General features: G+C 32.9%; 6 protein-coding genes and 2 pseudogenes across 6 annotated transcripts; 4 read left to right on the top strand and 4 right to left on the bottom strand.

The window, feature by feature from the left end:
* The first annotated feature begins 8070 nt into the window (after window positions 1-8070).
* LOC139882567 (uncharacterized) lies at window positions 8071-9844 on the top strand (annotated as a pseudogene).
* A 611-nt stretch (window positions 9845-10455) lies between these two features.
* On the bottom strand, window positions 10456-11995 carry LOC139882566 (high mobility group B protein 7-like). Its single transcript, XM_071866861.1, has 8 exons — window positions 11856-11995; window positions 11682-11764; window positions 11543-11591; window positions 11134-11229; window positions 10974-11031; window positions 10849-10893; window positions 10674-10760; window positions 10456-10578 (listed from the first exon to the last, which is right to left on the bottom strand). Exons 1-8 carry the CDS (start codon window positions 11993-11995, stop codon window positions 10456-10458), a joined length of 681 nt encoding a protein of 226 aa, XP_071722962.1.
* Window positions 11996-13131: 1136 nt separating this feature from the next.
* On the bottom strand, window positions 13132-14571 carry LOC139882565 (protein ASPARTIC PROTEASE IN GUARD CELL 2-like). Its single transcript, XM_071866859.1, has one exon. The coding sequence runs from the start codon at window positions 14569-14571 to the stop codon at window positions 13132-13134; it is 1440 nt and encodes a 479-aa protein (XP_071722960.1).
* Window positions 14572-33534: 18963 nt separating this feature from the next.
* LOC139882564 (putative U-box domain-containing protein 42) lies at window positions 33535-41306 on the bottom strand. The gene is given in 4 exon segments (XM_071866858.1): window positions 33535-33661; window positions 33663-35193; window positions 36495-36807; window positions 41154-41306. Coding segments are annotated over 4 exon segments (2124 nt in total).
* Window positions 41307-43104: 1798 nt separating this feature from the next.
* Window positions 43105-47009, bottom strand: LOC139882561 (uncharacterized; annotated as a pseudogene).
* Window positions 47010-57424: 10415 nt separating this feature from the next.
* Window positions 57425-59531, top strand: LOC139882560 (ACT domain-containing protein ACR4-like). The gene is made up of 7 exons (XM_071866855.1): window positions 57425-57495; window positions 57590-57635; window positions 57728-57842; window positions 57922-57986; window positions 58145-58735; window positions 58842-58946; window positions 59202-59531. The coding sequence occupies exons 1-7, from the start codon at window positions 57431-57433 to the stop codon at window positions 59529-59531; spliced, it is 1317 nt and encodes a 438-aa protein (XP_071722956.1). The 5' UTR covers window positions 57425-57430.
* A 567-nt stretch (window positions 59532-60098) lies between these two features.
* On the top strand, window positions 60099-64384 carry LOC139882563 (mitochondrial hydrolase YKR070W-like). The gene is made up of 13 exons (XM_071866857.1): window positions 60099-60177; window positions 60317-60453; window positions 60537-60750; window positions 60845-60880; window positions 61173-61246; window positions 61325-61365; window positions 61915-61986; window positions 62087-62279; window positions 62672-62767; window positions 63389-63456; window positions 63831-64035; window positions 64145-64231; window positions 64319-64384. Exons 1-13 carry the CDS (start codon window positions 60099-60101, stop codon window positions 64382-64384), a joined length of 1368 nt encoding a protein of 455 aa, XP_071722958.1.
* A 6067-nt stretch (window positions 64385-70451) lies between these two features.
* On the top strand, window positions 70452-72005 carry LOC139882562 (coronatine-insensitive protein 1-like; the record flags this gene model as incomplete). The annotated part of the gene is made up of 2 exons (XM_071866856.1): window positions 70452-70954; window positions 71842-72005. Coding segments are annotated over exons 1-2 (667 nt in total), but the record flags the coding sequence as incomplete, so codon positions are not given.
* Between the last annotated feature and the right edge of the window lie 84 nt (window positions 72006-72089).

The following is a 72089-nucleotide window of genomic DNA, read 5'->3' as shown; positions in this document are numbered from 1 at the left end:
AAGATCGGTGAAATTGATAGATCAAAGGCGATTAAACGAAGCATACAAATAAGATCGATGACATGGGATGATCAAAGTCTGTGATTTAAAGGAGTGGTCTCCAAAGAGCAGGGATTCAGTTGAAGTATAAAAGGAAACAAATCTGCTGGAAAGGAAACTGAGTAAACTCGCATAAAAGGAAACAAAACATGATTCAGCTCCTTGTGCCTCAAGTATATGATAAAAATGGAAAGTAAAAATCAGTTCATGAATCAAAGGAAGATCAGAATCAATTGTATCGAATTCTATCATCAAAAGGTGTTGAGTGAAAAGCAAGACAAAGGAGTGATGCCCAAGGAAGACACGTCTATAAATATTAGACGAATTACAACAAGACAACTTGCAGAAACAGCGCACAAGGAGTTTAAGTAGAGTGACGTCCATTCCACTCTAGCCTTTGTTTGTTGCCATAGATTATAATCCTAAAGAGTGTGTATGGAGATCGAGAGTACTAGCCGGTCGAGGCGTAGTTTGGTAGGGTCCTAGAATAGGTTGGTCCTATGTCTAGAATTTACATAGGAGATTAATTGAATTACTCGATAAAATCTTGTTGTGTGGCTTGTACACAACATCTAGATAATTTAGGAATATTACTCTCTCCATTGTAAGCAACTTCTACCTGGCCCTATTGGTTCGCGGACGTAGGTGTTGGCTCTTTAAACGTCGAACCGCGATATATCTTTATTGAATAAATAAAACAAAGTTGTGTTTGTTTTGCATTGAATCTCTCAAGTTAATCTCTACTATTCTTGTTTTTGTTTAATCTATTTTGTGCCAAAAATACTACAACACTTATACGCTCCAACAGTTCGATCTATTCTAAGTGAGAACTGTTCTATCCTTCTTATCGCGTTTTACAAGTCTGAGCAAATCTGTATTTGTTTCAGGTTTGTTGACGTATCCACCAATTCGTAACAATTGGTTGAGTCACTACTCGTTGAGGTGTAACATCTATAGATAAATCAAACCAGCACGTTTAACTTGATATTATTACTTTGATTTGTTTATAAGTCTCTAAACCTCGACACTAGTCTTAGAGAGGGTTATCGTTTATACGTCAATAGATCGAATCAGTTTAACTCCAATAGTTACAACTAATTCATTCACTAAGAGTCTCGAGCACCATTGCATTTAACTTAGCAACAAGCATAAATGTGTTTAACTTAGAGGAGACTGTCATCACAAGCAGTTCACAGCACAAATGGTCCATTTGATCTTTAGATTATCATATATATAGATCCACATATTAATAACTATTGCTGACGTGTCTGATCCAGTATTCACTTAACTGAGTCTGGTTGTGGCGCCCGCTCCCGACCCCACCGTACTGAGATCGAGGACGGTGCCACTTATCTATTTCTTTATGTTAGTTATTCAATTATACTTTAGTTTTTTAAATTAATCTTTATTTAAACATAATATAATTTCTCAATTCCAAGTTGAACACACATAATTATACTTATTAAGTCTTTAGAGAAGAATATTATATGAATTATGCAAATTATACACCAAATTTAGTTAAATGACACAAAGGAATCCTAATTTCGCGGAGCCCACCTTATTCTTTCTCACACTTGTCGATGTACCGCTAAGTTTTTCGTATTAGAACACCACACTAGCCTGAAGAGAAAGAAACATTTTGTAGAATCCGTAAGCTATATGCTTAGTGAGGTTTTCAATTTTGCAACAAATATAAATGTTTAAATCATTTCAAACTTTGATTTAATTCTTTTATGAAATATAAATATTTCATAAAATATCTTTATCTTTATAAATATTGATATTGATATAAACTTTAAATCAATATTAATACTTATTTGAGATATATTTCTTTAAATCTTTACTTTATACTTTAAGTGATCTCTATGATATATTCTTTAAAGTATCGAACCCAATCTGTGAAAATCAAATAAGGGATCTCTAACAATAGTAGCTAGCTAATGAAGTGATCCTGCTACATATTAGCACAGCAACAAGCGTGCACCCTAACAGACACTAGCAATGTCACGAGAGGTCGTACCATCTGATCAGAACTAAACACGGGTCGCATAAGGACCTAGTACTCTTTAAGGATTGGGTCGCCCGTACTCGATCGAATCCTGGTCACCCGTACATGACCGAATTAAATTTATGGGGTTCCTTCATAATATTACACTACTGTACTATAAAAGCAAAAGTTTTGCTTGAGGGTTTTTGAAGGTTCTCTCTAGTTTTTAAATCTATATATTTTTATCTATCTATATATATAAAGATATAACTATGCCATACTATTTAAGGTTCATAAAACATCGAAAATTTCGATAAGCTTGTTCTTAATTGAAAGCAATTAAAATATTCATGTAGTGAGAAATAAAATAACTCACCTGTATTACTTTACCGCAAAGCGTAACTCTACCGTCCAAAAATTTATAAGCTTGATAAAAGTCGTCGACTATTAATAATACGTCTAATTAAACTATTTCGAGAAATTTACACGTATTAAATCGTACACGTCCCACTTGTCCAATAACTTTAATTTAAATTTAAAAACATTTATCTATTTTGTTCTATATTAATTTTTACTTTAAAATCATTTCTTTAACTATATTCTATATTCAATTTTTCTTTAGTCCAATTATTCAATTAAATATTTTTATAATAATTCATACAATATTTCAAATAATTTATTATAATTTTTCCATATTATTGCATTCTGATTTACTACTTCAATTAATTTTTAAAGACAATTAATTACATTTAAATCATCTCTTTTAACCTTAAATTATTCAAAAATCTAAATAAAATAGATCTGATATATTTTAATCTAATTCTTACATATTATGTTTAGAACAATATTTTTAACCTACTAGAAAAATTTCATAGGTTCGGGTTGGTTAACTTGGTTTGATTTAGGTTTGGGTGAAATCCGGTTTAGGTTTAGGGTTTCAATTTAGGGTTGGAGAGTTTTAATTAGGACTGAGTGAATAGTAAGATTGGGCCAAAAGCCCAAAACACAACAGGTGGGCCGAGCCATTCGGCCCACTCGGTTACTTCGGTTTTCCTGTATTTGTTTTGAAGTCAGAGGGTAAAATCGTCATTTAAGAATACACCACAGTATATATTGATTGAACCGAACCGGTTCAGTCATTCCTCTCCTTCACGTTCTCTGTCTTCTCTCGGTCTCTCTCTCGATCCTCTCAACCATTGCCAGAATTTTCCAGAAACCGAGGGCGGTGGACGGTGGCCGGCGGCGGTGCCCCCCTCCTCCGTCGCCGTTTTCGAGAAATCCAAACATGGTTCAATAGCTCTCGTTGAGGTGATTACGATGGTGCGACTGGATTTTCGAAAATCGAAGCGGTTTGGACGGATATAGGCTTTAAAGATTCGGTGTTCACTTTTTAAAAAGTTGTTATCTTGCTCTAATCTTTCAGTATGTTGTTCCTAGGTTAATTCTAAGTGTTTTGATGTGATAATCGCTTTAATTGGATAGGTAAGCCAACGAGAAACTCACCTTGGAGTTTCGGTCAGTGGCGGCGACGGCGGCTTTCAGTTCCGACGACGTCGACCACGGCTCCACTTATCCTCTCGTGCGTTGACGTAGCTCGGTCGACGTCTCTCGTTCACGGCGGGAGAGGATTTGCTGGCGTTCTCCTCTTCTTCTCGTCGGGTTTGGCTCCGGTAGACTCGATTTTCGTTGATTCGACTCACCGGAACTTGGCTCACGATAGCAGCAATGGATTTGAGTGAAAGAAGACTCACCGGAGCCTTTCTTGGCTGCAGTGGAGGCAGTGATATTTCCGTTGAGACAAGTTTAATTTAATTTTGTGTAGAAACTTGAATTGGTTTGTGTAGATTTTTTTAGTTATGGAGAGAGCTTTTGGTATGTAAATTTTGGAACTGAAAATGTAATTTTATACTGGGACTATATCAGTTGGATATTGGTTACATTTATGAACTATAGGGTGGTGTTTCAACTGCCATTGTCGTAGGCTTTTTGACGATTTGGAATTGATTTGAGTGTTTTCCTGTTGAAAGTTGAATATTGGTGAGTATGGTTGAATATTGTTGTCTCTTGTTGTTTGTATGGTTGACAATGTGTTCCTGACAAGGTAAAAAAAATTGTTTCGAGAGGAGTATTATATTTGATATGGGTAAATGGCTTTAATGTTTATAAAATTCTTATGTAGAAATAATTGACTGAGATGAAAGTTTGATGGTGGAGAAATGAAATGGGTGCCAACAATTTTGGTCAATGGCAATGTTGGGTTAATTAAATATTTAGACAAGTTAATTAAAATTATGAGGGTTCTTATATGAAACCTAAATTCTAAACACCTTGATTTATCTTTATTTGGGTATATGAAATTTATTCGCATTATTGTGTAATTTAGTTTGGAGCGATATGGGTTTGTCGAATTAAATTATTCTACCTCGTTACGTGAATTATCTAATATTACGAAACACATCAAATTACTATACGTATTCTACGATTTGTATCTCTATCGGATTACGTGCGTTACACTGGTTCAGTAGCAACTCAACTGAATCAGATCAGATAGGCACTAACTCAATATCCAATAGACTGAGTCGGTTCGACTTGAAGGGCAGTAACTTAGGATCTATTCGACCGAGTTAGTTCGACACTTGAAACGCTAAGTCACGATAATCATCGTCATCCAGAGGAAGGACATAGGCGTTATCAGCTTACTCAACTAAGGTGCATCAGCAGGAGCTTAGGATTTCATTGTAAGTTCTAGTTCAGTTCCTACTGAATTCACTTTACTCTGTTCATAACACTTAGTTTATCTATAGGTTATAGGCTGTTTGTAAGTACTCGTTCAGGTGCTACTGACCAAATACTAGTTTATCTTTCACAATTTATCATACTCTGAATTGTTATTAGATTGTTGATTATAAATTGTGTTAATTTGTACCGTACTATTGCTTTATAGTTATCGTCCTTAGATTCACATTTAAGTAGTTGATTGTTCAAGATAGTACTAGTTGTTTATCCGCTGCAATTTAGTATCTAGCTTAAGAATATGTTTATCTTTATTGTATTAAGATTAATTTATTCTTAAATAGATCATTTGTACATATGATCAATCACTTTGATAAAACCGAGATATATACAAGTGGTTGTTATATTAGGTTGAGTTGTAACTGGTTAAGTTGACTCTTCGGTAACTTAGTCGAAAAAAGTAAGGACTATCAAATTTCAGTGTCTGACACGTCATCTTGTCTTTTTTGGACATAACATTAACACCGTCTGTGAAAAACGCGCAAAAAGTTGTTTCCTCTATCTATTCTTTCGGTATAATTGGAACCCACTTATGTTGGTATGACTCACAAAAATTATAAATAAAAAATTAAATAAATACGCCATTCATATCTAACAATTTTAATAATTTAACAAAATAAAGAAACTTTAATTTTTATAAATATGTCCTAAATAATAACAAAAAATTTAAAAGATATAAAATAATTAGAGGTTCTAAAGGGACAATCGTCGACGGTCGCGACGGCTTTTTATGCTAGTCAATAAACATCAATTGACAATTGTTTGGGATATATAAAATTGTAGTCAACTTTGATCAATGGTGGTCGGGTGCATCGCAACAGGTGGTGGTAATATGTTCGGTGATTGGGTGGATTTGACAAATGAAGAAAAATGAGTTTGGCGATGATGGTTTGATATATGGGTAAAATTATACTTAATAAAATGCATAAAAAATATTGAAACAACAGGCACTATGATAGATGAATTTAAGTTACGACTGCATGCATTGAGATACAGAAAGGAATATTATTTTTAATAATTTTTAATTAAAATATAATTTTTTAAAAATTATAATTACAAAATAATTAATGTTTTTTTAATTGAATAAAATATTGAGAGAATAATTTAAATAAATTTATTTTGTATTTTTAAATTATTAATTAAAAATTAATTTAAAAATATGATTAAAATTATGAAAGAAATTAAATATTATTTTATTTTATTTTCTAATTTATTATATGTAATTTAATTATTAATTATTGTAAATTTAAATTTCACTTTTAGCTTTTATTTTTAAAAATTAGTCACGCCAGCTTGCCAAATGTCATCTTATTGGATGTTGTTGCCACATAACGTAGCTTAACGGAGAAATATGTCATGGCGTAATATTTAATGGCAAAGAGATAACATGATGATCTAGGAGGGATATAAAATATAAATTAAAAATAAGAGGGATAAAAACTCGTGAATATCAAAGAGGAAGGACATCAAATATAGTTTTCCCCCTCTATTTATCTTCTTATAGATAATAAGAATAATTTTTTGATTTGTTCTAATTTTAGATTTTATTGTCGAATCGAAATTCGACACGTGGATTTTTATCGATGAATTAAAATTTGGCACATTGATTTTTTTCTATTTAGTATTTAAAGAGTTATTTCTTATCAAATTACAATACACAATATTTTTTTAACTTCCTAATTAAACTATTATTTCTAATTAAAATCCCATTATATTCTATTTTTTTATTCTCATTGTAACTAATTAAAACGAGCATATATATATATACATCACATGTTATTTCTAGAGTTATAATTCTATAGTTAAATTATTTTTATTGGTGTTAGTTAAATTTTATTTAATGTAATTTATAGAAAAAAAATTCAACTCATGTATAATATAAGCTTCTTAAATATAAAATATAATAAGATAATTATATATATTAAAAAATAATTATTTTAAGTAATTTTTAAAAAATTTATACATTCGCGTAAGGACCCTTTGACTAAATAAATTAGATCTATATTACAAGTCCGAATAAATATTAATTGAGTTGTTCAAATTGCATATTTTATTATCGAATCAAAATTCTACACGTTATTTTTATGGACAAATTAAAATTTGACAAATGGATCTTTTTTCTCTATCTATCATTTAAAAATTTATCCCTAATCAAATTATAATTCACTATTTTTTTCCGACGAACGAGCCATCTAAAGAGAATATCTCATCGATAAAATACTTTAAGGTCTTACTATGTTCCTCTTTCTTATTCTCATCTTCTTATATAGTTAATAGAAATAAAATTAAATTATTATAATTGTAGATGTTATTGTCGAATTAATTTTAACGTGTAGTGGTCTTATTTTTATTTATACAAATATTAAAATAAGTTTTAAACATTAAGTTCAATTATAAATTCAAGCAATATAGTAACTCAAACAAAATAAAATATATATTATAGTATTTTTTATTTGTGATAACTTATTTATGTGTATTATATCATGAAATTTCTAATGTATAATCGGATAATAATACTAACAAACGGACAGGCCAATGATTGAGTAAAATTCCACTAGACTTTAATCATGTTGGGGTTCAATTTTCCTAAAGGCAAGGTTGATTATCTTGGATCAACATTGACAGTTCATAAACCATATATATATATGACCATTAAAAGCCATATATGAAGGAAAGGAAGTTCAAACTTCAAAACATGGATGTAGTGTAGTCTAGCTAACACAGAGAAGGAAAAATTGACGTTGATGATTGGTGTTTTTCTTTCTTTTTTTCAAAGTAAAATTTGAATCAAGTACGCTCCAACGTTCAAACGTCAATTAGACTTCTCGTGAGTTTTTTATCAAACGGTCACAGATGTTCATGTGAATTCTTTTAAACTTTGATTTGATAATCAAGGTGAAAAAAAAATTGCTTTTTTTGAAAAGGAATAGGTCTTCCTCCTTTTATGGCCCGGTACTATAAATAAAGGAAGCCATAGTTCAGGTTCTTTAGCAGATCTCTCTTCTTTAACCAAATTAAATTCCCTTCACTCACACATTATTATTACAGTAATCATTATTCCTTCCTGTCTACGTGAAAAAACAGTAATAGAATAATCCTATCTGATCTGAGCTGAGCTGCTTTCTTTCCATGACAGGAATATAGTAGTAGTGTTTTCTTTCCAAGTCGGATTCCAACTTGAGAGCAAATTTCTTTTCTTTTCTTTATTCTTAAAACACAACTTGGAATCTGATCAAGACCCATCTCCCAAAATGCAGATTCTTAGATGGGTTTTCAAGGTTTTTCTCATATTTTCAATTTTCGCAAAACAACAAGCAAATGCTGCACTACCACATTGCTTTGAAGAAGACAGAGCAGCTCTGTTAGGGTTTAAAGCCAAAATATTGAAAGACACGACCGGAATTCTCTCTTCATGGATAGGAAATGATTGTTGTGGAGGCAATTGGGAAGGTGTCGAATGTAACCCGACGACAGGAAGAGTCACTTCCTTACAGCTCCAACGTCCTGAAAGAGAAGTTAGCCTTTACATGAAGGGCACTCTGTCTTCTTCATTAGGTAACTTACATTTCCTTGAGTTGTTGTTGATTAGTGGCATGAAGCAAATTAGAGGTCCAATACCTAACAGCTTCTCTAATCTAAATCGTCTCACCCAATTAGTCCTAGAAGATAATGCCCTCCAAGGTTACGTCCCTCCAGGTATAGGTCTTTTGTCTAAACTCCAGACACTTTCGTTGAACGGAAACCGTTTGAAAGGTCCACTTCCTCCGACCTTAGGAAGTCTCAAAAATCTGAAAATGTTAGCTTTAGCAAGAAACCAACTGGCAGGTACTATCCCTTTAACTTTCAAAAGTTTACGTAGTTTGGAGACTTTTGATTTAGGCTTCAATCTAATTTCTGGGTTGATCCCAGATTTTCTGGGGCAATTCCGTAACATTACCTATATCGACCTGTCCAATAACCTGTTAACTGGGCAATTGCCTATTGCCATGTTCAATCTGGCTAACCTTCAAGACTTGTCGCTGAGCAATAATCAGCTAACAGGAACTATTCCAGAACAAATTTCGGGCCTAAAATCTATTAGCACGCTTTCTTTAAGTGCAAACAAGTTTACAGGTCACATACCGCAATCAATTTCTAAGCTGCCGAAACTTTGGTCCCTCAATTTGTCGAGAAATGGACTTTCGGATCCCTTACCGGTTATACCTATCCGAGGCATTCCTTCATTGCTGTCAATAGATTTGTCCTACAACAACCTCGCATTAGTGACTCTTCCAGATTGGATCAGAAGCAAACCCCTTTCAGAAGTTCGTCTTGCCGGCTGCAAACTCAGAGGAACTCCACCGCGATTCACGCAAACCGAATCCATTGCTTCCATCGACTTGTCGGACAACTTCCTCGTCGGAGGGATTTCGGGGTTCTTCACAAATATGACCAGCTTGCAAAAGTTGAACCTCTCAAACAACAAATTAAAATTCGATCTCTCGGAAATGAAATTGCCAGAAGCGATCACATCTCTGGATCTACACTCCAATCAGCTCACCGGTAGTCTTAATTCAAGAATCCTGAGCAGCAGTTTTTTGGAGGTTTTAGATGTATCAGTGAACCATATTTCGGGTGGCATCCCGGAATTCAAAGAAGGCTTGAGATTGCATATTCTAAACATAGGAAGCAACAACATTACAGGCCAAATCCCTAGTTCAATCTCCAACCTAGTTGAACTTGAGAGGTTTGATATTTCAAGGAACCATGTGAGAGGCACCATTCCAACAAGCTTGGGGACTTTTGGAAAATCTTAAATGGCTCGATATCTCGATGAATCGGCTCGCTGGAAGAATTCCAAAGAGCATGTTGGGAATTCAGAATCTGAGGCATGCAAACTTTAGGGCAAACAGCTTGTGTGGAGAGATCCCTCAAGGGAGGCCCTATAATGTCTTTCATTCCTCAGCATATGTTCATAATCTGTGCTTATGTGGCAAACCTTTGGCACCTTGTAGGAAAATCACAGTGAGGAAAATGGGTCAGTGACACGTGGCATGGCATAGCATTCCCTCATATCTATGTAATGTATGTATACTCATTTGCCAGATGAGCTTGTAATAGTTATAGTAATTTCCATTCACTTAAGTATGAGAATAACATATGATATGAAAACAGTAGGTTTGTTTTGAATAGAATAAATGTTTTGAATTTTGAAAATAAAAATATGTTGATTTCATGATCATCGACAACTAAAGAGGGCACCCAATAATGCAGCACAAAAAGTGCACTTTCATCCAGCACTAAAGTTCATTATTCAAATGACATGCCAAAAGGAATCATTGAGGATGAGTTTAATTACAAGCAAAGCAAGCATCCTCGATCAATTATTGTCAACCCAAATAGATCAATCGAGCAATAGGTAAATCTGATTAACTAAAAGAACTGGATTAACATTAACAAGAAAAGAATTGACAAGGATTCATTTTTAAGCTGCTAGGTATCTAAGTAACGGAACCACCAGTAAGACTGGAAAACAAGATGTCCTAGTGTCATGAATCCAAAGCATTAACATAGCCTAGATATAGCTCCTACTAGATCAAAATTTACAAGCCACCTCCCAAAACATTAAAAGCACCAGATATAGCTCCTACTATTCATCAGAAATCTTCTAACTCCTTGTCAGCTGAATCACCCTTTTCATTTGAATCTTCTAATTTCTGGTCAGCAACATCTTCCTTTTCACTTGCATCTTCTAATTCCTTCTCAGAAGCCCCTTCATCCTAAGCAAAAAGAGAAACAAGTGATCATTATGTATAACTCAAATGTGATGTGATGGAATAACGTATAAATGAATTGCAACCAGCAGAAGCCTTACATCATCAATTTGATCATCATTATTCTCCAAAGCCTCCTCATACATGGCCTTCAACGCGGCAGCCTTATCTTTGTATTTCTGTTTCTCCTGTAATACCAATATCAAATGATTAACAAAGGCATGTTGTCAATAAACTAAAGTTTCTTAAGTGTGTATTTTGACAAACAGAGGTTACCTCATCTGACATTTTCCTCCATTTTTCACCACCTTCCTTGGCAACCTGAATTTTCCAATTAACAATACTTCATTAACAAAACACAACCCAAAATCAAACTATGCATTTCGAACAACAGTTCCTACCTCTTTAACACCCTTGGCATCTGGATGTGCTTCCTTGTACTCCTTCCTGAAGTCATCCCTGCAAAATGAAATAAAACATTATCAGTATCAGGGCAAGAATAATACTTATAATATGTTTGACCAAAGACAAACAGCAATACTGGAGCAGAAAAGGCATTACATAAATGTGAAAAACGCGGTTGGTGGACGTTTGCCCTTCTTTGATGTCTCTGTTTTGGCTTTCTTTGACCTGGGTTGAGATGATGCTGACCTTTTCCTACACATTAGAAATGATATAAGCATTCCTAAATCAGAGCAGCAAACAACATAGGTTCATGAATTGAATGTAACAAAAGCATTCACAGATTTCAACATAGATTAGGAGCTGCTCTTGAATATAACAAGAGAAAGCACAGCTTCAGCAGCAGAAAGAAGTGTTTTTTCACTAACATCCTAACAATTTAAAACACAGATCTGCCACTCAACAGAGAGATGTTTCCAGTTGTTCCCGATTGTACATACTAGTATTAACTAACAGTGTGTGAGCTATCAGTTTAACTAATTGTGAATCCAAATAAGTATTATGTTACCTCTCTGCTGGTTTATTCACCTCAGACGGCATCTCCACAACTTGAGCCTCTGAATTCAAAAAGAACAAAAAAAGGGTCAGGCGAGTTTGTCACAAAAATTTTGTTGAAATTAAATTAGATGAAAAATGAAAACACAGACCTAAATTCATCTTGATTTTAGCATCAAGGCTGCAACTGTGCATGCTGATAAGTGCTACAGGCACTGATTTGTTGCATTCGTCACTGCAATTTCACAAAGTTAATGACAGTGAGAAACCCTAACTTGAGATTTATCAAACCTTAACACAAACAAACTGGAGTAAAATGAAATTACCACTTGGCAAAAGCACTGCCATCTTTGGCGCGCAAGAGAGAGGCAGCGGTGGCGGTGGCGGTGGCGGAGGTGCTAGATTCGGCCTCCACTCTCTTCCTGGACTTGGGTGGATTAGACGTGGAAGATCTTCCAGCAGCCATTTCTTTTGAAAATACTATACGATAGAGAGTGTTTGCGAGAGGAAATCGATAGAAGAGTGATTGGGAATTTTAGATTTTATTAATGGAGGAAAGGGGCGAGAGAGAGAGAAGAGGGAAAATGAAAAGACTGAAAATTAATTCTTTTGGCGCCAGCAACTGCAACTTCTAATTTAGATTAGCCCGCTCTTTTCTTTTTTCACAAGGATCGATGACCTGTCAGCTTCTACTATAATCCAAATCAATCTGGACCGTCTGTTTCTCCAACTATAAAATGCTGTGCGTTTCGCAATAGTAATATAGTTTCAATATGGGCTGTGGCCTATTTTACAAAAGCTCCTTCTCATTTTACATATATGACCAGTGGGCCAAAAGCCCAAACATTGTGGCTTGTCCCTTGTTAAAAGTTAAAAAGGCAAAACAAAACTATGTATTGTAACGTTTAACTTTAAAACTCATTTCGTCTCTTCTATTTCACGTACTTGGTCCCTATATTTGACAAACGTTATGGCCATTTTCACTAATGTCCGGGTACGTGAACCTATAGAAGTTTATGGACAGTCTTTTTGAATTGAAATTGTAGTATTTCATTTCCTACTAGTTGGAAAGCAATGTAAAATTTTGGAAGAAAAAAGGGAGAAGGAAAAAAGTTACGGCTTTGACAAAAAAAGTGACTGCTTGGATGCATTCCCACTTAGCTAGGTGTTGTCTTCACATGTCTAGCTAAGCTTGCTTCTTGTAGAAAATTCAAAATCATTGTCTCTCCATATTATTCCTTCCCATCTTTTTTTCGCAATGATGAATTATTAGGATCACCGATGTGAATAGTGAAGTCCTCAGTAGTGGTCATTGAATCATATATACGATGGAGAAGCCTTGGCCAGTTGGCCCTAGTGTGTGTAAAAAGGGAGATTGATAAAAAAAAGTTGAAAGAAAAGGCTGTGTAATACTCAAGTCGTTACCTTTTTAATGGCCCCCTTTTCTAGGGTGTTTGACTTTTGACCATTTTTATTTTTCATAATTATGTTTCTCACAATTAATAAGAGCATACTCTAGTAACTAGGAAAACAAAAACGGCTACTAGATATTTGTAGAATACATATATAACTAAGCAAAAATTTAATTAATTACAATATTGTTTAACAAACATTAGGACCAAAACCGAGAAATCCATAAGCACCATCGATGGAGATTTGGATACCTTCTTGTTGAATGTTGCCGATGATGGAGAGGCCAGTGGGTGACGGAGCAAATGCAAAACAGAACGTACCAACTTCATCTACTGGTATAAGAAAGTTGTTAGCCGGAAGTGTTAATATTGGCCCACCCGTGAAATAAAACGATACTGTTGGTACCCGGACCGACAAAAACCCGTATAAATTGTAGCACGTGTCGAAAATCGATACTCGCCTTGCTCGTGGAAGGTTTTCTGTCTGCGCTATAAATGAATCCCGAAACGCCTCGTATGCCGCCGTCGGAAGCCTGGTCACCGCCGTCCCCGTGTCCATAACTACTCCTCCGTCCCCTGATTCCGTCAACTTGAATACATCCTCGGATATGGGTATCCGGGTCCCGCCAATTCCAAGACCCGACAACCCAACATAGTAGAAACTCGGTGCTTGCGGGCTACGAATGAGTGGGACCCACGCGGCCCCCACAGGTAGTGCTCCACGCCCGAATTCCAACGATCCGTCCGAACCAGAACCCCGACTCACTAAACAGTATGTGAACGCACCTCCACTTTGACCACCCAATTGACCCACAAAAGACATGGATCCTCCGCCGAGACCCAACAACCCTGCTGCCCCGACGAACATTCCCCGATTCCGATGTCCACAGCCGATGGCCACATTTTTAACGACGGTCTGGTCGAACGTCAAAGTCTCGAGTGCCAATGTGCCTTTTGTATAAGACCCGTCACCGTACATGACCTCGTACCCGCATTTTCCGGAGTGGCACCCGCCGGCATTGTCGAGGCGGTCGCAGACGGCGGAGTTACAAGATACCCGAGTGAATGAAGCAGAGGCAGCCGGGTCAAAAACCGGATCGTACTGTCTATAACAAACCGTACAAGGCCGGCATTGAACCCAAATAATATCGCTACCGGAGTCAATGACTACGTATTGGCTTCTGGGAGGACTACCGACACCGATCCTAACAAAATACTCTCCACTTCCTTGATCCATACCCGAAACAACACCCGACCCGAAATCCTGCACCTGGTAATTAGTATCGCCACGTGAATTCAGGCGGTTGGTTAGGCTAGAAACCCTTCTGATGTCCCTTCGAATCCGAGCAAGAATACGTTGGCGGTGATCGGTGAAGTTGTTTTTATTTCGATGGAGCTTGTCTCTGTGAAAGAGTTTAAGCTTAATTCCATGATCGCCATGGGTCTTAAATGCTTCTTCATCATCATCATCAATTTTTTGAGTTTTCAAGGCATTAATAGTAGTCACCTTGACGTTAAACTCTTGGAAGTTTGGGTATGTGGTGGTAGAGGTGGTGGTAGAGGTGGTGGTAGCGATGGTAATTACCAGTAGTTGTAGAGATGCAAAGAACAGGAGTTTGGAGCTTAACATGGTCGATTGGTTTGTTTGAGTTATTATATATAATATATATTAAGTTAGAATATGATGAGTTAATTTAATTTTGTTGTGGATTTGAATTCTTGGGTTTTGGGGCTATTTATTGGGGGAGATTTTCTTCTCACAAGTCAGAAGCAGGGAGAAGAAGATAGAGAAAGCAAAAAGGCGTGGGGTGGGGTGGGGTTTATTTTAGGAATTTGGCTTATTGTATAACTTAGACTTTATATCGACTTTTCTTAAATTTCCACGACATTTTTTAGATGTTAAATGAACAGTTTGGTTTGATTTTACTGAATGGGAACGGCTCAAATCCTCAATAATACTGACTTGATTTTCATCTAAATTAAATTACACGTAATAAATCTTGCATTCTTTAAATAAAAAATGAAAAATCTTATGTACAAGTGTAAATTAAGGCATGTAAATTAAGGAAAATATGTAGTCGTGGAATTATATGTATAAAGAGTTTCTGTAGTAGTGAAAGTTTTTAAAGTGATCACAAAATTGAAAGCCTTTTTTAAATTAAAATTAAATTCAAACCTCTCAATTATTTAAGAGATGCTCTTCATTTTTTTTATTAACCTCTTTTTTTTTAACTCTTTTACTGACCTTTTATCACAATCTAAATACTCACACAAATATCATAAATATATAATTATTAGGCTACACTTTCATCAAAAAAACATTATTGGGCTATCATGATTGGCTCGTGTAGACACCCAACTTATATCTTATTATTATATTACTTTTGTATGTTAATATATATTTTTTTAGTTTTTTTTTTTACATTTAAAAGAATATGTATTTATTTTTTTTTTGAATGTATCTAGAAAAGTTAAAAAAAAATGTATTAACAGACGGAGGGATAATGCATATTAAAATTTTATTGTACGACTCGTGTAGACACCCAACTTATCACTAGGAGTTGCTGATCTTTTGGTTTTAATTATTAGGTCTTCTTAATGTCGAACCATCGTTTTCCTGTGGAACATGTGGCCTTAACTAGCTGCTTAGTTCTTGATGAGAGCTGCAAGCAAATCTTGAAAACCTAATGATTGATGCCTCATCATTTTCAGCTTGTTCTTCAAGATCTATTGACATTTCTTTGTGTACCTAACCTAATGTTTTACTTTCCTAGCATCTAAATGATAGGTACGTGTTCTACCAAGTGAAGGGATACACTTCGAAGAGAACAGAATAGAAAAGTGAGGCATCTCTTCTTCTTAAGAAAAAAGATAAGATAATAAATCAAGTTATGGCGCTCAAGGTAATCGAAGTGCATATATACCCTTTTTTTAAGATATGTTGAGACGCCCCTGGGAGTGATGGAGTGGTACCAATCTGAAAATGAATCGGATTAGCTTTGATGCACACACAGAAGTTTCACAACTTACATGACATATGGTACGAACAAAATAATGTCCTGGAACTTGTTCCTCACCAAATATAAACATGGAAACTGAAAAACTCATAGTATATTTGAATTCATGTCTTCTATGCATTCTAGAATGCAACAAAATAAAATAGTGTTATTGTTACACAAAATGGTTAATTTTTAGGGAAGAGACTCCTTATTCTCTTAATTAAACCACCCAACCCGGATCGATTAATTAAAGCCAATTTGGGGGGTCGAATTAATTACCAGGCACATCGTATGACCCTTTGGGCCGGGGGGTCGAATCCAGGGTTGATGCGTTTCATTGAATGATTTTATAAACTTTAACAATGAAGGATACGCAAAATAAGCACACAATTCAAGTATAACCCCATAAATAGTGAAGAGGTTAGTGCGTTTTCTTCGTCACGTTTTAGGATCGTACATATTATTTTTCATGATCGTATATATTATTTTATTTGTCCTTTTTTATAAGCGCACAAGTGATCTAGAAAAAATTGAAAATTGTGCTTCAAATAATTTATTTTAAAAATAACATCAGCTTTTATTAGAATTATTACTAAATTTTATGTTTAATTTTTTTTTTAACTAATAAAAAAAAAAAAAAAGCCGCCGCCTAAGAGCGCACAGTTTTGCATCCTGATTATTGAGATGCTTAGTGAGGATACCAAGGAACATTTTTGCACTCCACATTGCCAGAAGTACCGGCCCTTGTGACTTTTTCTTCTTGCTGATCACTTTCGGATGTTAATTCACACTTTTCTTTGTACAGTATTTCTTTGTTTTTTTTTACCTCATATTCATCGATGTCATCGAAGACGATAGATGTCACAGCACTCTTCTAGAATATGAGTGTGTAATGTGCTACATTCATATGAGTGTGTTATTAAAGTTTAATTTAATTGATTTTTTTTAATCTGAAAAAAAAAACAACAATAGTAGACCTCGACTTATTTTATTATATTTCTTTCTATAAGTCAAAGTCAATTAATGGCCAGGAAATTACAATCAATTGAAAATAGAATTGGATTTTTTTAAAAAAATATATATATATAATTATAGAAGGTTTCCTAGAAGAGCTTCAACTCAACACTCAAAAAAGACCATTAAAAATCTACGTACTGTATCTTTTAGTTCCTCAGTCTTCCAGGAAAAAAGCCAATCACCATCAGTTCCATCTCACAAAAAAGTGTCAATAGAGATAAATGTAAATTGATCAATAAGCCTTTTGAACAGAGAAGAATAAGGCGCGGTTCACAAAGGAAAGCAAGATCGATCCGGATGACTGGATTTTCGCCCGCACGTATAACGTAATCAATTAATCATATTGGATAAAAAAACTATAAAACTAAAAGGTCCATGGTTATTATAATTAGAGATAAATGCTCGATCATTTGTCTATGTCGTCTCTGCATACGATCAAGGATTGTAGTTGGGCTATTTCATACACGCACAATGCTTGCATTAGTCTAGATATTGTCCAATTGAGAATTGTACAAGTTCTATAGAATTCGTAATTGTTTGAGTGTAAAGATGTAAAAGTAATTCAAATAAATTAAGTATGTTTGGAAGTCACCGTGTAACTACACGATTGTGTAATTATTAGGATATAATTATATTATTGTATAATTATGTATGAATTAAGTTTTTATGATGTTTGGTTTATACCATGTAATTACAACGTAATTACAAATATTATGTTTGATTGTACAATTGATATTTATAATATTAGATTGTAAAAGATAAATAATATAATAAGAAAAAAAATTAAATTGTGTAATTACACCAATTCCTACGGGGAGGTCGAAATTGAAATTGTGTAATTACACTCTCCGAATTACACGTAATTACATAGTTTCTGGTAATTACACGGTTGTCCAAACGCGTCAAATCGTATAATTACCATGTAATTACACGCAATTACACAAATTTTCAATTTCGAGATGGCTTTTCAAACACTTAAAAATTTGAAAGTAATAAACAAAAAATTTTAAAATTAATTTTTCAGAATATCAGTTAAGTGAAAACATTTTAACATCGTGAGAATTTCGACTTCACTTACTGAATTAATTTTTATCTGGAAAAAAAATGGTGAAGGCCTTAGGGCCAATTACCATTCTAAATAGTACATTTCGATATGTATGTGGTATAATGAATACTTATATTTTATCATATTCGTAGATGATTTAACTCATTTTAATTTTACTTAATTTCTCATAAATTTGAGAAATTAAAGTTGGCTCGATATTATATATCTACCTCATTAATTATAAGAAAGTCAAGACCTTAATTACTTACAAGGGATATTAGAATGTTTGGAAAGCTTCACTTTAATTAGATTTCGCGGTGGTAATTACACAGTTTGATATGTTTGGATGGTAGTATAATTATTTGGTGTCACGTAATTGCGTGTGATTGGGAAGCTCCAATTATACAGTTTCAATTTCGATCTCCCCGTATAGGAATTTGTGTAATTACATAATTTTAAATTTGTTTCTTATTATGTTATTTGTATTTTGAAATATAATATTATAAATATCAAATGTACAACTACACATAATATTTGTATTTACAACGTAATTACATGGTACTAACCAAACAACACAATCTCTTTGGAAGTCACCATGTATGTAATTACTAAGGTGTAATTATACGTCTATGTAATTATATACTATTTTTTTCTTAATGTTTAGTTAATATTGTATAATTACTTTGTAATTACAAATAAGTTAGTAATTACACGTCTATGTAATTATATACTATTTTTTTCTTAATGTTTAGTTAATATTGTATAATTACTTTGTAATTACAAATAAGTATTATGCTTGGTTATACATTTGGTAATTATAATATTAGATTATAAAATATAAATAATATACTAAGAAAAGAAATTAAATTGTGTAATTACATCGTGTAATTATACCAATTCCTATTGGGAGGTCGGAATTGAAATTGTGTTATCGAAACCTCCAAATTACATGCAATTACATGAACTAAGTAATTACGTGATCATCCAAACATACTGTGTAATTATCACCAAATACATAACAATCCAATTACAATATAACTTTCCAAACAGACTTCAAAACATGTAATTACGCATTCATATAATTACACCTTAATTATTACATATTCGTACAATTACACGCTAACTTCCAAAAAAACCCTTCAGTGATCAGTTCACCTTATTCAATGGTAAAAAGAATTCATAGACAACTAACTAGCTATTCCTTATACGCTTGTAGTAAAAGATTGTTAAAAAAGGTTGGATCCATAATAACAAGCAAATATACCAAATTACGTTTCGGGGAGATGCGTCGCTTATGGCAACATATTTTTCTTATTTGTATCCTTTCAAAATTACACACTTCCACACTATATTAGGTATGGACAGATAGACGATCGGACCTAAGAGCATCTCCATCTCCAGTGAGAACTCAACTAATTTTTGAAACGTTAGTTGGGATAGAATAAGCATTGGAACAAATATTTAGGTTTTTGAGATATCTTTCTAACACTCTTTTTTGTGATTTTCTCTTCTCTAGCCTAAATTTCAATTATCATTTCATATCACATATATACCAATCACGATTTTTTATATTTTAATTTATAAAAAAATTAATTGAAGTTGGATCTTCAATATTACAATTATGCAATGGTTGAACCTAAATTTTTCAAAAACACAAAGTTTTTCTTTTTCTATCCATATGTCTCATGTGGCATATATTGATCTCTAAAATTGATCTTACCATGGAGATGCTCTAAACTTCGCCAAAGTTTGGGGATGTGCTACTTACAATAACACCCTTCTAACTACAAAATAAACAAGTATTTGTCTGAAAACTAAATCCTAGTTTACCATCTAGATAATTATAGATTTAGAATTCGGGCACCCTAAGGAAAAGAGGCAACATTAATATTTTTTCTTCTCAAGCATTTGGCAAAACTGACATTCAATCAAAGAGGTATCTTGCCCGCTCGTTGTATTGATATCATATTAGTGGATTCTTAAAAGCTAAAAGCTACGAAGGATTTCAGTAGTTAATTGATTTATTGATTTTTGTTTTTTAATCAACTTGGATTACACAAAAGATTTAAGAATTGCATCTACGGGGAGTTAATCCCTCAATCTCCGAGGTGAAAGTCCATCCAGATAACCACTTGATCAATAGGTATTGTTTTTTTTTTTTTTTTTGGAATTGAATCAATTCCATCTTGGTGGACAATTTGTTTGTGAACAACAAATATATATTCTCTGATTTATTTCTTGATTAGCTAGTTTCTAGGTACGTACACATAACATGTTCATACCAAATTTGAGTTTTCAAAAAAATCCTAACCAAATTTCACACTTATATAATTATATATTTTCATATGCTTTCAAGTTTGTCATCGGAAAAGCCGTCCTACAGTGATCAGCTAGTAAGGTGGCTTTAGAACTGTCGTTCTTTGAACATTCGAGTGCTTTCAGCTTTGTGCTTTCAAGTCTCTCACACACGCAAAGATATACATACACACTCCATATGTGACTTGATTTGGACCATATTATCTCAAGGAAGGACGCTCAAAGGAACTTAATTACATTCCTATAGACCTCGATCTGTATGCTTAGGATAATTGTGCTATCAAATATATATCTCGCGAACTTTTTCTACCCACTTGGTAGAAAAAGTTTGGGAGGTACCAACTGATTAGCTAAAGTCATTTGAGATAAAAAATGTAATTATTCCCAGCTAGAAATATGAGTAGTAGGTTATCATCTTTATAACCAACTTAGAGGGGCATACGATTCATAGGAGCATGGAGAGGCACATCGATTTATTTTTAATTTACAATATTGCTCATTACTTTTACTTAATTATTTAAGATATCATTGATGAATATATGAAGCAACGTAACGAAAAGCGATGCTTCTGTTACTGGCTTTTGTTCATAAGATTAATTGAAAACGATCGACGACGACAATGACTTTAACCTTTTTCATTCACTTATTGAATCGAAGTGGGAGGTTTGTTCAAAAGCTACACTGATTTGCATGTAAATATTTGTTAACTAATAGGATTTAATATTTATGGCGGTTTGAGCTCCATATGTTTGGCAGATATGCCTACTACAAATATTTAAGTTTTTTTGTTAAAGTCAGAGATAGTATGTGTTGATTAATTTAACATGATCAAATATTAATCTTGTCTAATATTCCAAGTAAAATATACTTGTTTAATAGCTAATGGTTCCTCTCAAATCAAAATCACTATCAAAATTTTAACATTTTGGTGATCTTTTTTCAATAATGAATACATGAAGACAAATGAATTAGGAAAAGAAAATTTAAGCATGTCGCCACTTACATTTTCATTTTTATATATCTATTATAAACTACCTAATATTTACTACTCCCAATTAAGACTCAAACCTCAAACCTCTCCCGAACGAGGATAGATCGAAACATTAGATCATTATCCTAATTAATTGGTCATTTATTATTTTTGTTTTTTTAATATTTTTTAATATAATTCTATCTATAAATCTTCAAAATATTCGCTCCTCAAAAATAAAATTTCTAATTTTTCAAAAAATAAATATCGAATTATTAGGTCACTGGCATAGTTTGCAGTTGGAAATTTCTCTCTTTGAATTAGTATAATTGATTATGAATATTAAGTCTTGGTCTACTTAGTTTTGTGAGCACGCACAAGACTGAAAATATATATCGTTGTAAATACGACAAGACCAACCCAAAATCTGATATCTTTCTAAAATAATAGTGGGAATATTGTCACAAAACACAAACATTTTATTTATAAAATTAAACCGAGTTTGGGGAGTACCTAAGATAAGCACCATTTTGCAATAATTGAGCCATTATTACCACCTAAAAGGTCCCCTCATTTTTTAATCCACTACTTTTCTCTATCTTTCCATTAGTCAATATATTTTATTAGTGGCATAGATCGACATATACAGATAGATCGACTTATTTTCATGAAATTAAGCAAGAACCCTGCAAGGTTTTAAATGTGATTGCTGCATGAATTCATGCTTGTTATTCTTTTGGATATCTGGTGTTGGTGGAATCCAACATCTGAAGATCGATCGAACCCACGGAATTGGACAGAAGAATATATATGCAACATATTCTTTTGGATCTTTTTGTACGTTAATGTAAAATGAAAATCTACAAATATTAGCAGATTTGAATATACTAGGTACGTGGAAATATTACAACACTTAAAAAATAGTATTATTTTCGTCTCAAAATACATAATATTTTTCATATATATTTTCATAGGAAAACATCATATATTTTAAAACGAAAAGATTATATATCTAAAAATGGACTTTTAATTAATTACAAAGTTTCAGCGTAAAGGAAAGGAGGTTATATATATAATATATGTGGGCAGATTTGAAATATAGTACTCTTCCGTCCTTAATTAAATGTCATATTTCTTATGTAAATTATATAAGAAATATGACATTTAGTTACGAATAAAGGTCGACTTTAATTAAGTGTCATATTTCTTATGTAAATTATATAAAAAATATGACATTTAGTTAGGAAGGGAGGTAGTATAAAGAAATCTGGTAAGTTTGATTTGTCCTACATTTTTACATATGATCATGGGGATAACTGCATTTTCATACTTCAAGTTTATTTTAATTAACAAATCACTATTTTTCGAATTTTTTTTAACAAACTGATACAATTTCGTTAAACTTTTAACAAAATCATACTTACAATTTCGCTGACGTGGTATAGAAAATCTGTTAAGTCGTCCCACTCATGGCCACGTAGACTTACACGCCACATGATGACTCAGCAAATTCGACACGTAAGCATCATCAACCTTCCTGAAAAAAATTCCAGAATCCGACCACCATCAATGGCGGTCTGGCTGCCACTTTTGGCGGCGTCACCGTCATACATCGTCGAATTCCGGCAAATTTCATACAGCCGGACTCGTTTCGATGAGGTGAACATTATGGTGGTGTCGGATTTTTCAAATTCAAAACAGTTTAGCAGAGATCTAAACTTAAAAGTGCAAGAAGATTTTGAATCTGGAAAATCCGACACCACTATAATGATCAACTCGTCGAAACGTGTCCGGCTATATTAAATTTGCTGGATTCCGGCAACCACTGACACCGGTGGTGGTCCGGCCACCACTTTTGGCAGCGCCGCCCTCGGTCATCGTTGGATTCTAAAATTTTAAATATCCCGACTCATTTCGGCAAGATGAACATTTGGTGGCGTCGGATTTTCCAAATTCAAAATCGTCTGACGTAGATTTAAGCTTAAAGTTTCGGCTCCCACACATTTTAGCTTAGATCTACGTAGACGGTTTTGAATTTGGAAAATCCGACACCACCATGATGTTCACCTCGTCATAACGAGTCCGGCTATATAAAAATTTTCGGAATCCGACGACGGCACTGCCAAAAGTGGCGGCCGGACCGCCATTGGGGGTGGCCGGATTCTTGAATTTTTTTTGTGGAAGGTTGATATTGCTTACGTGTCGAATTTGATGAGTCATCATGTGGCGTATAACTCTACATGGCGATTATCTATGCCACGTCAACGATTTTTTATGGTAGGAATGATTTTATTAACGATAAATATGAGTTTGTTAAAAATTTAACAGAAATATATCTATTTGTTTAAAAAATTTCGAAAAGTAGTAATTTGTTAACTACAATAAATTTGAGATATGAAAAGCGCAATTACCCCTATCATCATGTGCTTGATTCTAAGTTATTGGATAAACTCCTACAGCTGAGGAGCGCAATCAAAAAGCCTTCACAATTTGTCAGTAATGTCTCTCATTTGCTGCTAAATGGTTGGCATCGACTACTTTTATGATCGTGCAACATTGATTAGTACGAAAATCAGAGATTGTGGTTAGTAACTAATCTGGAGATATGCATGAGCTGCTATATATGCTGAAAGGGCCAATATTCCCTCACCTGATCACATATAGCTATTATTTTTCTCATTCTTGACCTTGTCCTGCTAGACATTTCGTTTAATATTTAACTTAACCTAGCATAGAATCATAACAATAAAACAGCCGCATAAAATCAGCCATTCAGGAAAAAATCACTGATGCAAAATTAAACTAAGGTCATATTGAGATATTTCATCAAACACTTTGCAAATTTTCACTCATTCTGTGGGGCATTTCATCAAACACTCGTTACAAACTCATAAGTCTGGGCTGTACTCGTGCCAATGTCGGTCCACTGCTTACTGATCTAGTCACTAACAATATAATCTACCATCCAACAAATCATGATACTCAAAATCTTACATCTGGCTCAATAAGAATTATTCATCTGTGACTGTGACAATAATGATCAACTTCCATGTATAGGAAAACTAAAACAAACTTATTATATAGATTATAGTTTAGTCGCTATTGAATGTTTCAGCTTGCCGGCTTCTTAATTACTAGTTTATGATTATAATTCCTCCCGTTTTGATCAGTTGAGACAGTACGATTTTGAGTATCATGATCTGGTGTTTCATCTGTTGTTTCATTTCTTGAACCACAACGTCACTTCAATCACTTCTATTAATTCTATGGTTGATTACATATGTTTTTACTCATAAGTATCGTCAAGATATATGTAATCAAGTGTTCTGATGTCTTTCTTTTTGATAACGGGACAAAACCGGTTAGACGTAGTCTAGAAGTGTTCTAATGTTGAGCTGATTAACATTAAGAATTTAAGAAGGTGAAAAATGGAAGACTACATTTGTGTTGAAGAAAAAAAATGAAGAAAACAGAGTTTTTGGCTTATCTGAACAAGAGAAAAACGAAAACTTTGAATCAGATAAACTTTGAAACGAAAATGAACTTAAATAGATCTGCTCTTCTTTTTTTATTCAATACAGTAAAGTAAAAAAACATAAATTATATTTCTCTCATTTGATTAAACTAAAAGTGCAGAGAAAATAAAAATTTTGCAATGAAATTTTGCTCTCGTTCAAGTTTTAAAATCTGCACCGATCACAATATATAGAGTTTGGTTTCTTGCTCACCAAGCACAATTTTCGGATGGATGAATTACATGTGTGCTAATGAAACAAGGACAATTGTCTTACTGCTATATGCTACATGAAGCAAAATAGTGAAAATGACCCTAGTGCAGACCAAGTAAATAGCTACATTCTACATTCAGGAGCAATGCAGATTGGTTTGAGCTCCTCCAACATCTCTGTTTTACTTCTTAGAGAGTCACTGAACTTCAGAAACATCATTTCACATTCTTCCCAAATGTCATTTGTTTCGAGCCTATTTTTATCTTTAAGTAAGCTTTCTTCACCACGTCTATAATCATTGACTTGATCACTTTCATGATTGCGGAATTCTTAGAACGATCAAAATCAACAATTTGAACCAGGAAGATGTAGATAACCTTACAACTCGGGGAGCTATTAGCAAGCCTAGAAATCGGGAAGTGTTAAACAAAGTTGCAACTCCGAAATTTCTGACAAGGATACAAGTCGGGAAGCGTTAAACAAAGCTACAACTCAGAAATATCTTAACAACGCTATAAGTCGGGAAGTGATAAACAAATCTTTAACTCGGGAAATTAACCTGTCCGGAGAATCTAAAGAAAGCTACAACTCGAAACTTTTAACAAGGCTATAAGTCTGGAAGTGCTAAACCAAGCTATCACTTGGGAAAATTATAACAAGGTTACAAGTCGGGAAGTACTGAACAAAGCTACAACTCGGGAAACTTAATGTCGGGAATTTATAAACAAAGCTACAACTCGGGAAATTATCAACAAGACTACAACTCGGCATGTTCTAAACAAGGCTATAACTCGGAAAACTCAGCAACCCCACAACATTACAACTCCGGTAAGTTACCACTCGGCCCCAGAGTTCTATCAAAGCAATCGTTTGGCTCTCATTGTTTGATTAATTCGTGTATTCGGTCTTTATTTTACTGAATCGAGCTAAAAGTCCCTTCCAAAACAAACGGGAAAGAGAGATGTGTTTTGTTTGGATGCGGGATGTGTAAAAGGTAGAATAGATATGAGAATGAATTCCATTTATTCAATATCACAATGTGTATATTTATACAGATACAAGTATGTTTTCGATACATGAATCTAGCTCCTATTATTCTGCTTAATTGATTATCTACAGATTAAATCAAATCAAGAAATATATATGCAAATAAGTTTGGAGAATCAGATCAAAAGAGATATATGCACAAGTGTGGAGACGATTTCTGTTGCAAGTGGTATATGGGTTTGGACTTCATTCTTGGGCTTCATTCATTTGTTGATAGAATGTTTGGTTATAGAGATAGTATGGATAGGAGTAACAACACGCCACCATAGTTGACTCAAAGAGCTGCAATTTTCGGAACCAGTAGTAACGGAAAATATGTTTCCAGCAACCAAAAATGACAAACTGAAATCGTAGAGTTTTACAATGAATACAACAGATCAAAAATCATCTTTGCTTTCCTAGAAAGTAATAAAACGTCGCAATTGCAGTTGCATCTCTTAAATATGTTTGTTACGTCAGAAATATGGTTTTTTCTATATTGATGGCTGCTTAGATTTCTTCTAGGGTCCTTAATTCCCTTTGTTTCTGGCACGAAGACGATCACGACTAATATAGCCAGTGCGTTAATTCCAGCATACAGGATGAATGTGCCTGCAAATATACACACAGGTTTTCCTGTAAGGCTGTAACTAGACATCTTGAACTTCATTTTGGGTTCAAGAAATTCCCAAATTCATTAAGGAAGTCCCGGAAATTTGGTTTAAAGTCAGTTCATTTCTTTGGTCAAATCCAGGATTGCATCTATTGCTATTTTTCCGCTTTCGCGCATCTACGAATATAATTCCTCTGGCGCCCAATACTTTATCACTCTGATTACTTGAAGAGAGATAATAGTAAGAGAATTCACTTCTATGAGTTTGAAGTAGTTCATGTTCCTGTTTGGATTTCTGGTGATCCACGTCATAATTAAGTAGCGGATAACGCTTTGACTAGCTTCCTCAGAAAATGCCATCTTGCAAGATCAAGGAGATGAAGAAATTTGATGGAAGTTCCAAGTAATCAGCACACTTGGCTTTGAAATGCTGGCAAAAGTAGATAAGACCAAAGAAGGCATTCAGATAACCCAACATACTACTACCTCAGTGCTCCGTCTCTAATTACTTGTCACTTAAAAACAGTATTTTCTTTTATAATGGGACGAACTCGGCTAGACAAAATCTAGAAGAGTTAAATAGAAAAGAAAAATAAACAATACAAGACAAAAAAAAAAGCTTAAAACTAAATTTAGGAGTCACCAGCCCATCGACATCATAAAAAGCAAAAGGAACTGTTGTTGGATTTGATGACGGAAAAACGCTGGAAATGCAAGAATCCAGCTAAGAGAAGCACTGCAAATAGAGACTACACACACCGAAAAGACAAATTGCAGAGAAAATAAAAACTGTAAAATACTGATTCACTGAAACAGGATGATGATCATATCTTCCATACTCGATTTGATGCTAATCTTAATTCTAATGGCTAAACATAGGTATCTAGAGTGTTTAGGACTTAAAAACTAATTTGAGTTAATGGATTTCTATGGTTTCTCTCACTACCAATGCAACTGGATTTTGAAACTAAAAAAAAATGATAATGGCGATCTTAAGTTTTTAATTCATACCATTCATGAGAAAAAGATTACAGTGATGAGTGTTTATATAGTCGATCACTCGCCCTAGCTGACATGGAATTTTAAATCGAATTACAACTTGGATTTTAAGGAAAACCAGAAAACCGAAAGCAGTAAAGAAAAACTAAAAATGATTTTCCACACACACGATTTCATTCTCGATTACAACCTGTTTTTTTTTTTTACTCTGGACTAAGTCTTTAACGCGTCTTCGAATAGACTAGTACGGTAAAACAGTAAAAATCGCAAACTGAACTTCATCTTCTTTCTCGCGACAAAACCACCATTTTTGTTGACTTTTAGCTTGACTTCTGTTCTGAGCTTGATCGTGACTGCAACTTCATCTAAACTTCATCTACATACTACTAACAACTTCTTTGAACTTTAACTTTGCTAAAAACAACTTTAGAATTTGAATTTCCTCTTTGACTTGACGAACAAGCTACACTGAGCTACAGACCCATTTCGTTTTAGCTTCAGAACTTCAATCTAAACATTCAGTCACCTTCAATGGAGTATCCTCATCGTTTCTGAATCAGTGAATTCAACTGCCATATCTTATAATAGCAATGCTTGATTTCCGTTCCTCAGTACATAACTCGAACATACATTATGAACTTCAGACCATATCAGACTAAATTGAGCTTATCAACTACTTCATAGTATCTAAACGAAGCTACACATATCATCAATTTATTGATTACTGCAGAAATTAAAGATTCAAACTCAAATTTAAAGATAGAACCCTAACCAAATTGGGGCCTTTTGATTTAGGGATCTGCGGGCTAATTGCTCTTAGAGGTGTTGTAGGCGACATCTTCCTGAGTGTTTTGGTAGGTGGCTCGAGCTTCGACTATGCTCCGGCCGCTCCGCAGATCGTCTGGACTGATTTCTGCCAGAGACATTTAGTAAAGCTGGCAGGGTCCCTGTCTTTTGACGTAGGTACAACCCAGTCCTCAAGCTTTTGACGATGTGCAGTTTCGTCCTTTCTGCATAAACTCTTTTCTTCTTCTCTGTTCGACCTTTCAGTGCACTGTTTTGACTGAATCTTCTTCAAGAACTCTACTAACATCTTGTAGAATACTTCCACGATCGAATTGTCAAAGACGGGCTCGTTTACAGTCGCTTTCTTCTTCTTCAAGCTCTGTTGCTTCTGCTGGAAGTTAACAGCAAACTTTGATTTCTTCTTTTCTTTCTTTCCTGCAACCATTTATGCTTCTATGATCTCAAGCTCCTCGAGATGATCTATTTCAACAGGATCAAGGAAACAAAACATGAAAGGTGGAGAAACGCCACCACTCGAAAATCACAACAAAACCTCATAACCTAAAGAAAATTCGATCAATATGGTGATGTCGATAAAGAAAGATGCATTATTTGATGGATCTCAAAGCTTTTAGAATTTTATTAATTTGGTAATATTATATCTATGGATAAAGGAAATTGCAATTTTATTACAATCCACAAGAAATTCAATTTGATGTCAACTTTTACCGGTACCTATAGCCTATAAATTCAACCGGTCTGTATCTGTTTGGACCGGATCGAGTCGGTTAGGGTTATTTTTGCCACCTCTACCAACCGTGATGAGCCGTGTGGGGGGCCACATACTGCACAGCTGCAGGTTTGTACTTCAAAAAACATCTTTAATCCTCTTTTCTCCGTGTCTTAATGATTGACCACTCACAATTTTGTGGTTCTTAAGTACGTACTAGCTTGTCAATTTGATGTTTGAAAGACATGATCCTAACAAACTAAATCATATAGATGTGTCTGTTATCAATGTCAATTATCAAACAATGTAGTAAAACAATTTGGTCAATATCTGAGAACCCAATAAAAATATGACGACTCGTTCTGTTCTAACAATCATATTTCAGAGAAAATAATTACCGCATTTTTGAATGGGCGTCATTGCCATTGGATTAGGATACAAGAAAATTTCCTATAAGCAAAGCAGTTTTAGGTCTTCGTTACATAGTTTGAAACTAATTGTGAAAGAAGGCCACACTCAATGAATTTGCATATCATTTATAGTAAGTTTCTTTCATAAGCTGACAAAAGTTGCGTCTCATTTTTGAATAAAAGACTTGGCTGGAATTTTTACCTTGACAAAATTAACTTCTTACCAAATCCTTTTATACCTTTTTCTCTCTTAATCTGTCTAATTTCTCTTAAGAAAAGGTATACTAGAAGCTTGCTGATGATGCTTACAACTTACAAGCATAGAGATTTAGAAATTGCCAATGATATCCCTAGAAGCTTCGGTCCTGAAGAATATTGTTGTTGTTAATTAGTCTTTTGGAAACTTAAGGGACGGTAAATTTTTTTTACGGATGATGATTAATTCAACACTGGAAAAGTGGAAATTGTCTTATCTTTTTTTACTTATTCCTTGCTTTTACATGATAGTCCAGCCAGACATTGTTCCAGCAGTACAATTACAAGCTTCATGTCATTCATATCCTGTTGTTATGATGAATATAGATTTGCATCTTGATTTCTATAGACAATAAAATCATACAACATGGATTTTCGCCACTCGCAATCAGTGCTGTTCAAGCTAGTAATTTATCTAAAACTGTCCTTAACAATAGATAAATGCTATGTAATGTGCAAGTACAAATATGACTATCTGCATTTTGATGGGTAGAAACGAAAGTTTAGATTAGCAAGAAGGGAATTTAAATTTATTATCATTCAATGTAAGGTAAAGGTGAGACAGTCTGGATAGATATGCTGCCAAAAAATAATAACAATATGTAGGATATATATAGAGGGCCGGATTCCATAAGTTGTCTTAATGTACTTGTCGACTTTTCACACGTGTTCTAACTATTCTCACCCAACTTTCAAAACAAAAAGAACTACCCCAGTAATAAATATATGTAGTATCTATCAGGGTAGTTCAATTGAACTATTCATGTTCTTGCGTTGATTTGCTCGTGTCTCTTTGAAGTTCCTCATGGTTCTGCACCAAGATTAAAATTATGTTAGAAAAACTAAACCCACAAATTAATAATTAATGGTCAGTGTATAATAGTAATAGTATATATAATACTACCTCGTCTCAAATTATATGTCATATTTTCAATATAAAATATATATAAAAAGTGAAATATTTTCGGAGGGAGTGAGTACAAGGTAAGACTACCTGCAATTTGTTACAGATGTCAATAATTTCAGGTAGAGGTGCCCAATCTCCAAAATTCCTCTCGATGAACTGATAAGCAATGCCACTCTTTCCTTTCCCTACTATAAAGAGTCCACCTTTGATCTCACCTTCTCCTTTGAAATTTTGCTGAATTTTCATCGCCTTCGCACGAGTGTAATTCGCGATGGCTCGCGGATTGAGAATAAATCCTGACAGAAACTTTTCCTTCATCAGTTTTCCACCTCCTAGAGCTTTGAAGAATTCCATGCCCTTGTCAAAGAGAACCACTCCACCCCAGTATCTTGGCCAAAAGTCTTTTATCTGTTATTTTATTAATGGAAGTTCATCTGTCAAGTAATTTTGAAAAGGAAAAGAAAAAAAAAAAAAAAAAGAAAGAAAGAAAGAGGAGCCAAGAGATAGTAGAAGAAAACTTCACTGACCTCTGACTCTATATGCTCGTGAAGCACTGCAATCAGTTGGATTCCTAATGCATCGAAAATTGGTTTCCTGGAGTATAGCTGATGAGCTTCAGCTCTACACATGATGCATCTGTCATCAATTACAAAATTAAACTTAAATGAGCAATAGCCCCGATATATCTGATCATTTTAAAAGTTGAAACTAGCTAGGAAAAGGGATAGTATATCAAATGCATAATATATATTGGTACTTATGTTTTAAAACCTACGAATTCAATGTGTGATTTTAAAATATAAGGACTAGTGCAAAACAGACAGTGAACAATTTGTATATCTTCCCAGAATATAACTATCCAAAACGAGGGGATATGCTGAATTTACCCAGGACGTCGGATACAAAGCAGCACGGCCGGCTTATCTCTCCACAACTCTGATGCTTTCATGGGAGGAGTCTTGGTTTTCACAAGTCGCTCCATCCCAATTTTGTACTCAGGAGTTAGCTTATGCACGGAGATGTTTTCGATAGCTGAGTAATGGGCAACTTGGTCAACCACAGGAGGGGCTTCCACGCAACCACATGCTCTAGGCTCAGCTGGTGCTGATGCAACAACACCCTTGAAGACGTATCCGTCCTTGATCTTAATCTCAGCAATCGATTGTTCAATCGATTTAAACGATTTATTCCTTGAAGGGTATTTTGTAAAACTTGGAATCCGAGTGGATGCAGAACTTTTGTACATGCTGTCATTCCTAGGAGCTGAGATGGTCACTTTTCTAGCTGGCGGATTGTATGATTTTATATCTGATGCTGTAGCACATGCACTTGTTCGATCTGTGAAACGAGCTGTGTGGCCTCGTTTCATGCCGAACTGGGTTGACAGCTCTGGGGTGATCATATTAAGAATCTCAGGCAAAGATTTTCCCGATTCTTCTAGCTTTTCCGAGTATTGCATCAAGGCTCGGTCGTGCAGGTATGTTCTGATTTCCAGTGCATCCTAGGAAAAAGAAAACAACCATTAGATTGTATATATCGTATTTTATATTATATACATACATAGTATTATATAGTATGTTTCATAAATATGACCTGTGATCTACACATTGCCTTTGGAATTAGACGTGAGGAGGCATAAGCTGACTCTAGCTATTCGGTGGAATTAAGGTTGATTGTTGTATTAATAATTAAAGACCAAGTAGACTTAGATAACTTGATTACCTTTTGAGATTGTGTCATGTTGATTGCTGCCATATCTTCAGAATTCATGACCTTTAAAGTCGGTACATCGTCCCAGCCTTCATTTAGCAGAGTTGGAAGCAGATCCTTGAGAACTCCATTTCCGACAAAATCTTCAATTGAGAAAGAAGCCATTTAAGTTTTGTGTTGTGTTGTTACAGACATAGGGCCAGCTATAAATAATGCAACAATGTTTGGCATTCCCAATGATGTAAATCAAAGTCCATATTATAAACGAAGTTATTGGAAGGATTCAAAGTAATTTTATTCTAAACTACATAGTTGAGGACATGATTAGCTAAAATAAATAATTGACTAATTCTTTTATGCAACACAGCAAGCAACTAGTAGGTTTAAGGAACCATATAGACCAAAAGGATTTGTTGTTATCACAGTGTCACTACGTGCGTCAGTAGCCGTTTTGCAAATTACAATTAGAAAATAATAAAAACATTATCGTAATATTGAGATGCATGTTTGAAGATTAGATTTAATAGGGACTTGTATTTAATCAAATATTTTTCGTTTTCTTGTTTTGGTCTTGTATAAGCCCAATTATCATCCTGTAAAATCCAGTAACAAAATGCCAAAAAGATACTACCTCTTTGCATAAGAAAAACATTAGGTATTTTAAGACGAGGGAGAGGGTCAAAGCCCCTCAAATATGCCAATTGAAGGAAAGACCGGAAAAAAAAAATTATTGATAATTAATTATTAATTAGGACTTGCATTTTGTTCAATGCTGGGGCTGGTGGTTTTGACATGGCCGGCCAAAAACTGGCCTCCATTATGAAATGAGAAATCATTAATCACAAACTATACCAATTCAAATTTAACTTCAAAAATGATAATATAAGAATATCTTTACGTCGTGTTAACTTAACCGTATCTTTTTCCTTTCCATATAAAACTATTTCCGTCCTAAATTAGACGCAAACATTTACATACAAAAAACATTCACATACAAAATTAATATTTTGTATGTAAAAATTTGCACATAATTTGAGACGGAAATAGTATAATTTTAGATATATTTTGCAGGCATAACCTCTTCATTTCCCTCTCTTAGACAAATTCATAACAAAAATGATTAAAACTAAGAAACTAGCCCAAGAATAATTAATTGCATAAAATGAATGTAAGTAATTGAAATTGGGAATCTTATTTAAATGCCTCACTTTTCTCCGCCAGTTTCCTAGTATTATGAACATTTCCATGATTGAAAGCAGTGATCAAAGTAGCTGCCAACGTTCTATCCTTAGAAATGTCAGACACTAACTCATCTCCTCCTTTCTCCAAGAACCTCTCAATCATCCGAAATGATTTTTGTCGTAACCCTTCATCTTTATGCACTTTCACTACCTTCAAAACATGCTCAATGCCATTCACTTTTCTCAACATCTTTACACTCTCCTCCACATTCACTCTATCATCTAACAATGTGCATAACGTCGACAATGCGGCTTCCACAACTTCCACTTTCTCATTATCCAAACACTCCAATAATCTCTCGACTGCCTTTGCCTCTATCAAACAGAACGTCCTCTGTGAAGTGCATACTCCTCTGTGAACACTGCACACTTTCGTTTTCTTACCTTTCGATAAGGAAAGACTTCTAGGCATCGACAAAAGCTTCTCCAGTTTCGGTTTCTTGGTTTCTGGTACTTTTTTTGATAGATTCATGGTTTGAGAGGAGAGATTTTCCAATCCGATTGCGGATAGCCTTAGAATTTCTCTACTCGGTTTTTTTCTTAGTAAGTCTGTGAAAACCGATGTGAGGTTGTTTTCTGAAGCTAGAAACAACATTTGTGGACTATAAAGTGTAGTTGTGAAACGAACAAGGATTCCGACGAGGCCTTCTAAATAATAAGTCGCATTCATGCTTCTTCTCACGATTCCTCTTGTTTGAATAAGGTCGATGGATTCCAAGATATAAGGAACTACATTCCTTCCATAAAGAGCTAGATTAAGAGTTAAATTATCGTGGGGTAGCTTCGCCAGGAAATTTATGGAAACAGCCTGCTTTTCTGTGAGTTCTTCATCAGCACTTGGGAACTTGATTAGATTCTCGGGTTGGCCTCTAGTCTTACATACCCTCTCGCATAATGTATGTCCCATGTATGGTGAAAGTTCGGCTAGCAGCTTGATTGCTGCAACCCCAACTTCTTCATTAGGATTGTTGATGAGTTCAATCAATCTGTAGCTTGCCTCTGTCTCTTTCACCAAATAGACAATCTTAGCCATTGATTTAGGAAAATGCATCAGGAATAATATAATCCTAATGAGGTTGACGTTAAGGTGATCCCCGTTTGAGTTTCCGAGCATGGAGATTATGTTGTACACGACATAATCGGAAGTCATCGTGTGACCATGGTTGTTTACTTTTAGTTTTTCAAGTTCAAGTCCTGACTCGAGTATATTACCAAGAACTGCAGCTGCTTCGATTTTAGAGTCATCCTGAATTCTCGGTGTGAATAATTCTCCAGCCATGATTTGCATAATTCCAGCTTGTACAAGAAGCTTGCTGTTGGGATGGTAAGATGAGATTTGAGCTAATGCTTTGAATGATGCTTTCCTTGACGCAACATTCCCTCTTTGGATCAACTCAAGGAGAGTAGGACAAGCCCTTTTAGCTACATATGTTTGGCTTTCATGCCCAAGAACAATTTCTCCTAGGTAGCTTGCCATTTCAATCTGTATCTCATTGGAACCTGCATGCTCATGTGTCAATTTAGATTAAAATTTTGCTAGATAGTAGTAATTTCGCATCGGATTCGGATCGAAAAGTCCGCGGATCGAATCGGATACGGATATAGAAAATTATTATCAGAAAGATTCGATCCGATATATTATTATATTAATATAAATATAAATATAATAGCATTAATATTATTATTTTAACTATAAATACGAAGCACAATACACATAATTCATTAAATAAAGTCTATTTTTAGTGAATTTAATTAAAAATAAAGTAAAAAATAATTAAAAAGGTCTTAAAAAAAATATGTGTGTACATTTGACATTTTATAATGATAAAATTTATTTATTTTTAAATTCGGATCGAATCGGATTTTTATTTTTCTTGTGAGGATCGAATTCGGATACTAGTTATGAATATCCGCGGATCGGATAATAGCATCCGGATTTTTTTCGGATCGGATCGAAAAAATTAAGGAATATCCAATCCGAGCAGCTCCGTTGCCAATCCTATAAACCGGCATATTATTTAAAAAATTATTCCTAACTAAATTATAATATATATTATTTTTTAAAAAATTTTTCATTAAACTATTATTCTCATAAAAACCAGATTTTTTTTCTTTCTTCTATGCTTCATTAAAACGGGCATATATTATTTTATTTTTTTGATAATAGGCATATATTATTTTCAAACAATAGGAACAACTAAATTGATTAGATATAATTATAAATTTTATTATGAAATCAAATCTTGATAATTAATTTTTATCGTTTGCTATGTTTATTATTTTTGAAAACAAAATAAATTTTAAATTTAATAGGATTGTGGATTTTGAAATCAAATCAAAATAATTATAACTGATATAAAGTTAAAATAATTTTATTTTAATAGAATATTTTACATTGATTTAATAATGTTTAATATAAATAATTTTTATATAAATTTTTATATGATATATATATTTAAATTTTTTATTTTTAAAGGTCCAGATTTTTTATCCAACGGACATACCCACCGACGTGTATTATAAAATTCATGATAATAAATATAGATACAAATAAATTGTGAGAAATAAATTTAATATGCCGCCACACGTCGATAAAATGTGATAGTGGTACGACTGAATTTTATTATTCCTATTATCTGTAATATACTTTGAGCTAGGCAAATGTAATCACCGAAACCGACTAATTTTCTCAAATTATCGGTTTGATTTTCATTTCTCGTTCGAGTCTACTTTTAGTCTTTTACAATATTAGATGTAGTTTTTTCAACCTATATATGATGAAAATTCTGAAGATTATTTACCTTGAATGAGATGATTCACAAGGGGCTCAAAAAGTCCACATTCAGCCATGCACTTGATGTTTTCAGAACAAATCTCCAGATTCCTTAAAATTTCATCTGCTTTCGATGAAGAGAAGGAATCTAATTGGTTGCACTTGATGTTGATTAACATCAAAATCCCCCAAGGAATCAACCCGATTTTCTTGCACGATGATTTTGATCTTCTTGAAAGCTCAAGCAGGATTATCAAAGACTGATCCCTTTCAAATTTGTGATTACTTGACAACATCTTAATCAGTACTGAGATATCCAGTTTCCTAACTATCATTTCTTGCTATAAAAAACAATACTCAACAGTCAGCTAACTATGTGTATAGTTTCATGAAAAGTCAACGAAAAATAAAATCTAAACAAGATTAGCAAGCAACAGGAGGCATATTAAGGTTTAGTAACCGAACAAGGATATGATTAAGCATATTAAAGTTTCTATGGTATTCCCGCCTCCGTCCCTGAATACTTGTCGCTTTTCTTAATAAGAAAAGCGACGAGTATTTAGCGACAGAGTAGTACGTTATAAGAAAGAAGGAAAGGAAAGGTTAGGGAATTCGACAATCATACCGACATGTACATGGAATTCCGACAGATGAGATGCTGCTGAGATTTCCAGTACTGTCGAAAAGCTACTTCCATGGTACTTGAATCCAGTCACACATACATACATTGTTCATGTGATCATATACTCTGAACTATATTATTTAAAAATGTTAGACAAACCTTGACTAAGAATAACAAATTCTTTAAGCTATAATTTGCATTTACAAAATATGTCGTGAGACATTTTCATAGTCAGCACTGGAGGAATATATATATTTATAAAATTGTTTATTAGGACATTTAATCTCAGGCGTCCCAATCCATGGATAGCCGTTGGATTGTTCATTTGTTAAAGGAATATAAAGTCAGATGTTGACTTTCTTGTTACATATATAGCCATGTCACACTCACACATATACGTAGAAGATTCATATTAGTATAAAATTGTTGATAGTATTTGTTTTTGTTATCTTCTCTGCCTTTGATTAGTTTTCTCGAACTAACCTGGAAGCTTTCCCTCTAACTAAACTTTCTTTAGTTATTTTTCTCTCTCTTAAGCAATTTCAAAACTTGATAGTCAATGTAAGGGGAATTAGCGTAGAATTTTATTATGGCAAAAACTTTGACTTCTGCATTACCAGATTCTTCAACAACCAAACAATCATCTAATTATTATGGTAATTTTAAATTTTTTTAGTTGAAGTGTTTGGTTTATAGTTTCTTGTAATTTTTTTTCATCGATAGTTCACCAATTCATCTTAAAATATAAAATAATAAAAATAAAAATATATTATATTATATTATATTTTTTTCTAATAATATTATATTAAAATTATTATTAAATGTATCATCAAATAAAATTATAAATCAAATACGTCTTTCAATAGAAAATTTTAAAAAATTTAAAGATACCACTTGTCAATTTTTAAATGATTATTCATCGTAGAAAAACTAGCTAATGCAGATGGGAAGTGTTTCCCTTTTATTATACTAGTCAATGGGCCCGTCCGTTGGACGGAAAGTCCGTACATTTGAAAATTAATAATTTAAATATATCTTATAATAATTATATAATAATTATTTGTATTAAACATTATTAAATATATATGTCAAATATTATATCAAAAGGGATTATTTTAACTTTATATCAATTATAATTATTTTAATTTTATTTCAAAATCTACAATCCCATTAGAATCAAAATTTTATTTTGTTTTTAAAAATAATAAAAGTAGCAAAACCATTAGAATCAAAATTTTATTTTGTTTTTAAAAATAATAAAAGTAGCAAAACGTAAAAATTACATATCAAGATTTAATTAGATAATAAAATTTATAATTGCATCTAATCAATTCAATTTTTCCTATTATTTGAAATATAAGATACGCTCATTTTAATTAAGAATTTAGAAAAAAAATATAGTGGATTTTTATTAGGAATAATAGTTTAACAAAAACTTAGAAAAATAATAATATATTATATTTTGATTAGAATTTTTTTAACAATATGTCCGTTTGAATAGGAAAAAAAGAAGACATGCCCGTTTTAATTATAAATAAGAAAAAGAATATAATGAATTTTAATTAGGAAAAATTATTAATTGTTTGAAAAATAAAATATGCCCGTTTTAATTAAGAATAGAAAAAAATATAGTCGATTTTATTAGGAATAATAGCATAATAAAAAAATTAGAAAAATAATATATATTGTAATTTGATTAGAAATAATTTTTTTAATAATATGTCCGTTTGAATAGGGAAAAATAATATATGCCCGTTTCAATTAATATATATATAGTGTATTATAATTTTTTTAGAAATAATTTTTTAAATAATAGATAGAAAATTGATTAGGAATAAAATTATTATATTAAAAAAAAATAAGTGAAAGATAAAAGAGAATAGGAATCTCATATGATTAAGAATAAGTAATTGATAGAATTTTATTAGGAATCATTATCTTATTGTTTTTGAATTCTTAATTAGAATAGAAAAAAAAATATTGACTTAAAATTATAATATGATTTCTAATTAAACTCAAAAACTTAATTTTTAAATTAAACGCTATGTGTTAGATGTTGATTTGACAATAAAATTTACAATTGAATTGTAATTAGAACAAATTGAACAAATTGAAAAAGTCTCTCTATACTATATAAGAAGATTGACAACAAATCTTATGTAATTGTGACTTGGAATTGGTAAAAGAAGACTAACAGCAGGTTTGACTCTGAAAACTTATTATTTTATGTACTCGTCATTGGATGAGAATAATATAATTTAATGGCAAAAACTTATCTCTTTTATTATTGTTTTAAAACTAACAACTAATAAGAACTTGACATGTCATAATTTTTTATTTTTTTAAATTTAAAGATATGTTTAGTTTATAATTTTTTTATGATACTTTTCTCCTAAAAGTCACCAATCCATCTTAAGATATAAAATGTTAAATATATTATATATTTTTTATCTTACAATATATTGTATTAAAATTATTATAAACATATCATAAAAAATTATCCACCAAATACATCCCTAAATATAAAAATTAAAAATTTTAAAATTATCACATATCAATTTTCTGTTGATCGTAGATCAATATGTGTTAGACAAGTTTTTTTTTATTTAATTACTGAATTTAACTCGATTGCATCTATTTAGAGCATCTTCAATGGATCAATTATCGTCTAGTTGGCAAAATAAGGGACCAAATTAATATTGGAATTAAAAAATAATAGTCTCTTATTTTGATGACGATGAAATAGAGTCTCTACGATAAGAGACTATCTCTTTTACCTTTTATCTTTGTTTCTTATTTACTAAGTCATTGGCTCAAATTTGTGAAAAAGGAAAAAGCTGCAAAACCCACAGTTGGGTAACCAATTTAAAAGCAAATATCATACATGTATTTTGTATTCTAGTCCTACACTAAATGAATAATAAAAGGAACAAATTTGTAAAAGGCAACTTTGTCTTCACTTCATGGTAATTCTGGTGACATTCTTTGGTAATTTCTGACTTCCGGCCTTGTATTGATCTCTTTGATATGAAGGCCCATTTTCTACCAGGAATCTTCAACATTTGATAGAGATACCTTTTGTCCAACAGTTGGTGTGCTCTATTTTGTAGTTACTTGCACCTCAAGTTAGTTCTTTCATAGCTTCTTTTTCAGAGACAATGATTCACAAAGCTTCCATTCCATTTCTAGTATCACTGAATATTCTCACAGACTAAGTTTTAAACTTTTAATCTAAATAAGTTTATAGTCTTTTTTTTTTTTTTCAATTGCTATGTAAAACTCAGAGACAAACTCAGGTCGAGCATACCATAATCCGATAAGTCACGCTTGATACACACGTGCATTTAGTTCTAACAATCCTATCAAAGATGACCATAATAGCTAACACCCTAAAAGTGCATAAATAAACAAAAGCCCAAATTCTCTAGTCTACAGTAGTAACAAGATTGTTTTGATTTGAAATGATTTTATTTTATTCATGATATAATTCTGTAATATATACACATACACCAACATAAGTTACAATTCTAATTAATCACAATATCCTAATATCAAGCCTATGCTGATATCGAGCCAACAAATACTCACAGGATAAGAATTAATTAAATACAAGATTGGATGAGTCGAATGTGATCAATTCGAATGGTTCATCTGATTTGTCTTTGTTGGGCTTTTAGGCCTGGTCTCTATTAGTAGAACCCTAACAACTATTAAGTCAAGAAAATTAGATTGCGTAACAAATTGAGGGTTCGATATGACGCGAATTCAGTGAAAGAATAAGAACCCTTAATCAATTTCCTCTAACAAGGAGATTTTACCTGTCAATTTTATGAATTACTAGACCGTGAGTTTCCCTGTTGCGCGCAAACCCTAGTTCTTTCTAACTGGAGTTTTGCTCTCAGGGTTATTTCTGTTGATTCTTTTTAACACTATCCCCAATCCTTTCGAATTGTTGGATTTGCTATTCCCTTTAAATGCAGCGTTTCCAACCAAATTTCCAATGATTCCATCGTTGATTCGGTTCGTTCCGTCAATTTCATTTAATTGGTTCGAGTTTCCTCAAACCTGTCTGTCAATTTCGTGTGTATTTCCTGTCGGGTCAATGTTTATGATCGAGCTAATCACGTTTCGGTGGATTGTTCGATCTTTTCCGTCATTTACGTTGATGTGGTTCAAGTTTCCTCGAAACCTTCCGTCAACTTCTTGTTTATTTCCCATTGGGTCAGTTTGTAAGATCGATTTAATCACGTTTCCGTTGATTGAATGACCTTTTCCGTCAATTTCTTTGATTTGACTCGTTTCCTCGAATCATTCCGTCAATTACCTTGTTGTTTGCACCGAGCCCCCCACAATTTTTCTTTGTAACACCAAGCTCCTTGGCGCTCATTTTTCCACCAATCAGAACTTTCTCATTTTTGAAATTGCACTCCACTTGTTTCTACCGCATTCTACTCAGCTCCTCATTTGTCTTTCTAAGATCACCAGAGTCCTTCTCAAGTTGTTTGTCCAGGATGTTTCCCAATTTCCCTAGCAACTTGTTTGTTACTTCATTCACCAGTTGTAACTTCAGATTAAATTTCTTCTTCTTGGATTTCCTTTTGATTCCAATTATGGCGATTAATTCTCTATGACCTCCAATGTAGCAAGGTTGCTGAACAACTACTTCCAACACAAGTTACTTGACATGCTTAGCTTTTTGATTTTGGAAATATTCTTGGGTGTCGAAGCATATAGGGAGGTCTTGGCCTTGGGCATGGAGCCTTGAACTCTCAGGCTTTTGTTCGCCGGGGCTATCGCTTTATTGTAGTTAATTGACACCTGTACGTAACTCTTTGCTCTCCCCGAACAACACCTTTACCATTAGGAGTCGAGAACTTTAGCATTTGATGATGGTAGGAGGGAATAGCCTGGAAGAGTGATATGATCGCCTCATCCGAAGATGACATTGTATGCCGACGACCCTTTTATGACGAGCCAAGTAACCATTTGGACAACGTGCCTGTCCCCTTCCTATAGGGTGACCGGGAGCTTGATGATGCCTTGCACCGGAATCACAATATGGTTGAGCCCATAAATGGGACCAGAATACGGTGTTAAGTGGTCAACTAAGAAATCCATCTATTTGAAAGCATTGTAATAGAAGATATCGATCGAGGTTACATCATCAACGAAGACCCTCTTTACCTTTGAAGTTGCCGACCATCATTGAGATGAGGAGGGAATCTTTATATGGGATTTTGATTCCTTTGAGGTCCACGTGCGAGAAGTGCCTTCGTTAAGGCGGCCTCAATAGAAAGAGTTTCCAAGAATGGTTCTCTGCGCATTTGTTAGATGTCTTGGTCCCCTCTGGTCTTCCAAAAATCATATGGATGACATCCCTTTTGGAGTCCGGCTATTACCCTGATGGTCATCTTTACGGCCTCTATCTCGGTCCTTAACCCATACCCTTTTCTGATGGTCATTGCGTTGATCGTCATCAAGCCAATTGTTGTTCTAGGAGTCTTTTCCTCCTTAGGGTGCCTGACCTTAGTATATTTATCAACTTTTCCCTTCTGAATGAGTTACTCTACATTGTCTTTTAATTGTCGACAATCATCCGTGTTGTGACCATGGTCCTTGTGAAAATTGCAGTATAGGTCCAAATTTTTACAGTTTGGTCTGGGTTTCATTGGTTTTTGTCTAGCAAAGGAAAGTCTCATAATCGACTGCCATTAGAATTCAGCTACATGATGTCTAATTTAGAATTTTGATATGCATTCAGCAATGAAAACATTTGCATGACAGTTTTATTACCAAAATTTATTAGACAGGACAACACGACCCTGCGTAAATGAACAAATATACCATACAAATCATGGATATGATACCAGGATGAAGAAAATCCAATAAAACCATGATACGTTTCTCTAAATTATGCTCTATTCTTTGGAACGTAAATAAAAATGCCACGACTTCAGACTGGAAATGCGTGTGAAAACTCGTCATTGAAAGGTCCAAACTTCATTCTTTGTGAGCCTCAGACCTTTGCGGCTGTTGGTTTCAAACAATCAACAGTGCACAATCCAACTGATCTAAACATATCTCCAAACCTGTCATCAGTGGTACCAAAAATCATCAGTCATGACACTGATAGTCATGTATGGTCAATAACATCCGCATAACAAATAAAGCTTATTAGTCCCGAGTTTTGTAATTTTCTTTTATTAATATAGTCTTAATAACTGACCGATCAAAGCTGTTTCGTGGCTTGTCTAGATGATCTGTGCTCTTTCTTCCCTTCGAAGGGAGATCGACGCTCTTTCTTGATTTTTCTCTTTGGTTAACGCTAGTTCTTTGTTTCTCTCTTTCAACGTTACTATCTAAGTTAGCCTTGACTTTTCTCTTTGTCCAGTCCTACTAGCTCGAGCTTTCTCCAATCGGCCTGATCCTGTGCTTATCCTCGACCTAGACGACTTTTGGTCTGTCGGAGGAGTTGTAATATGAAGGCATGGATGTTTTTCGATTGCTGAAATGAACTTCCCAAGATGCCTTAAGTACTCTGGATAGAGTTTCAAATTGCAATGGTTTCCTCCTTTAAGCCATAAAGGTTCGTATTTCTCCTTACAACGCTCCCAAAGCTGTTTTTCATGGGAAAACTCCACCACGTCATCTTCGGTCCCCTTAAAAAGCAAACACATATGTTGTAAATTAGGATTTAGTCGAACAAGTAGCTAGGCACAAATTGAGACTAACCTTCATTCACTCCTACTGAATTCTTTTGAGCAACATATAGATTAGACATTACTAATCAATTAACACTTTATATAAATAAATAAATAAAGACGTACTTACATGAATAACCAGAACTGGGCAATCGACAAGTGGAATTTTATCAATGTTCTGCAATGATTGAACTAGATAAAGATATGAAAGACGATAGTATTATCATATTCCGAGACTACATGATAAATTACCTCTGTCCCTGATTACTTTGTACAGGAAAAGTGACAAATAATCAGGGATAGAGGTATTAAACCAGAACTGGGCATTCAACAAGTGGAATTTTATCAATGATTGAACCAGATAAAGATATGAAAGACTATGGTATTATCATATTCCAATACTACATGATATATTCCCTCCGCCTCTGATCACTTTGTAAGGGAAAAGTGACAAATAATCAGAGATAGAGGTATTAATTATAATTTGAAAGCATTGGACAATCAAACCTTACAAATATCAAACCAGGAATGTCCTCTTGACAGGGTACATGACTCGGAGGCCATATAAGATAGGGCTGTGAAGAATAACAGCTCTCAATCTCGGCAAATGCGTAGCTAATTCCAGCATAGGACCGCTCCCGACTGACTGTCCGTACGGTATAACATCTTCCTGTTTTATACTATATTTCTCTTCAAGGCATTTATAAGCAGCCTCTATGTCTGCATAAGTGTCCTGCTCACTGGCCTATTTTTGTTATCATGCAGTTTTAGAAACATAATCATAAATTTTTATATTTAAATCAACTCAGATAACCAAAAACAGACATGCATGACTATTGCAAGCCGATGCCTTGGCAGCAAATTATAAATAAATTTTTTTAAAAAATTAGGTAAACATTTTATTGGAAAATGACAAAAAGGTGAACATTTGTAGTCGGATCGGAAACGGCTTTCGGTCCCAAAAGTTAATTACCTGTAATTAAGACTAAGTAAAACCGGATTTGGGATTCCCGGTCAAAGGGTAAGACCGGGTTTCCCATTCCCGGTCAAAGCCTTTGACCGGGTTTCTCATTCCCGGTTTTACCTTGAAACCGGGTTCGACGTCGCGCTTTGCCTAAATCGCGATTACGGAAAATCTAGGCCGAGTTAGAAAAATCTAAAGCTACCATCGTGTTCGTATCGTCGAAACGAGTCAAACGGTACCGAACTTGAAGCTCGACGTCGCCAGAATATCGTCGGCCCGATTTGATTAAATCGCGATTACGGAAAATCTAGGCCGAGTTAGAAAAATCTAAAGCTACCATCGTGTTCGTATCGTCGAAACGAGTCGAACGATACCAGACTTGAAGCTCGACGTCGCCAGAATCGACGAGAACGACGACGAGCAGAGGACGGCGTGACGAAGAGAGAGAAACGCGTCCTGAGGTTGAAGACGCGGTCGGACAGAATAGGTTCGGTCCGGTTCGGTTTTTTTAAACCAGTTTTAATGTCAAATTACCAGCGTACCCTTAATTGATGTTCAAAGACTGTTTTACCCTTCTATTTTTAAAATAATTACAGAAAAATTAACGCGTCAGATTTTTGGTCAAAGGCTACTTTTGTTATTTCGCAGTTTTTAAATCAGACCAGTTCGGTTCATTTAAAACCAGTTCGGTTCAGTACAGAACCGGTTCTCCCGAACCTAAACTCAGAACCAATCATTTATTTTTAAATCTTCCGAACCTAATAGAACCTAAAATATATGTTCCGAACCTACGAAATTTTTACAGTAATTACTTGTAATTATTTAGAAACAGATTATGTAAAAATATTATCAAAAACCGGTAATACCAATTCCGGTTTTACTTAAAACCGGAAACGCCGATCCCGGTTTTAACTAATTAATCACTTCCCTAATCACAATTAGTCGGACCGAAAACACGTTTCCGGTCCGACTATTGCATGTTCACCTCTCTCCGTAAAAGTACACAAAAGTACTGTACCCGATGCCTTGACACTCTACACCATTTTTCCTTGGTGATATTGATAATGACATTTCAGGCACAACCTTTTGTCAACTTACAATTCTCCGCTACTTTCACAAAGTTTGCAGATTGTTGCCTAGACTTTATAAACTAGTCAGTGGGCCTGTTCGAAAGTTCGTATTTTTAAAAATTAATAATTTAAATATATATTATATAATAATTATTTATATTAAACATTATTAAATCTATTAAAAAAAATTAATTTTATATCAGTTATTATTATTTTGATTTGATTTCAAAATATAGAATCCTATTAAATTTTTAAAAAAATTATTTTCAAAAATAATAAACATAATAAAAAGTAAAAGATATGTATCAAGATTTCATTATAAAATTTATAATTGCATCTAATTAATTTAATTGTTCCTATTGTTTGAAAAATAATATATGTCCATTTTAATTAAAAATGAAAAAATATATATATGTATAATAGATTTTTATGAGGAATAATAGTTTAAGGAAAAAATAAGAAAAAAATAATGTATATTATACTTTAATTAGGAATAATTTTTTTAATAATATGCCCGTTTGAAAAGGGAAAAAATAGAGTGTCCGTTTTAATTAGGAATAGAAAAAAAGAATATATGATTTTTAGTAGGAATTTTTTTTTTAAATAATAGACAGAAAATTGATTAGGAATAAAATTATTATATTAATAAAAAGTAATTGGTAGAATTTTATTAGGAATCCTTATGTTTTTCTTGTGTTTTGATTTCCTATTTACAATAGGAAAAAAGAATAATTGATTGACTTAAAATTATGAGTCGATTCCTAATTAAACTCAAAATTCTTATATACATGTATCAAATTACTATTCATTAATAAAACACCATGTGCCGAATGCTGATTTGACAATTAAAATTTACAATGAAATTGCAATTGAATTTGAACATTAAGATGAGATGAACATTAAGATGAAGACTAAGTTCGGTAAAAATATGAAACATTTGGCCAAGATCAGTTGCATTCCGATGAGAATAAAGAGTCAGTTTAGCATTATCATTGTGATTTCTGACAAACATAGCCACAATCTCACTCCCTCTTTTCGTCCTCAACTTTGAAACATCCACGTCACCTCTATGTTGTTGATTAATCTTCATCTTCCCTGTATTCTCTTCAACTGTTATACTATATGACGCCGGATTTGGTGGGAGAAAGGCGAACTTTGCCGCCATGGACGACGTCGTATTCCCCATTTATTAAAAGAATAATGTATTTTGGGAGGAGCAGAGTACTGATCAGGACATGACATGCAAACTGATCTATTATATAACCTAAGTTCTGGCTATGGAATGAAGATTATTATGGTTTTGGATGGATTTTGGTTTTAGACAGACAGAACATAACGTAACTTGACAAAGAGATTAGAGATGACAAATTAATGGGGATGATATTTATGTCGGTTTGTTAATTTAGAGCGATTTCCGCTGTTTTGTCATGTACACTTGTATCTAGGAATAAAATCAGGTTATTACTAGTTTTGAAATATATTATTTACTTAAATTATGGGTTTAAGAAGCCAAATAATTCTCCCTCCGAATGGAAATAGTTGTCTCATTTAATAAAATAATGTTTGTATCCAAGTACTTGTCATGGTAGTAAACTTGTTTCATTTCACCTCCTAATTTTTACCCTTATTATTATTTCTAATTCAGAGTTTCTAAAATCTTGATATAGCTCAAAGAGTAACAATTGGAATTAAAAATAAAATAAAAATCAGTCCAGCTATATTAAATGCACATTGTAAAGAAATTACCTAGAAAAAGTATGTTTAATATGTGAACTTTTGAGAGAACAGCCAAAATACATTTTGGTAAAGTTCAAATATTGCACTTTATTTTGACCATACGATAAAACTTTCTCACAAATTCAGTCATTTGTTTTTCTGGATTTTGACGTACGTCTCTAAGAAATTTCATGGGCAAATTTCAAAATTTGGCATCAAAATGAGGATATGGAAAATAAAAAATAATTAATCGGCTTCCAATGAAAAAGAGACATGGAAGTCAATAATTAATAAGTAGCTAATTAGATACTAATAAACATGAAATTGATCCTCAAAAAAAATAAACATGAAATTGGAATGAAAGATATTCAGTCAAAATGAACTATTACAAAGAAAAAGAGTAATGGTGTTGATAGTGTCCCGCATGCTGCAATAAATATTCAAACCTCGTGATTCAACAGCGAATCATCTCATACAGATAATTAAAATGAAAAAATTCAGCTGAGATATTATAATATTACATGAAAAGAACATGGGAGAAAATTCAGATGAGAGAAAAGGAGTAGGAGAAACCTGAGCAAAAAAAGAGCATCTTGAAAACTGGATGCGCTACTTTTGTGTACAGTAGCAGACGGAGGTGAACATCATGTAGTCCGATCGGTTTTTTCATTGCCGATCGAACTAAGCAGTACTTGGGAAAGTTAATTATGCTATGACCGGCATTGGTATTGCCGGTCTTGTACCAAATTATGCTATGACCGGCATTGATATTATCGGTCTTCTACCAAATTAAGCTTTGCCCTCTATATTTCAAGTGTTGGACCGGCAACTTCATTGCCTATGGAGGATTAATGTTAATTAATCAGTCCGACCGGCAATGAGAAAACCGGTCGGACTATAAATGTTCACCCCTTAATCCTTTCGTTTCAAAATGTTTACGTTTACATTTATAATTTTCCGCTTCAAAACTAAATGGAATTAGATGAGATGTAAATAGACTTAATTATCAAATTTGTCTTGATGAAGGACCATGAACCGTTAAAGATAAACGCACATAAATGTAAATTCAGTCATTGGAAAAGATGAAGGGACGTACGTGAATTAAATGTGAAATTAATAGAGGTTTTTATCATTATGAAGTTATTGTTTGCAAGTCCAACTTTCTCTGCAACCTTAGTCATAATATTCCTAATTCGAAAAATAATTGGCAAAACGGTCACCTCTCATCTATTTGATGTAATTCTACATAATTTAATTTAATATAAATTATGATTAGCCTAAAAAAAATTCTGATCTTTCTCCATCTTATATCACAAATTCTCAATTTTGGTGCTCTCTTTTTCTCGAGTGACAAACTTTCTCCATTTGAACTCCACTGATTCTTATTTCTTATTGATTTATGTGACGTAATATGAAGTATGATTTCTGCATACTGTATGTTGCTTATTTCAGTTTTGTTTATTCTCAAGTATTAATTGCAATTGGAGGTATTGTTCATGATCAAAATGTTGATGGGACATAACACTTGTGTTCGCCTTGGAGCTAACAAGAATGTAACGTTATCATGAATAGTTCGCAAGCTGAAGATTCATATATTGAAAGATCCTAAACATAAATTGTGCGCTTATGAATTCTATCTTAAGAAAAGCATACCAAGCCACTGTTAATATGAATATGTGAGTACACAGAGGTGTATGTTTACACAAATCTGTAAGTGTTGTCACTATTGATTGAATCTTAAAACATTAGACGGTCTAGATTTAGAGATCACTATTAGTTTATAAAGACGATTCAAACATTAGACGTGATATATATATGATTCAAACCCAGACCTAACCGGTCAAATCCAAAACCTAAATCAAGCCCGTCAAAAATCGGCTCACAAATTTCGGCCGTGATGAGACGGGTCTAGTAGTAACACGTGAAACTTTGCTGACGTGAACGAAACATGTGGCAATATTATTCGGGAAAACCTTAATCGGGATGGCCAGTGCAATAATCTAGCTTCAATTGTTTGAGAGGCTAACCTCTGTTTTTCCTAATTTTTTCCTCAAAACCATCCATTAGGAACATATAAGTTTTTTCTCTTGTAGACTAAAAACAGGCTATCAAATTCCAAACTACTTCTAGTATTGAAAATTAAAATAAAAAGAAAGTGATAAAAAGAGTGTTGGAATAGCGGTCCAAACGCCAATCATAACGTGATTAAGATATTTATTTTTTTAAAAAGTTATGAATTCCAATTTTGACGGAGAATTTTAAATGATAAATTTATCGTTGTTATATATATAAAAGAGCGGTCCAAACCGCAAACTCCAAACACATCAAAAATCTTTTCAGATCTTTGCCATTACTCCAAGCAAGCTTGAACAAAAATGCATATCGTTTTACTTGTATCATAATCATAAAAGATGGGCCAATTAATTTTCTTCTTTTTTTTGGGTCGCTCTTTTTATTTTTATTATTATATTTTTCTGACGTGTATATTAAGCAACCAACCAAAAACCACTCTTGATCAAAACGAAGGGCCATTTACCAGGGAGTAGTACTATTTAATTAGGAAGAAAAGAAAAAGAGAAAGCACGTGGTAGGTGCGTGATCGCCATGTTGGATTCGATTCTACTTTTATACTTATGTGATTCCGAGCACATTCACGGGTCTGCCTCATGTCACGTACTCTTTTTATAGTCCCCATAATATTAATAAACAAATGAAATAACGCAGAAGTCGGTGTGAATGTATGTGATAATAATACTATAATAATCCAAAATGTTATTTTTTTGACAGAAAATGTTATGTAATACAGTAAAATGTATGAATAATTAGAAAATTATCAGTAATCGACTAAAATAATGAGTTGTACATATATCTTTATTAACAAGATGGTGTATATAGTACCGTTCATTCCGTCCCAAATTAAAATAATATAATTTTTCTATTTTAAATTAAAAAAATTTTGATAAATTTAAGAAATGTTAGGATATAATTTTTTTATCCATTATATCCTTTGTACTAATTTCAACATTTTTTTCATACATTCTCCTCATGATCATGGGTTTGATTATTAGTTACCATTTAAAAATATTTTAATCTTTATAATCATAATTATATTTAAAAATGAATTTATGCGATATTTTTTTAATTGTGTGAAATCATAAATATTTAAATTTAATTTGGGATTGAAAAAGTATTATGTAATGAAGTGTTTTAATGAAGGATAATGATTTGAAAAATTAGATAAAATATATATTAATCTTATGAGATAATATTTAAATAGAAAATAAAATTATTACACAATATATAAAAGTGACCGAAATAAATTATTCTGTTACTATTGACCATTGACTAATTAGTAGTAGTACTACTACCGCTAACTTGGATTAATAAAAAATATTAAGGAGTACTAATCAAGAAAATATTATTGTAAATAAATATATATATATATATATATATTTCCTCCATTCTACAATAAGTGTCCAAAAATCACATTTTACACAAATAAAAAAATGATTGATTATATGTTATTTGATTAAATTATTCTTATATTTTATAATTCCAAAATCATTAAGACTTTTAATATTAGTAAAATTTTATTGCCTCATAGGAGTAATTTAGTAGACTACTGTAATACTAGTAGTGGGGAAGGTAAAGGAGATGATTAGAGTAAATTAGAGTACAGTTAGATTGGTCGTTATGAGCAGTCGTTTTTTTTTTTTTTAACAAGCAGTTGATCATTATTATTTTTTTGAGACGGAAGGAGCATTATTAAAAGTCGCTCCTTCCATTAATTTTGGATACCTCTCATATGCTCGGCACTACGTGCTATCATGCGAATGATTTCTGCACTTTATCTTTCCGAGTGCCTCTATATACATATGGTCAGGGGCTGATTCGGTTTGGTTTCGAGTAAAATCCAGCCGGATACAATTTAAATGTTTTGGTCGATTTTTAATTTCATAAGTCGAAAGAAAGGGTTGGTCAACGAACCGCTTAACACGTATATCATTTCATCATCACGTGTCATTTTATTATTTGTCCACGTGTCTTTTTAATCGCAATGCGACATTAAATGTTACGTCATCCAAAATTGCCACATGTTGCCATTTGATTCATCCATATTAGCATAAGTGTCATGTGACACTCAGACTCATCACATGAAGGGTTGAAATTTTTAAACCAGCTTTAAACAAGGTTTTGACGGGTCCAATTGGAATTTTGGATCTAAACGGATTTGACTGGTTCGGTCTGGATTTGATCCTTTCGACTCCGAATTACAAAAAATAATAACAATAATAATAAAAGTTTTAAAAAAAATTAAAAAAATTCTCAGTTAACTCTCTCCCTAATTCTTCAAAAGTAGGGACCTTTTGTTTTTTTATGATAAAAAAGGATTTTATAGCTTAATCGATCTGGGCAAGAAAATACAATGAAGATGGCAATCAACCATTCCTATTTATTTTTAGATTCGCGATTGAATGGACGAGGGAATTGTTATTTTTTCGAGTCTAAACAAAAGAGCAAGTAGGGACCTTTTGGTGATCAATACTCTCATTTTGGTAATAATCACTATGGAGTAACAAATAATCGCTCCATCTATCTTTTTTGTCAAGGTTGATATTTTGGTTACATATCCATTTTTTTTTATAGTACATATTCATTTTGTTTTGTATGTAAAATGTTTTTTTTTAAAAGACTTATATGTAAAATGTTAAAGTTGAGTTATTGTTGCTAATGCGTTAAAAAGAAACAATTTTTGTTTTCTCGTTTGCCGAGATCTCGTCTATGAGATCAAAACTTTAGCATCGAATTTAGCTTGTATTTTTGTTTAAGTATCGAGAGATTGTGTAATCATCTCGTCCATTACATAATCTTATAATATACTTAAAGTTATATTTACCAAACCTATTTACCAAAGCAACAATTTATCCAACCACCTTTCCATGTCAGCTATGTACCGAAATTAGATTCGGAAAAGACCAGAATCAGGTCCCTATACTTTGTATTTCAGACAAAATCGGCTACTAATCCGGTAATAAATGGGAGCGACATTTAAGTTCCATTTTGCCAAAAATTGCTCAAAATTAACTCCAATATTTAAGCCCCTTACATACAGGACATTGATGGAATAATGGAATGAGTTCCCTAATATATATAAAATGTCTGAAATATATATAACATGCCATCTATTTTCACTATATATATAGCTTTATTTTGGCCAGATTCGTTCGCTGAAATTTTTATTTTCATATCCTTTGTAAATCAACCTACTCGCCACTATTCATTATTATAGCTCCATAGAAATTGTTCTAATTCTTTTTTTTTTTTTTCTTAATGGTTGCATTTTTACGGATCTTAATATTCATGTTTGCTAATGCTCTGATTTTTCTTTTCAGGTTTATCGTTCAATATTGCATGGCAGAATGGTGAGCTTCTCAAACTTCATTGTAAGTTTTTTAATCTCTAGGAATTTGCAATTAGGATTTCCTACCCCTCTTTCGTTTCTCTGTTCTTCAGTGTTCTATTTTATGATGTTTTTTATGGAATTAATAAACAGTTATTTATTAAAGATTTGAAATTACAGAATTTTTTTTTGGGCATCATCATCGTCCATCATCAGTCAATTTAATATTATGTTAGGCAATGGTTTATTTGATCAAAACCCAAAAACTCATCATGAATTCCAGGTAAATAAACTAATGAGATCAATATCCCTATTAACCGGTAATCTATCTCTGTAAAATTTAATTACTAAAAACTAATGAAATACATCCAAATGGATTAAAGTATCCTATGTGCTATGAGTGAAATGCAAATTCCATTTTTTGGCCATTTATTCAGTCGATTTTGCTGCATAAAAGTGAAGGTCATTTTTTGGCCATTTATTTAGTGAAGGTCGTTCAAGATTTAATTCCGGACGAGAGGGTAGATGATTTACGGAAAATAAAGGAGTTACAGAGAATAAATTTAGAGCTTTAATGTAGATTTTAAAAATTTAATTGATTTTTTATTTTTCAACATGGAAGGATGAGTTAGACATATCAAATACTATTTGTATTTCTAAATATTTATATAAGTTTCCACCCAAAAATTTCTCTATTTTTTACTTCAATTATTTTACTTCAGGAAATTAATGCGTCTCATACTTTTGTAGGTAAATCAAGCAACACATTTGTTAATTATAATAAATTTATCGATTTAATTATCCATCATTCTTGAGCTTAAATTTTTCAAAAGATTTTACAATAATTTAACTTCTGTCATGTTGCTTTTGCAGGTTTTTTTTAAAAAAATAATTAGATTTCACGGGGAAGCTGAAAAAGGCGTTGAAGAAGAAGAAGAAATGCAATATATCAATTATAATTAGAAATAAAAACTAGATTAGTAAAAAAATAGTGTCTATCCTCCTTTTGTGTTAAAAACTAGATTAGTAAAAAATATATCAATTATAATTAGAAATAAAAATTATCGCAGATCAGCTTTTGTGTTATTATGTTAAAAATAATAAAATAAATAATTAAATGTTTTGTTTTAAATATGAAGTGTGGATAATGGTTAGGCACAAAATAATGTTGATTAATTAAAATATTAAGCAAACCACTAAATCTGGTCCTTACTTTTGTTAAAACTACCATCAAATGTGTGGTTTTGTATTTATTCATCATATCGGGCATCCCGATTATAATGATTCCCGGTTTTATTGCATAAAAACGATATCCATCGTAAGGTCAGGAGTTAATATTGACGCAGAATACTGATAGAATTGATTAGTTAATTTTTTCAATTCTAACAAACTAAAGGTATAAAATGCTTTCAAATAAATTTATTTACAAACTATATATATATACATATTTATTTGACTCGATAATTATATTGACATTTAACTCCATTCATTTAAATAGTTACTTCCTCTTGAAAAAAGGTCTAAATTTAAGAGTAGATATCATAAACATCATTCGATATGTCTTAAGTTTAGGGTTGGATTATAATTACAATTTTTCATATATAATCGAAAGTTCTATGAATGGTCTAACTACAAACCTTATGGTAATTTTCATCCAAAAAATATACAAAAAGTTAAAATAAAAATCTTCCATATATCATTCATTATGTTTCTTTCAAAATAGAATCATCATGATTTTTTTTATAATATTCTCACCATTCATTATACTTATAGATAAGAGAGAATATAAGAAAAAAATATATTATTAAATATATTAATTTTTTATTTTTTAATCATAATATATTAATTATGATCATGTAAGAAAAAAAAAAAAAGAAGCTTACCATTAGGAATGAACATGCTCAATTTTTTTCTCATAAAATTTAATTCTCATAATTTTATAACATAATAACTATAAATTTTGACAAAAACATTTGTGTGCGATAACAATAAACTTATAATAATATTCCATTTATTTTGAAATTAAATCACTAAATAAAATTTAATAAATAGTAAAATGAATTTAGAACGAGAATAAGAAATGAAAAACTAGAGTACCATATTTGTAACATTACTAAGGTAGTTATATATGTAATTTAATTGTACTTTTTGAATCACTCAACATTCATTCTTATTATCATGTAGTTTTGAGTCATGCGTTAGTTTAATTTATAAGAATGAAGAATCAATTGTGTTAGGAAAGATATCTCTAATTTACATATACCTTTTAAGTGTCTTTTTTCTAAGAGAAAATATATTTCCAATTTATAATCTGTGTAAGAAATATTTTTTAATTTAAGGCATCACACTTTTCGTTACAAACTAATTATCTATGTATTATAGTTCTCTAAAATTATAATTTTCAGTTACCGAGTTTACATTTGGGTTGCAATGAGCTAAGTTCTCTAATGTCAAGATTAATTAGTTATGGGTAATTTGAATTTGATATTTATTTCATGACATATTCATTAAGGTAGTAAAAATCGATTCCTACGTAGTAAAAATCGATTCCTACGTAGGAATCTGCGATGGGATGTGCGACGAGGAACGATATGAACGTTAAATTCCAATTTTTATTTTTAATTTATATTAAATATATATATGGAGAAGAATGATTGGAATAAATATTAAAAAGGTTTAAGGACTAAAATGAAAAAATTATAAAATCGAACAAAGATAACATATGAGATCATGTGTTCGACTTCTGGGGAGCGGACTTTGGGTGAGGTTATTGTATTATAAAAAAATAAAAAAGGAAATTATGATGGTTATCTTATATATAGTAAGCAACTTTATACTTGCGGGTCTCACGGGTCATCATATCAGTTTCACTAATATTAAGATTAATTAATTATGTTAGCGATAAAATATCCTATCATATCAATTTCATTAATGTTAAGATTAATTAATTATGTTAACGATAAAATGCCCTTACAAAATTTAAAATTGGACGAGAAATTATATCCAAAATGACATATGATTGACTATCCTTTTTTTTTTATGCTTAATCGATCAATTTTTAAGGGCATTTATGGGTGAGGATCAGAGTATCCTAATAAAAACGCATATATAAATTTCAAATTATAACATGGGTGACAGTTGGGATTTTATAAAGGATATAGGACGGGCGAATATATAATATGATCAATTATAAAATATAGTTGTACGTCCTTCCACGGGTTGGTTCTCTAGCATTCTTGAATTATCCAAAAAATCGTCAAATTTTAATTAATGAACAAGATTATGATGCCTATCATAATATATATATATATATATATCTTAAATTTATCGTCATATATTATTTAACAACCTAAAATTCTTGATTGCTGATCAAATATACGATTCAAAATGATCTTATTGCATATTTGTAATTCCCTAAAATCACGTTGTTAATTTCAAATAAAAAAAATCACGTTGTTATGTTAATTGTTGGCAAATGTGCTACGATACTTAGTATGAAGAATAATATAATAGATTTTTTTGAATAATAAGTAAGTATTGTAGTTTTAATTATAAATTTTGTATCATACAAATTAAAAGATATCAATAATAAAAATAACTCGTGTGTCCCACGGATTGTTACACTAATTAATTTTAAAAATAATTGGTAAAAATGATTACCACATTCTCTTTGATTCGTAGCCTCTCTTAATATAGAATGAATATCCATGGTTTTTTTTTGTGTTAGAATATCCATGGTTAAGATAAAAAAAGAAGGGTTTATTTTTTTATCTAAAACATTACATAAATAATAAAAGAAATAATAATAATAATAATAAGTAAACTAACATAGAATTGGGATATGAGGACCTAATGATTATCGGGATGAAATATCAAGAAGATTATTTTAATATAGTCAAAAAATAAAAAAACCGCCACGTGCCACATTTAGTCATTTAGATTTTTTATTTTTTTAAATTAGTCACTTAGATTGTGCTGTTATGATTTTTTTTTGTTATAGCATACTATATAAAATATATTTAGATGAAAAGCATAATAAAATATTTTGTTTCTGTAATGGGAGAGAGATTGTAGGAGGCTATATTAATATAACACAGCTCTGATTTTGATTTATACACAAAACACAAAGCAAAACCACAGAAGAAGGGAAAGAAAAATGATGGGTAGGTGGTGATTGATGCAAGTTTATGTTTTTCTTAATTGAGTTTTTAGTTTTTCCAGTATTCTTGTGGATTCTAAATAATGAGTTAGTCAAGGTTTTGGGTTTTGCTCTGGTTTTCGTGCTCTGAATCTTTTTCTGTATGGCTGAAGAATCTGCCTTACTTTTCAATCACCAGTTAGTTAACTTGGTATCTATGGTCTCACTCTTTCTGTGTCTATCTGCTTTGGGATTGGTTGCTGTAATAATTCTATGTCACTGTCATTCGTTTGTTCTTTGTTTGATTGGTTTAATTATGCTGACTTGCTTTCTTATTTGGGTAGAAGTCAACATGAGCTTTTCACATGGCATGGATGATGAATATGAGAAACTCATCAGGCGAATGAACCCACCCAGGTAATTTTCACTAATATTTGTCATCATATGGAGTAGTAATTAACAATAGTTTTATCTGAAGTGATTTGAGAACTGAAATGATCCTTTTTTCCAGCATTGTGATTGATAATAACTCTTCCCAGAATGCAACTATTATAAAGGTACAGTGCACATCATCACATTTTGGCTTTGGTAGAGAAGAAGAACCTTTCATTTTGATGCTTATTATTACATTTTTTGCTAGTTATTGCAGGTAGGCAGTGTTAACAGACAAGGAATCCTTCTCGAGGTCGTACAATTCCTTACAGATCTGAATCTTATCATTAGAAAAGCCTACATATCATCTGATGGTGGTTGGTTCATGGATGGTAAGATCTTATTTGAAGATGTGGTTGATGCTTTTCTGAAATAGAAATATGACTGATATGTTTTTCATTCAAATGCCAGTTTTTAATGTTACTGATCAAGATGGCAACAAACTCACTGATGACGTAATAGATTATATTGAAAAGGTGAGCTTAAAAACGGAAGTGAATTGTTCTAGTTAGTATGTTATTTTTTTTAGACTAGTTTAACAACATTGTCCTATTTGTTTTACGGTTTGAAAGACTTAAGGCTACTAGGAGCAGCGATTTTCTTTGAACCCATCTGATTGTGTCTCTGTCGTCAGTCCCTTGAGCAGGAACTATGCTTTCTGTCTTCGATGGGATCTGTCGGACTCAAGCCGACAATGGACTGTACACTAATTGAATTAACTGGAAGTGATCGGCCAGGACTACTCTCGGAATTGAGTGCCATCCTCACTGACTTCAAATGTAATGTGGTCAGTGCCCAAGTGTGGACTCATAACACAAGAGCAGCAGCCGTAATGCAAGTGACCGATGAGGAAACCGGTTCTTCAATCACTGATCCTGAGAGGCTAACCAAGATTAAGAAACTTCTCAGCAATGTGCTGAGGGGAAGGAATTCATCTAGGGGAGCTAAGACTGTCTTCTGTCATGAGATCACCCACACTGAGAGAAGGCTTCACCAGATGATGTTTGCAGATAGGGATTACGAGCGAACAGAAGACGGTAATGTGGTTGACGAGGAAAGGCCTAATGTGGAAGTTGTTAATTGTTATGATAAAGACTACTCAGTGGTCACTATTAGGAGTAAAGATAGGCCTAAACTTTTGTTTGACACGGTTTTCACTTTAACGGACTTGGGATATGTGGTTTTTCATGCTAATATTGATGCTGAAGGGCCAGAAGCTTACCAGGTTTTCTTTCTATCTCCAAATGTTCCTGCTAGATATAGTGATTGAACTTCCATATCTGTAGTCTGATTAATCTTGTTTCATTGGTTTTTTTTTCCTTCTACCTTAGGAATATTACATCAGACATACCGATGGGTCACCATTGAAATCAGATCCAGAGAGAGAAAGGGTGATGCAATGTCTTGAAGCTGCTATCGAGAGAAGAGTATCTGAGGTTAGTCCAAATCCAATAATGCTTTTAACAGAATTTGCCCTTGCATGCTAAAACGTTTTTCCCGGATAGCACTGGTTAACAAACCAATTGAATTAATATAGTGATAGTTGTTAAACATCTTTTATGTGCATTCGATACACCTTATTAAAATAATATGGTGGGCGACTTGTAATTAAGAAAGTACTAGAGTGGTCAAAGAAATCCTGCTGTAGGACTCATTCTAATAATATACTGGTATATTTGCATCTATATCAGGGTTTAAAGCTAGAATTGTGCACTACCGACAGAGTTGGGTTGTTATCGGCCGTGACTCGCATCTTTCGGGAAAATAGCCTCACAGTGACTAGAGCTGAAGTGACAACAAAAGCAGAAAAGGCCGTGAATACATTTTATGTTCGAGATGCGTCAGGATATCCTGTGGATGCAAAGACGATAGATTCCATCCGGCAGGTAATTGGTCAGAAAATACTCAAAGTGAAGGGAAGATCAGAAGAGCTCAAGCCAGCCGAGGAGTCTTCGACCAGGTTCCTTTTCGGTGGTCTCTTCAAGTCTAGATCTTTCGTTAACTTTGCTTCATATTCATGAAGATTATGAAAACTAAGCTCCAACCCAACAATGTACATTTCATCCCTTCAAATCCATTTTCCAGTACTAACATCTACGAAACGGCCGGGAAAGTTTCAAGTGCTTGTAGATACGTACCCTCCAGCATTCTCTCTGTTTTAACCTTCATTTTATTCAACGTGTTGTTGGATCCATTCCTCAGTAGCAAAATGAAAAGGGGAATTCTTAAATCATGTAATGGACTCTTAGAAATCAGTCTGTATATAAGTTGTTCCTAGGATTTTTTTTTTCATTAATTTTTGTAGCAGTTTTATTTTTTTCGTTCATTCTTCTATTAACTTTTTGGACTCCAAATCTATTTTCATTGATTGATTATATAATCTGGATCTGGTCCCTATTACAAGTAGCATACATGGTCCCCATCGCAGTATTGCTGTTGGATACTAGAGTGAACAAGACAAGAGTCAGAACTCTTTACCTGCAAATCGATCCCCTTCTAGTGGGTTTACGATGGACCATTCTAGTATTATGGAAAGCAAGTTTCCTTTGTCTAACAGTTTCCTTTTATACATGTCATATTATTTTAACATGTCATGTGTCCCTTATGTGAGATCACTAGGCATAGTTAACGGAAAGAATGTGACACCTATCCAATATTCGACGAAAGGTATTCTTTTTGTTAGGAAAATTAATGGAATGATAGCTGTTTGTTAGAAAATCGATACCAACTTGTTATTTAAATTCAGTTCGAAGTACTAAAAATGCTGTTATCCTCTATCTTGATGAACGGTTGTGGTTGCTCTCAGGGTGTTGGAGAAATGAAATTGCCGGGCATGTCAGAAAAAAAGAAATAGACGGAAAATTAAATGGGGTCCTCAGACCTGTTTTTACTAAACACAGGGAGCCCGGACCATATTGTTGCAATATAGGGATCTCTGAACGAGTTTTTTCTTAATATAGGGACTTTAAAACTCGGAAAAGAAAAGAAACAAACAAACAAACAAAAACTGTTGTTCGTAGTCATAGCTGTTCATTGGAGCTGAAGAAGTGACGGGAGGGATGAGAATTAGCTCATCAGTGTTTACAATATCTCATACTCCATTCTTGTTTTCAAAGCAACATAAACTACGCTGTTGCTCTTCCTTTGGGATTGCCTTCGATATTGACGGCGTCATTCTCCGGGGTCGTGTTCCTGTCGGTGGTTCTCCTCAAGCTTTGGCTAGATTGTTCGACCACTTTGGTAACGTTAATTTTATGAAAAGAAGCTTATATAATTTTTATTATTGTCCTTTTATGGCTAATGAATAATGTGGTGTAATTCTGCCTCTTCACAGGTGCTTTGAAAATTCCGTTCTTATTCTTAACGAACGGTGAGCTGTATAACGTTATAATTCCTAAGCTGGAGGGTAGCTTCAATTGTTTCTTGAAGCTACCCTTCAGCTTTCTGTGAGCTATAAAATGGAAAGATACGTAGCAGATATTTGACAGACTGTGTGTTGACCATTGTTGTCTGCTATGCTACTCTAGTATTTTCGTAGGAAATAAAAGTAGAAGGATTTTGGTCTGTATTTTACGCTGTTTAATGTGTTGTGCAAACTTTAACATATTCTTTTTAACTCGTTATTTTACTAGAAATTAACTACTTTCATTGCATTTGAAAAGGGGGTGGCATCCCAGAAACCAGACGAGCTTCAGAGTTAAGTGAACTTCTACAAGTAAATATTTTGCCGTTGCAGGTAATGTTTTTCTCTTTTCACTCATAGAATGGTAAGAAAGACTTAGGATCATCTTTTCATGTCATTATTTCAATGCAGGTTGTACAAGGTCACTCACCTTTCAAGAATTTGTTGACAGAGTAAATTTCTAGCCACTTGTGTACATGCTTCGTCACATTATTTCTGTTCAATTTCGCTCATTTAATTGATCAACTTGTTCTAAATTCTTCTGTCCAAATACCTATTGTGCAATGCATTAACCTGCCAATCATAAACTTTAGGAAATAACCATGTAAACAAATCAACCTTTTCTTTATTGTGAGAAATTGCTGAATATAGTTTTTAGGAATCCTTATCATCCTCAAGCTGTAAACATACAAAGCATCAGCCTGTTTTAGCCCTGGAACGGCGCCAGCCTGAGATTTTGTATGTCGACTAAGCTCGATGAAGAAGCTTGAAGAAAATAGAGTTGGATTTGAGTTGTACGAGAGAAATATGGAATCATTGTGCTAGTGAATCATTGTGCTTGTGCTCATGAAAATATGGAATCTTCTAAGATCACTCATGAAGGAACAAATCAAGTCATGGAAGATAAAATAAGCATGCATAATTGCATACTCACAAATATGAATTGTTTAAAATGTCATCTCATGAATGATTCTATCTGAACTATTGGGATTTTTCTTCAGATTTGAGAATGAACTCATTATTGTCACTGGAAAAGGGGAACCTGCAGCAGTAATGTCTGAATATGGTTTCAAGTAAGACTCAGCTATTTATACCGTTGACAGTATTTCCTGACTATTCTCGTTTTCCGGTAACGTGAACATGTCTTTTACGTAAACCTGTTTTTATTGGCAGGAGAGTTCTCTCCATGGATGAATATAGCTCTTACTTCAAAGACATTGATCCTGTATCTCAGTACAAAGCATGGATGCCTAAGGATGTGGTTAGTAGAAATAGCAGCTCTACACCAAAATATAATGTCTTCTCTGAGAGAGTTAAGGCAGCATTTGTAGCTAGTGATCCTGTAGACTGGGGCAGGGACATTCAGGTATTATCTAACTTAAATATTTAATAACAGTTAACAATTTGATTCAAAAGTACATTTAGAAGTCAATGCCTTATTTTATGTGTATTTTATTGTCTTCTCAGTTAACTATGAATTGAAAAATCAAAATTAATTTTCACTTTCCAGGAAATTGCAATATTTTTCAATGAACAAAACTTTTATATGAGACTCCACTAAAAATGCAAAGTTATGCCAACAATAGAGATTGATTGTAGTGAAATAACTATATTTCTTAGTATTTTGCGGTGCAAGAATAATGGTGATAATAAAAAGGCAACAGATAATTTTTTTCCCTTCTTTCACTAACTTATAATGCATGTTTAATATATAAATTGGGTCATACCATTGAAGATTAAACTCATGTTTTGCAATAGGTTCTGTGTGACGTCTTAAGATCTGGAGGCCTTCCTGGACAAGTAAACGGACTTCAGCCTTCCTTGTATTTTGCTGCTGATGATCTTGAATACCAGGTTGGTTATTTTTCTTGGTCAAGGTTACATCTTAAGGAAAAAATGGTACCTCTTATGTAAAACACATTCATCTTTGTGGGCATGTCATGTATAATGATGCAGGTAAAGTCTAAACTACATTGTAATTTTCATCTTACTCTAACCTTGGTGTGTTCTTTGCATTTATGAAAACAGGATTTGGTTGTGTGTTACTTTTCACTTATTATTTGATGCCAATGTTTGTAATGGCTAAGACACGCTGATGGTGTCACCTTAAGCTTCATAGTTGTCACAATATATCAGCAACTTGTAATAGTTCTTACTACAAAGACTCGAACAAAAATGATGAAGCTTTAATCAAACAATTGGGGTCTTCAATCACGGACCCATATTTGGGAATCAATTTTGTTTCGGGCTACAATTACAATAAACTTGAATGAGTTCCCTTTTAATGAAATTTGCCATGCCACTTGATATCAAAAGTGCTTTTTGTACGTCTGTACTAGATTAGTTGCTTATCATATTTGGTCCTCGCGATTACTCCATTTTCATTTTCAGGGTCATTAGAATTGATGGAAAGACGTCTTGGAATTATGATGGGGGCACAGAAATGATTGCTGATAGATTAACTGAATATTTCAGGCTTCATTCTCATCTAAACGTCTTGGGATCGGAGCTTTCAGAATGGCATTGGAATGCATTTTCAATAGGTGAGGTTGGCCTATTTTTAGGCTGTCATCTACTAGGTTTATTGCTTTTATGTATCTTTATGTTAAGAATTTTTGCTGTCTTCATGGATTAGCTTGCAGTACTCATCTTGCGCTGAACTCTATTTTTTTTTAAAAAAATCTATACTTCCTGTTAATAGTTTCATTAGGAGGCTATAACCAGGTCCTTGTCGTTCAATTTGTTCTAAAACCCCAAGCCGAGGTTTCTAACGTCCATTTTAAAAATAACTCTGAAGTTGTTCATGTATCTAACACAAAATGTACCACCAGGTTATCTGAGCGAGACATTTGAAATACTCATCTACTGCATAATCAACTAAGAAGTTAGAAATCATAATGTTTGCCAATTCTTGCAGAATCCACACTGATGCTTTGGAATACACAATTTATGGGAAGCCAAATCCATTTGTATTTAAGAATGCTGAGAAAATTCTTTATGAAATTTTGTTATCTCATTGCGTTCATAATTTGAAGCCTAACGATGTCCCTGGGTCTCATTGTTTTAAAACCCTGTATATGATCGGGGATAATCCTGCAGTTGACATCCATGGTGCTAAACAGGTAGATTAGATTTGTCTTTTGATCAGTTTTTTTCACTTTCTTTTTTCTTTCTCTCTAGATTACAAAGGGATTTAAGATGATTAAAAGTCCTAACATTAAAGTATTCCAGGCAGGGGATCCTTGGTTTTCAATCTTGACACGAACCGGTGTTTTTCGAGGAGAAGAAAATAATCACCCAGAGTTCCCAGCAGATTTGGCAAGTTGAATAACCATACTTTTAACATATTTATGTTAGTAAACACTAAACAAAATCATTAATGGAGCACATCTCTATTTTGGACAGGTGGTTGATACAGTTGAGGACGCAGTTGACTATATATTCAAAAGAGAGTGTCTCCTACTGTCATGAGGAATCTCACCACCAAGAAGAATCAGGTGATAGCAAAAAGAAGAAGAAAGAGTTGGTTAAATCTGTTGTAACGAATATATCGAGAGAGAAAAATTTGATTTCCGATTGTGAGTTTGTGACAATATCAGTTTCAGACATTTGCTTTCGGGACTTAGTTTTATCAGAAAGAAAAATTTCAGGAACAAAAACTAATTAAACAACATTCAGATAGGTCGTCGTTGGTTTGTCAACAACCAAAAACGCAGATCATGTTCTGTGCCAAACGTGAGAGATAACTTGTCTTGAATCAAATTATTAAATTGATCTTGATAAAAAGCTACTATTTTCGTCCCTAATTAATCATCACGTTTCTTATGCAATTTACATAAAAAATATGCAATTAATTAGAAACGAAGGAAGTAGCTGTTATTGAACACAAAATATATGTATGGAAGTAACATTCGATAACATCTAATTTCATGTATCTCTTGTAACATACAATATGACTTAGAGCTTCATTTCATTTATTATGTTCACTAAATGAAGTGAAATCAATGTGATCTTGAAAATCCATATTAACCAGCCAAGTGGTTGTTATTGTGGGGAGAACTTTCCCTTATTCTAATTAGAACGTGGTTTAATAGTTAAGTTTTTTTTTTTTAAGTAATCTAAATTACTATTATTGAGTATCATGGTCCATGTGGTAAATTTTTATTTAAAGAGATAAACCCATATTTAGGATTTTCATTGCAACCTTAAAATAATGCTACTTTAGTTCATTGGACACTAAACTGTAACGATTGAACCATTTTTAACGATTGAACCAATGCCTATTATTCATCAAAAAAATTGCCTATCAGCTGAGTAGACACAATTCTTAATTTTTAAAAATTGCTTGGATAAATATGTAGTCCAAACCGATGAATAAAAAATATAAAAAAACGATTGAATTTAAAAAGAAAAGAAAAACCTACTTGTTAATAAGATGAAATTGTCATATTCGAAATCAAATTTCAGGCTTAGGATGCAATTCCATACACACAGTGATATGTCCAGCGAATCTACAAGCACCATCCACCAGCCTTGCTAAGTCGAATCGTCGTTTCATTTTGCACGACCGAGTCGGTAAAGGAATCCGAGCTCTGCCGACAACGACAACTCCACTGGATGTTCCTGGACCCGAGTCGCTCTTGGACATCATACGGAGAACTTCCAAATACAAGTAGGTTCCATTTAAATACTGGTTCCGATGTTAAAAGTATAGCATTGGTTATATTCAGGTTCATGACTAAAAATTTCTCCATTGAAATCGAGAGTAGATATAACTTTGTATCTCGACTTTGGAAAATATTCAAGATTCTGATCCAAGACTTGAACACCGACGATAGAATAAGCAAATTCAGCATCGCATCTTTCCGATCGCATTTTTTACTGACCATGATCAATAGACCATCAGATCCTCCGAATTTCATCGATAGGATCGTACGTGTTGGCTAGGGTAGCTGTACAAGTATAATATATCAGAATAAAAGATAAGAAAACAGAAATCATAAAATGAACAAAAGTGGTTTACCTTGAATTGAATAAATACAAATTACTCAAATAGGGTCTTTTGTCACTGAGCAACAATTTTGTTTAGAGTTAATACATATAATAGATTTATTTATAACTATTTCCGTCCCAAAATAGATGTAAATTTTTCAATACAATTTGCATATAAAAATTTGTATCTATTTTGGGACGGAGGTTGTATTATTTTTAATGGTCAATACATATACAATTTATAGGAGTTTAATTTTTTTAATATTATATATAGGAGTTTGTGTTAAAAGGAAACTCGAATATATATATAAAATATATTTTTGATAATGTAAGGAAACTCGAATATGAAGTCTTAAATGATATAGTCGTTTTGATGTACACAAATTATAGTCTGCCACAATATTTTTCCCTAAATAAGCCTACCAAAATATGAAAACTTTTCTAAAAAATAACAATACTAATAAAATTATTATTATTATATGAAAGCTAAGGAGTAAGGACAGATAACAATTTTTTTCAAAAAAATCTACTCTGATCCAGCGATAATTAATTCTATCTTTATATATATATATATATATATTTAAAAAAATATAGGATAAATTTTATTTATTAATTGTAATTTTTTTGATTAAGTTTATTAATTTTAATTTTACTTGATGATAAAATTTTATTTGTATATACTTCCTCCGTCCCAAAATAGATATAAATTTTTCAATATAAATTATATGTAAAAGTTTGTATCTATTTTAGGACGGAAGTAATATTTGATTAAATTGGATAATATCTTATATAGCAAAATTGTCGGAAAAAATTTTAGTTGCATAAGGTATAATCACACTCTTATCCATGTCTAAAGCCATAAAAAGAGTTGAAGTCGGAAAAGAAAAAGTTGAAAGAGAATGGAGCCGAGTTTGATATTGACTCGATTCGACTCGTTTAATGAGTGTTCATTTATAAACGACTCGTTAGAAATAGAAAATTGGGATCAGTTTGTAAATAATCTCGTTTCTAGAAATTAACAGAGAAAATCCAAAAATTTATATTTAAATTGCCTCACAAATCTCACTAATTAACATTCCCTACTCTCTCAAAATATGTTTTTAACGTATTGACTTAGAGAATAAATTGAAAGAAAAAATATAATATATTTTGATCTAAATTAGATATGAAAATCATTTTTTTTGAGAAAACTAAAAAATCGAAAAAACATTGAAAGACGGAAGAAGTAGTTAATCTAGATATAGCAACCTTAATATATATAATAATTCATTGACCTTTATTATTTATGAATTGAAATTTAGAGTTATACAATTTTCATTAATTTAACATAGAATTATAGCTCAATAAAAATATAACTTATTAAAAATGTTTATTAATTAAATTTCACTTTCAATATAAAATTATAGTCATAAGTATAATTATTATTCAATTATAATTTGATAATATTAACTATCAATGTATTTTAATTATTATTCAACTATAAATTATAATTAATTTTTTTATTAATTAGGTAGAAGTTTTATAAACCAAGTATACAATTTAAAACTAATAAAAAATTCTAGTGTAACAAGCTGCATTATTTTATTGCCAACAATCTAACCAATCATAAAATCGTCCCCTTTTCTTATATAGCAAGGACATTTTAACTGAATTTTCGATAGCATCAATTAAATTATAATTAATTTTTTTATTAATTAGGTAGAAGTTTTATAAATCAAGTATACAACTTAAAATTAATAAAAAAAATTAGTGTAACAAACTCATTGCCAACAATCTAACCAATCATAAAATCGTCCCCTTTTCTTATATAGCAAGGACATTTTAACTGAATTTTTGACAGCATCAATTATTTTAAAATGATTACAAGTCTCTCTTTGAAAAATAACATTATTTCTCTCCTGCCATATATAATACACTATGGTAAGGAAAGCCTACCGCCGTATGATAGAATTGAGTGTTAAGCTAGAATGATGTATTTTATTCAATAGCGAGATACTTCTTTATATAATACAATTATAATACCTAACTAGTTAAGGATTATATCTAATGTAAATTCTAATATAGATAGGAATAGGATAATACAACAATTGAGACATGAATTAGTGAATTGAATTGGGTTTAGTGAATGTTGATTTGAGCTGAAACCCATATGCTATTACCGTATACATGCCAAAACCGATTTGCTCAACTGCTTTCTTAGTGAACCATCCTACTTTCCTTCTCCAAAGCACCGACTTCCTATAAATTCTGGCCCTACTCATTGCATCTTCCCGAACCAGTTGAGTAAAAGGACAAGTACAAAATAAATGTGTTACAGTTTCCACACCGGATTGACGTAGTGGGCATTGATTTGTTTTACAAACATCCCACCTATGCAAATTTTCTCTCACAGCCAATCGATTTTTGATAGTAAGCCATAAAATTAAACTATGTTTGGGCACATTGCCTGATTTCCAAACCAAACAGAACCAGTCTACCTTATTATTCCTTCTTCTAATGGCATTGAACCCAAAAGAGATACTATATTTACCTCATGGATCAGCTACCCATACAATTTTATCCGACACTTGCTCATCACACGGAATGCTTCTTACCATGTCCCAAGCAACGCTAATGTCTTCTGAAATCGACTCTGGTAATCTTCATGTGCTAGCTCTCCTCACTTCTCTGACTAAAGCATTTCATTTCACATCCGCATCCTGAAAAGTAACTGAAAGAAATAAATCTTTTAGAGTTTTACCTTGTATCCACGGATCATACCAAAAGCCGAAGCACTGCTCTCCCCAACTGGTAGCTATAGAACACTTTGAAAGTATCCCTTAGCTTTAACAAGTTCCCTCAGGCTACAATCAGGTGGACATCGAACTTTGCGATAAGACAAACGACTCAATTATAAATTATAATTATTATCTTATTAATTATTATTATTTTGAGAGGAAAGTGATAAATAATGGGTTAATTCTAAAGACAAAATGGTAATTGTCTAAAATTAATGGTCAAAATAATGGTCAATTAACGGAAAATTTAACAGAGAGGGAATCATATATTATTTTATAAAATTAAGGGGGTTAAATTAATTTTAAAACTAAGAAGAGGTGATCATATATTAAAGCGTACCTTAGGGGGTTAAAATATTCCACCATTTTTAAACACTCTTTAAAAATTCAATAATTAATAAATTATTACGTCTAAAATAAATTACCGAAATACCCTGATGCTCGAGAACGGTTCGGTTAGACTCGAGATTTGCTTTCTAAATGACCTTTCTAAACGAACATATTTGATCTCTGACTCGCTAACTAAACGAACCTCAAACGCTTGTTTATTGAACCGTTCGATAGTTTTGAGCTCGTTTACCTTACCCATTACTATGTTTTATTGATGATTTAATAGAATATATTTAATTTGTTAATTAAGTTTATAGAAAAAGTTTACGATTTATGTATAACTAGTCATTAAGTCTGTCTATTGGATGAATTTATTATGTATAAAAATAGATGATATTTTATATTTAATTTGAAATACTATTTTATTGCTATATTATAATTCCAGTTAAAGTCTACAATTTTATTTATAAATATTTAAAATAAATATAACTAAAAAAAACACTAAAATAAGAACACTTTTTAAAACTTTATTTAATTGGATATTTAAAATACAAAAAATAAAGAGAGACTATATGTAATCATCTTATTATATGTACCTCACATTAAACAAAATATACCTCACATTAATTTTTTTTTTTAAAAGTTCTAACTATAAAATCGAACTTTTCAATAGTATGAGATGTATTTATATATATGTCCGTTTTAATTATGAAGAATGTAAATGAGAAAATAGAATTTATTGAGATTTTGATTAGAAATAAGAATTTAATTAAAAAGTTGAAAAAAATATTATGGAATATAAAATATACTTGAATTATTAGAAAATGTAGTATGTGATTAGAATAAATTAAATAGTTATTCTTATTATAGAGTATACTAGAATTATTAGAAAGATAATAAAGTTGTGAATTTATTTATTATTTTATTAATTTAAGATTCCAGTTCCACTATACTTAATTTTTAAAGCGAAATTATAAGACGATCACCACACCAGAAAACAAAGAAAGTTCCCCTTAATCGCTACCGTTCATCTTTCTTTCCGCAACCGAAATCCCGTTAAGTCACAATCGTCAATCATCATTTCTCTGCATTAACAGTCTTTGGCTCTCGTCTCGCTCGTTCTTGGTTGGATAACAAACACACCGATGCACTCAGTCAGTGTCTCCCGATCTCTCGCAGATCAGATCTTCCTCTTTTCCATTTCTTAATCTTTCACTGCTTTCTGTTCCGATAAATTCCCATTTCAATCGAAAACTTCCGATTTGATTTGATCGATTTTCACGTTTCGTCTTGAGCTGCTCAATCAAGACTCTGTTTCTTGATCGATAATTCTCAAGGTAAATCTGCAAAACCCTTATCTCCGTCTTTAATTATTATCGACTATGGAAGTTGGACGTTTTTTCTAATTTGGGTTGGATTGAACAGTGAATTGAATTGCGATGGAGAAGTCACCAAAGCTAAATAAAGCAAACAACTCCACCAAAGATATGATTTGGGATTTGGATACAGCAATTGGTTGTGTGATGCCCTACATACGCGACCCCAAAGACCGTGACGCTGCCTCCTTAGTCTGCAAGACCTGGTACGAGCTCGATTCGCTTACTCGTAAACATGTAACAATTGCCTTATGCTACACGACGACTCCCCAGCGCCTGCGCCAGCGCTTCCCAAACTTGAAGTCCCTGAAGCTCAAAGGGAAGCCGCGAGCTGCTATGTTCAATTTGATTCCAGAGGACTGGGGTGGATACGTAACTCCATGGATCAACGTGATCTCCAAATCGTTTAAATCATTGAGGTCCTTGCACTTTAGGAGGATGATTGTGAAAGATGAAGATCTTAAACTGTTAGCGAGGACACACGGCAATGTTTTGAAGCATTTGAGGCTTGACAAGTGCTCTGGGTTCTCAACAGATGGGCTATTGCACGTTGCTCAATCTTGCAGGTGATTTTGTTTTTCCTTTGGGTTCTCAACAGATGGCCTTATTGCTCAATTAGGCAATGTTCAGTGTTTAGCCGCTTGTTTGATTGCAAATGCATGGCTTCTTTTGATCCACTTGTCATTGTTAAATCTTGCATGTCTATTAATATGGGGGATTTAGGTTATTCTGTGTTAGTGGAAGTTTATTTACCAATCTCGACACTTTTTGGCGTAATTTGGAATTTTCTTTCTTTCCACCGCCTGAATTTGTGTATTGTGGGAATGCTACTGCTGAATTTGTTTTAGTTGACTGAACCTATCCTCTTGAGTTGGAATATTGGAAGTCTTGCACTCAATACACCCCCACTACTTAGTACGCCTCTCAGTTTTGTATCGTATGTCGTCTTAGATATCTATCCATCTGTGGAATTTGGTTAAATCAAGTATTACTAATATAATATATGAATATAATACCTGCAATATATAAAAATAATTGGGCAGTCCATGGTTGGCTTTAAGTGATGTTGTCACAAGTCTCATGGCCATGGTTGCATTTTAAGTGACTGTTTTCTGTTTTCATAAGCCAAGTGATTCATGCCACATGATTGAAGGGTACTAGTTCAGCTAACAAAGTGAGACGATCTAAACAAAAGACTGTAATACAACGATTTTAATCTAAGAATTTAATTCTGATTAAATTTTTTGGCTCAAAATTAGACTCCGATTATTTCCATACCTCATTAGTTCTATGGCATGCTAATCCTTCCATCTTTTGTTCTTTATAGTACCCTGACTGTGGAATTGTTGATTCAATCTGCGCCATAATAACTAGTTGTTCAATGAACTCAGACAAAAAGAACTTACACTACACTTGCATGTATTAATTTTTTCTTGATCTTGTTTTTCCTCAGTCATCTGAAAACCTTCTCCTTGGAAGAGAGCTCTGTTGTGGAAAGTGATGGTGAATGGCTGCATCAGCTTGCTTTAAACAATACTGTTCTTCAGTCATTAAACCTTTACAATACAGAACTTGCCAATGTCAGTGTTGAAGATCTCGAACTCCTCGCGAGAAATTGTAAGAACTTGGTCTCCGTGAAAATAAGTGATGTTGTTGATGTCTTGGACCTCATGGGATTTTTTCGTGTGGCATCGGCTTTGG

Source organism: Rutidosis leptorrhynchoides, unplaced genomic scaffold (genome assembly GCF_046630445.1).
Source record: "Rutidosis leptorrhynchoides isolate AG116_Rl617_1_P2 unplaced genomic scaffold, CSIRO_AGI_Rlap_v1 contig284, whole genome shotgun sequence".
NCBI lineage: Eukaryota > Viridiplantae > Streptophyta > Magnoliopsida > Asterales > Asteraceae > Rutidosis > Rutidosis leptorrhynchoides.
Note: the sequence above shows the minus strand (reverse complement) of the source record. Positions and strands in the feature narration are given on the sequence as shown.

Coding starts and splice junctions, on each gene's coding strand:
- LOC139882566 (XM_071866861.1), bottom strand. CDS start 11,995: ATGGCTGCTGGAAGATCTTCCACGTCTAATCCACCCAAGTCCAGGAAG. Junction 11,230..11,542: donor GTGAATAAACCAGCAGAGAG/GTAACATAATAC, acceptor TCTAATGTGTAG/GAAAAGGTCAGCATCATCTC. Junction 10,894..10,973: donor ATGCCAAGGGTGTTAAAGAG/GTAGGAACTGTT, acceptor TGGAAAATTCAG/GTTGCCAAGGAAGGTGGTGA.
- LOC139882565 (XM_071866859.1), bottom strand. CDS start 14,571: ATGTTAAGCTCCAAACTCCTGTTCTTTGCATCTCTACAACTACTGGTA.
- LOC139882560 (XM_071866855.1), top strand. CDS start 57,431: ATGAGCTTTTCACATGGCATGGATGATGAATATGAGAAACTCATCAGG. Junction 57,636..57,727: donor AGAATGCAACTATTATAAAG/GTACAGTGCACA, acceptor TAGTTATTGCAG/GTAGGCAGTGTTAACAGACA. Junction 57,843..57,921: donor TGGTGGTTGGTTCATGGATG/GTAAGATCTTAT, acceptor TTCAAATGCCAG/TTTTTAATGTTACTGATCAA.
- LOC139882563 (XM_071866857.1), top strand. CDS start 60,099: ATGTCATGTGTCCCTTATGTGAGATCACTAGGCATAGTTAACGGAAAG. Junction 60,178..60,316: donor TATCCAATATTCGACGAAAG/GTATTCTTTTTG, acceptor GGTTGCTCTCAG/GGTGTTGGAGAAATGAAATT. Junction 64,232..64,318: donor CAGAGTTCCCAGCAGATTTG/GCAAGTTGAATA, acceptor TATTTTGGACAG/GTGGTTGATACAGTTGAGGA.